Source organism: Giraffa tippelskirchi, chromosome 7, assembly GCF_054371585.1.
Source record: "Giraffa tippelskirchi isolate mGirTip1 chromosome 7, T2T-mGirTip1v1.2.pri, whole genome shotgun sequence".
Lineage (NCBI taxonomy): Eukaryota > Metazoa > Chordata > Mammalia > Artiodactyla > Giraffidae > Giraffa > Giraffa tippelskirchi.
Genome location: NC_137281.1, coordinates 19401546 through 19473634, shown reverse-complemented (window position 1 = coordinate 19473634; position 72089 = coordinate 19401546). Strand labels below are relative to the sequence as shown.

At 46.4% G+C, this 72089-nt stretch overlaps 2 long non-coding RNA genes and 1 pseudogene across 2 annotated transcripts; 1 reads left to right on the top strand and 2 right to left on the bottom strand.

Moving 5' to 3' along the window:
* Nucleotides 1-12412: 12412 nt before the first annotated feature.
* Nucleotides 12413-43723, bottom strand: LOC145512155 (uncharacterized). Its single transcript, XR_014058335.1, has 3 exons — nt 43504-43723; nt 12684-14450; nt 12413-12462 (listed from the first exon to the last, which is right to left on the bottom strand). It is a non-coding gene; the product is annotated as an uncharacterized LOC145512155 (long non-coding RNA).
* Nucleotides 23205-24442, bottom strand: LOC145515018 (UDP-glucuronic acid decarboxylase 1 pseudogene; annotated as a pseudogene).
* Nucleotides 33290-35487, top strand: LOC145512154 (uncharacterized). Its single transcript, XR_014058334.1, has 2 exons — nt 33290-33917; nt 34486-35487. It is a non-coding gene; the product is annotated as an uncharacterized LOC145512154 (long non-coding RNA).
* Nucleotides 43724-72089: the final 28366 nt, after the last annotated feature.

Genomic DNA, 72089 nt, shown 5'->3' with positions numbered 1-72089 from the left:
GCTGGCCCAGTTGCATTTTGGGAGACATTGTGACTGAAGGACTCCTTCCCTGGGAATCTATCACGCTGTGAAGTATTCACAGTTTTAAAATTACTCATCAAGAGCTAGGTTTTTTTTTCCCACTCTGCTACCTTAGTTACTGATTATTTCCAGATCCATCAGATATACAAACTCTTGTTTTTAAAATGCAATCAGCACACCCACACACCCATCTATAGATAGTAAGGAACAGGTAGCCGAAGGTCCTAGAACATAATGTCATCACACAGGATGAAATGGATAGCATTACAAATGTATACTCAGCAGGAAAATACTATTTAGCTGGTAATTCAAGCTGGGGATGAATAATCAGTTCATTTTGAATAATGAACCAAGAAAGCACTGCCATTTAGAAAACTTGGGGTCCATCCTTGTCTTGGAAAGCCTGGTGTGGCTGTGTCACTCTGATGCAGAAGGTCACCACCCCTTCCAGAGGCCCCAGGCCATGGTCCTCAGCCAGCAGGGCGGCTGGTTGAAGACCACCCAGGCCAGCTTCTCGGACTCTTGGTTCTCATCTGACTCCAGGGCTCTGGGAGGCCATACAAGGTTTCTCGTTTTACCAGCTCTGCAGGACAAATGGTGCATGGCTCTGTGGTCTCTGGACACATTTAAAAGCCCCATTTACTGGTTTCTTCTCCTCTGTGCATCGGGTTCCCTCACCAACCTGCTTGTGGCCAGGATCTACAAGGTCCTTATGAGGAGGGATCCTTCCAATTGTTCCTGACATGACTCCAAAAACTGCTTGGGTAATTATGCTCTTAAGATGGGACCAGCTACTTGAAGCATATACCAGAGAAGCATCAGCACAGGAAAGTATCTTAGAAAAAGGAACTCACATAACACCCCTTTACAGCTGACTTTGACCCATTTTGAAGAAAGGTGCTCCCTTTGCTGTGTGTGACCATGATATGATGTGTGTGGCCTATGCTTTGATCTCCTTTTCAGATGTGGAAACAAACAGCCACTCCTGCCCGCCTGGCTGAGTCAGCAGCTTTGTCAGGCAAGGGGCCTGCAGCCTCCGTTGTGGTTGTCCAATCTCTTGAGCCAGTAGCCAGAGATCTCATCCTAGACCCAGGACCTTAGCCTGCCAGGTCAGGGGTCTGAAAAATCCACACATTCTGGACTTTGCTTTGGGCTGAAGCCATGCCCCCTCCAAAGGATTCTCAGCCTCCATAAGAAGCTTTGGAACTTTATTCTCATGAAACACTGACCTAATCTTTGCATGGAGACTGCTATTTACATTAAAATTGGTCACATAATGAAAAAAAAATGTAGTTCATTAATATGCTAAGAAGTGCTAATTTGAACATTGCCGAAAAGCAATTGCAAATTCCATTTTGCAACTTGCAAATGTGATGCGGTGCAAATTAAGGCTGATGGACTCATCTTCAGACATTCAAACTTCATCTGGATACTTCCTTAGCATCCAGGTCTCGGCTGCATCCACAGGCTTCAAGACCCAAAGGGGTGACTTCTCCTTCATTTGGGAAGAAAGAGCATGCCCCCAGTAATGGGACGGTTCCACTATGAGCCATTTCTACAATGACATCTGGTGAGTCCAAGTAAGGGCGTCATGAGGGGTGCTGCTGAAATGACCCGTAACAAAAGAACAGAATAACTCCCAATCTTCACCAACACAAGTCTTCTGTAAGATGGAGCCAGACCAGATCTGCAACTTCCAGCCAAGACAACTTCCAGCTGGATCCCAGCCTCCAGCTCTCTTCTGACGGGTGATCTGTGATGCTCTGTTGACCCAAGCTGGCTTGAGAAGTAGCCTCAGATGCCCTCTCTCTGCCGAAGAAACCTGTGGGGGTCAGAGCCAGATTGGCAAGTGTCAGCCACTGTTCTCCCAGGGGAGCATTAGAGGCAACTCTGTGGATGGGAAATAAATTCCTAAGGACCATGACACTCTCCGCAGTTCCTTCCATCTTCCTGCCACCCTTCCTGCTGTCTACACAGGCAGTGGAATCAGAACTTACACAGAGTGAGGTTCCCAAGTCAGCACATACAGGGACATCTGTGTGGGCCTCGGAAGACCCTTAAGACAGCATAGCATTGGACACCAACATCCTCCTCCTGGTAAGTGCAGCATATTCACTTTCCTCCATCTTTGGTCAGTTATTCCTCCTTCTGTCGAATACCAGATGAGGTGGTTGGTTGGCTTTGGCACCATACTATATTTTTGAAGTGTGTTATCTACAAATATCTAAAAACTCATTAAACACAGCAAGATATTCCAGCTCTGAGAGGCACCAGTCAGGGGCCCCAATACCCACTGCCAAGGCTAGCCACCTTGGCAGGGTCAGCACAGGCAGAAGCCCCTTGTTATTTCCCCACTCCAGGTGGTTTCCCTGGAGGATGAGCATCCCCACCTGCTGTCCCTTGAAGTCAGGAGCATTTAGTCCCGACCACATCCTCAGCTAGGCCTCATCTAGGCTTTGCTCCCTCGCCCCCGCTTCTCAAAAGGATGCCCATCAAACAAAAGGATGAAGTAAAGAGATGAAGGGACCTGGGTAAGGCAAGAGCAGAAACGTCAGTATAGAGCCAGAAATAAGGTTAATACAGAGTCATGTGAACACGCAGTGCCAAGAGGGACATGAAAAACAGCTTCTCCGGAGGCAGAGCAAATAGGGAAATAAGAGGCGTAAAGAACTCTGTCCAGAAAACTGAAAAGGCTCTTCTGCAGCTGAGGGCTAAGAGAATTTTCTCTGGTGGGCCCCCTCCAAGGGAATGGACATTGAAGTGGAACCCAGAAACCAAGCATTTGGCAGGTCAGCTCCTGAAATGTTGCTCAGTAAACACCCACAACAATCTGAAAAGGCAGTTTTCCCAGGTTGTTCCCTAGCCCTGAGACACAGTCAGACTTGTATGTGTGCATACGTCTGTGTCATTCAGTCATGTTCGACTCTTCGTGACCCCATGGACTGTAGCCCGCCAGGCTCCTCTGTCCATGGAATACTCCCAAGCAAGAATACTGGAGTGGGTAGCCATTCCCTTCTCCAGGAGATCTTCCTGATTCAGGGATTGAACCTGGGTCTCTTGCTTTGCAGGCACATTCTTTACCATCTGAGCCACCAGTGAGACTTGTGCTTATCTCCAAAGTGTCTGCTTGCAGAGGATGTTTCTACTCTAAGATGGACGCGAAAGGGAGATGACAGAGGTCCATTCCACACGCACCTCACTATGGCTTCCCGGCCCCCTGTGCCTGTCCAGTGTGTTGGTGCCATGACACCTGCTTGCCCCTCACATCAGCCATCCAGGAAGGCTCAGGGGGAACTTGGGTGAACTGATGCTTTCTTATCACCCAGGTTTCCTCTCAAATGTGCCCTGCTCTGTGACATGTCTGCCTCAAGCTAATGGTGCCTTCCTAGCACCTACCACCATCTGGAACTCCTTCCCAACTACAATAGAATATAAACTACGTGCAGGCAAGAACTTATCTTGCTCAAACTAAATCCCAAGCACAAGGAATTTTGCCTGGTGCATGACAGATATTTAATAAATACTTGTGAAATAAATGAACTGTCTAACAAACTCTTCTATAGCATGTTCTCTACGCCAGGCACCGCTAAGCCCTTTTAAAAAATAATAACTCATTCTCCCTCAGAGTAGCTCTCATACGCAAGTTTTATCACTAACCCACTTCACAGATGAGGAAACTGAGGCACAGAGAGGTTTAAGTCATTTGCCTAGGGTCACACTGCTAGTGGGGGATAGGACCCGGAGATCCAGCTCCAGAGTCAGAGCCCCTGATCCCACAGCCGATGTGTGAGGGGGGCAGGATGCCTGGCTCACGACCAACAGTTTTCATTCTCTTCCCCGAATTCAGAAACCTTCTTACACTCCTGCCCCTCATCCAGAGTTGCTGGGCACACTGATTCCAGAGATAAGTAGCCTAATCCATTTAAAATCTTCTTTTTTAATGTTGTTGATTTTAGCTGAAATGCAAAGTGCAGCACAGAGGAGCCCAGACGGCATCCACTGGAGAGTCTGGGATTAGTTCATTAATAGGTTCGGCTGCTGCCCATGAGGCAGCATAACATTAGGAGCTAACTGCTTCCGACCACGCGCCACTTAGAACCACACATTTGCAAATCAGCTCGAGATGCAGATCACCATGAGAGATGGCAGTGTGAAAGAAAGGCATTTTTCATTTGTTCTCCTAGTAATAGCTATTATGGAATACGATTGGTGTAGACAATGCAAAAAAGTAGTTTTTCTCATTTGTTTTCTAAACCAGCCAACATACCCCATTCATACAGCAAGGCTCTGTGGGCAGCTGTGGGCATCTCAAACAGAAATCCTCCAGGAAGCAGTCTGGACCTGGGCAAACCAGACACTCCTGACCTGGCCTGGTCCCCACATGCCAAGGTCCAGTGCTGAAAACACTGACAGTTCCTGCAGAACCCAGTAGAGGAGAATACACGCTCTGGGGAAGGAGCACCCTCTCTGTAAGGGAAGACCCCAGCTGAAGCCTGCAAAGTGGCCCAGCCCCCTTGTCTCAGAGACGCATGCTCTGGTGTGACCGTGTCATGTCTGTCATTGAACAAACTCCACTTGCCACTCTGTGCAACATCTCCATCCTCACAAGACGCTCTCTCTCTTCCTTGTTGCTCTGAGTATCCATGTGCTTTCTTTGCCTGCTAGTTTGTGCTGCTTCTGAGCTCCAGCTTCCTTATGACTCCACTCTCCATGACCTTCCAGGGCCCCATTCACCTTGCAGCTTCCTTGCTGCCTTCAGCTTCAAGTATGGTCTCCCACACTGAGAACAAGCACTGCCTGGAAAAACAGCCTGAGAAACCAAGAAACTACCCTCTTCTCACTTCACCTTCCCAACTCTTTCCTCTGCAAAGAAGTATCCATGAGGTATCAGGTCTCCTGGCATCCAGGAAGGCCAAGGAAACCAGTACCATTGATTCTCCTCGAGCAAAGTTTAGTTTATCAGGCTGGTAGGAAATCGGAGCCAAAAGGTAAAAATTAAGTTATTTAGGAGAGACCCTGCCTGAATGGATCTATCATTTGAGAAGAGCGGCCCATTCCACTTACTGATGGAACTACCTGCCTATTGGGGAAGATGGAAAACACTGTTGCAAGAAAATAGCTTGGCTCCAAGAAAGGCCAGCTTATGTTAATGCAGGAAGCCCAGTTTTCAGCCTATTATCTTTCTCACTGTTAAGTAACACACTGAACTTCTGGGTTTATACATCAGTCTCACAACTTTGACCAATGTGAATCTATACCTAAGACAGATCCACTTTCAGAATCTGAATAAACTCCAATTTCTGGATTGTGAGGTTGAGAATCAAACTCAAACTGTGATAGATTGTTAGCTAACAAAGGCCACCCTACAGAGGCTACCTCTGGTTAATGGTCTCCCTCCCTGCTCCATACCAGGCCCTAGTAAAACTCATCCTGGAAAGGAGAAAGGAGGCAAGCACTCACAACTGAAAGCAAGTGATACTTAACCTTGGCTACTGAGTGGGGTCAGCTAGATCTTACCCCAGATATTCTAACCTAATTGGCCGGGCCTGCCCCTTGGGCACTGGGCTTTCTAAAGCCCACCTCGTGGTTCTGCTGTGCAGTGAAAACCACTGACTAGAGCTTGGAAGCCCTCGGGTCACACATCGTAGAGATATTCAATATGATAAAGACCAGAGGGAGGAAAGGAGGGACAATCCACTGCAATCTGCGCAGAAGCCTCTAGAGATGGAAGAAAACTTCCACCAAGGACATAACTCACCCTGTCCTCCCCCACCGCTTCCTCACCGAGTCCTGCCATGACGGCACTCCCCGAGTCAGGTGCCTGCGCCAGCTGATAAGAGGAACTGTGAGCTCTGGCTAAAGTTTGGAGCTGCCTTTGGATGCAAGTTAAACCTATAATTAGAATTCACTGCCACTCCAATAATAGAGGGCTGACCCACAGCCCAGGACTTCAGCAGCACTGGCTTCAGGCCAGTGATTGAAAACCTCAGTGGACAGATTTGCCACACCTTACAACCATCTCCTGGCGGGCTGTCCCCTCTGATGTCCAATGGGGAGGAATTGAATTATGGCCTCTGATGCCAGAGAAGTCATGGGGCAGGGGTATCGGGGTGCGGTGGAAATGCCAACAACTATGCATGGACCTGGGTGGGCCACTGGGGACAAGGCAACATGGGAAGACAGCCGATCTCCCCTTCGTCCTTCAAGCCTCCTTCCAGAAACCCACCCCAGTGCCCACTCAGGTAGAGAAGCAGCTGCCATGCTGGAAACAGCACAGGGCGTGAGCTTCACTGAGAACCACCCCTGCAATGGCAGGGTCAAGACAGCACCACCAGCCTTCACATCCACAAGTAATAAATATGCTCGAATTAAAAATGCATTTGTCCCACTCATTGTACCTCTGTTATATATCATAACATGTAAATACACATTCCACTTGATCTTCGCTAATTATTTACTTTCTATTCTCCTGTTGGTCAGCAGAGGAAATCATAACCATCTTCCTATGTATGTATCTCAATATCACTAATATTCTTTAAAATTTTTAGATTCTTCTTTAAGATTGAATGAAGGCTATTGCCTTTAGCAGGGGAAGCAATTGAAAATTTTGTGAATTATATGCCTAGTTTGCTCCTATTTTCCAAGCTAAATATCTAAGATAGAATATTTAAGAATATTTTGTGACCACTAGAAAGTTCTTAGCAATGTAATGAGAAGTGTGGAGCCGATACCATATTTGGAATCAGAAGACTCTGGTTTGAGTCCCAGCTCATGCACGAAGCTGTTCTATGACTCGGGCTATTAGCATCTCCCTGGTTTTTCATGTCTTCAATGAACTGGGAACGCTCTCACCTGGCCTGCCCACTTTGTGGTGATATTAGGAGGATCAGTAGGTGCCCTATGAGGTGAGAGGCCGCAGGAAGCAGGGAGCAAGCAGCAAGAAACCCATCATCACAGATGGGGCCACAGAGAAGAGTGTGGGCTCAGTTAAGGGAGGAAACTAGGAACAGTGGGTTCCCCAGAGGGACCAGAGTGTTCCCAGAGCCCAGTAGGCACTGGAACCTCAGAGGAAGGACCCCCTAACAAGAGCTTAAGTTGGGGATGCCCCAAAGCCAGGCGACTGAGACAGCTTGCCCACCTCATTCTCCCCCTGCCTATGGTTTCCTCTGTGGCTCACAATGGCCAAGTCCAGTTGGAACCAACCAGCAAGGACCACCCACATGACCAACCTCCAGGGGCAGAGGGAAGGGTAGAGAAGGCTGGAAATGGATGGGGTAGGGATCATAACCAGCACAGAGGCTTATGCACAGTCCAAATCTCCATTCAAACCCAGGTATAAAAGCCATGGTACTTTGCTGCAAAGGATTTTTTAAATGCCTCAGAATTCAGCTCCCTTCAACTAACAAAGACCCTCCCTGATGCTGAGTCGAAAGGGACATGTAGTTCTAATCGGGGTACCGATGAATCGACTCTGCCTTAAGAAAGTTCAATATCCAAGAAGGCAAAATTTGGCATAGAATCAAGAAAGGTTCTTCACCTTCAAAGGGCTCTCCTAGTGCAAGGATCCCTCCCAGGGCTCATTAAGCAGCATGCCCCATCCCCTTCACTCATACACACATACACACACACGCGCGCGTGCTCGCACGTGCACACACTGTCAGAAGCTGGCAGGGGCTGCAGGAGGGGGAGCCAGAAGAACGGCAGGCGAGGGAGGGAGCTTGCCCACGGGTCAGTCACCGGCCGCAGCCAGTACCCTGTACCTGCTTAGTCTCTGACATTGCAGTGTCAGTAGAGAAATAGGACATCTGGTGCCGTTTTGCAGTGTGCGTACCTGTTTGGTCTCTGGCATTTCACTGTCAGAGGAGAAATATGACATCTGGAGCAGGTTTTACAGCACCACAAGCAACCAGGGTGCACCCGAATGCTTGTTTTGTCCTGGAAGTCCTCAGTAAACGCCCCGGTCATATCCTGGAATTTCACCATAGGAGAATATCGTGATGCAGTAACTGGGTGGATCTCAGAGGGTCAATTCAATCCCAGCTTCTGTTTGGCAGATAAGGAAATTGAGAGGCAAAGAGCAGATGTGACTTTCTCAAGACCACAGATACAGAGCAAGTCAGGGACGGAAGAATTCAGGTTTCCTGGTGCCTAGTCCTGGGTTCCTTATCCCCCCCATCCCCACCTCTCAATGAGCGAGGTCCATGTGAAAATACCTGATGATGGGGTCTCTGTTAGGATATAAAGAGGACAAGAGTATAGGGTCTAAAATTTAACCCCTTGAGTTCAAACCTCTGCTCCATTTGGCTGAGTGAGTTTGAGAAAGATATTTCATCTTTTTTTAGGCCTCACTTGTTTCCTCTGTAAAATGGGTATGAAAAACATATACCCACTTTAGCGAATCATGAAAAGGATGAGATGGGTCATATAAAGTGCTTAGTACATAGTGAGCAATAAGAAAAAAATGCTCAGTTTTCCCTGTTCATCGGAATACCAACATTAATGATGAGCATTTTCTCAGCCAAACCGAACATCCCAGGCATGAGACCCAACATGATTCAAGAACTCAGTGAATCACTCGAAAGCAAAGCTCCTTCCATCCGCTCATGAAAAGTGAAAGTGCATTCTAGTACTGGCCTGGGAATGTGGAGCCCAGGCCTGCAGGACTAGGATGGAGAGAGGAGTATGACAGGCTGCTCCAGCCACTGACGTGCCTGGGAAACTGGTCTGTCCACGTGTCACCAGCATCCAGGAGGCTGAAAGGGGGTAACATTGACTTTTTTGTCATTTTATTTTATTTTTATATTGGAGTATAGTTGATTAACAACATTGTGTTAGTCTCAAGTGTACAGCAAAGTGATTCAGTTATACATATACATATACTCATATCTATTCTTTTTCAAATCCTTTTCCCCGTTAGGTTATTGCAGAATATTGAGCAGAAGTTCCCTGTGCTATACAGTAGGCTGTTGTTAGTTATCTATTTTATTTTGTTAGTTATCTATTTTAAATATAACAAACTCACAGACTTAGAGAACAAACTTATGGTTACCATGGTGTGAGGTGGGAAAGGATAGACTGAGAGTTTGGGATTAACATGTATACACACCTCGGCCATAAATACCAAAACTACGAGACCTGTAGTCCCCACCGCCCTGACTCTGGATCCTGGCCCTCTCCTTCTGCCCTCTGCCAAGCGCCTCCTTTATTCCTGGGAGTCTACGAAGGGAGCTTTTGAAACACAGATTGCTTCATCCACCTACTGTGGACACCACCCAGCACTGCTATGCTCTACCCTCTTCAACTCCCCTGCCCCTCTGTTTCCATAGTAACCGCCTGGCGCTACCTCTCCAGACCTCCAGGGGGTGCTAGACCAGTACTTGTGATAGTGCTGAGGGAGGGAGGAGACTAGGTCTCAGCCTTTCCCTCTCACCCAGGTCCTTGGGTGTCTCTCTGTCATTCCTCATCTTCAATAACTCGCAAAGCCATCCCCCACCCCTCCTGTCTTTCGGATCCCCCCACTTCAAAGGGCTCCCCTCTGGGTCCTCCACTATCAATGCACTTTGGGATCTATGCTTACACCGAACAAATAGGCTCAGCTACTTGGAACTGATGAATCATAGAATAAGGCACCCCAACATCTACTGAGGCCATGGTTAGGGGCCCCCCTGGCCACAGGACATGAAATTTTAAAATTAAAGAAAAATAAAATAAAATTGCTATTGCTTCTGGATGAAATATCCGGATAATCACAGGAAAGAAGATCTTAAAGCCATAATCATAATCATCTGTGGTCTTTGTTTGTGTAGACCTGGCTTAAGGCTTAAATTTAAACCCACAGTGATGCTAAAAACTCCACAAATAGTTCATTTCCCAACAAAACTGCCATACAGGGAGGCAAATAATTTAAGTAGGGACAATGCTTCACCAGTATGCACATATTAAAAGTTGAAAATCACAACCCAGGGAAAGCCAGAGTGAGCATGAAGGAAAAACAAGCTTTTGTTTCATTGCTTCCAGCTGGAAAGATCACCCCTTTCTGAAACTGTCCGCAGTCTCCTGGCCAGAGCCCTTTGCTCCCTCTGAGCTGGCGTATCAAGGGGGCAACTGTCACAAACGGAGTGTTGAGGTGGAAACCCCTCCTTGGAGGTGCAGAGGGAGGAATTTAGAGGGAGAGAGACCCAGCCATCAATTTACAACTGGAAATTGAGAGTGGATGTGTCTCCCTCATATCAGATTGATGGATGGAAGTGAGGTCTCATTTCTAACCCTAAGAGCACTTTAGCACTTTCATACAACATTATGTTTTCTGAGTGCTCCCCTGCCCCCCAGAATCAATGTATGGGTTATAGATTATTGATCACTAAGGACCCAGACCACAGCCTCTCATTCAATGTCAGAATGAGAGCTATTGTTCTCCTTCCCAGCCTTCTAACCATGAGTCATCGTACATTTTCAGACACAGAGCAATTATTCATAGTCAAGTTATCCTACCCAAGCTTATCAAGAATTTAAACGGAAAAATATGTACATGTGCCTTCCTGTCGCAGCACTCCATAGATACATGGGGAAAGTCAGGAAAAAACGTTATTGGTCCAAGAGGCAACTTGAAACCGTTGGCTTTTAATACGCAGCAGCTTCCACGAGACTAATATCGCCATCCTGTGAACCTGCCAGCGGATAGAAGTTACCACGTTATTGTGGTCTGTTCCTGAGGACAAATAAAGTATGCCGCTCTTCAGTGTTGTGCAGAGCACGCCACGCTCTAGACAGAAGTGTTTCAAGTCAACACAATATGAAAAAATTCAAAATAAAATGAAAAGTGTCTGAAAACAAACCAACATAAATATACAGCAGTCCTGTTAATTATGATTATTTATGATCCTAAGAACTGGCATCATTACTGTGGTTTCCTTTCCAAAATCTCACAAACTTGTTACTATACAGCAGTTTCGGAGTTCTATAGGCTTAAAAAGGTGGCGTGCTGGAGGCAGAAGTCATTTGGGGCCGGCAGCCGGGGACCGGCTTGTACACGTGCGTACGTGTGTGTGATGCCGACACACAGTAAAATCCTCTTGGACCTTGCAACAGCCCCGGCCCCCAACATTAAACTGCTGGTAATGCGTTACAGACGTCTCTGATGAGCACCACCAACCTATTAAACAAAGTGCTCCAATCGCCGGCAAGGGGCCTGAAGAATGATCTAGAAATCCGCCCCCTTGGGGGGAAACAGCCTAAGGAACATCACCGACAACACTGAATATTTCATCAGGGATGACAGGACTTTTCTCTTCCTGGCCCCCCCCACCCCCACCTCCTCCATCACCCTGCCTGCCACGTCCGCCCCCCCTTCCCCAATTTTTTCTCCACTCACTTGACAACTAGTCACGGCCACATCACCGCCGTCCCGCTGTCCTTGCAGGCTGACCTCTGTAGTGTGCGGTGCCCAGTGGTCACGCTGTCCTCGTCTCTCCAACCACATCTGACAGGAGACGAGGCGATCACCGCAGCGGCTCCTGGCACCTGAGACGCCCTGGGACTACACAGGTAAACCAGGGAGTCCGTGTTGTCTCCGGACCAACAACAGAGGGAAAGACATGACACCTCCAGCCAGGAGCCCACGTCCGAATATTCAAAAGTTTCATCATGCGGGTGATGAAGGCGGCCCTCCCAGCCTTCCAGGATGAGGTGTGCGCGAGGCAAGGGCGGGGGAGAGGGGGGTCAGGAAGCAGCACCCAGCCCTGCCCTCAATGCCGGGCGAAGAAAAGCTCAGCTGTAACAGGGCGGTGATGGCCAGTCCAGGCGAGGGGTAGTGGAGGGAGATGGTACTGACCCCACCGGCTCTTGGAGCCCCTCCCGGGCAGGCTCAGGCCCCCAGACATGCCTGCAGCCACGTGGGAGCTCAAGGCCACACCTGCCGACTGACTAGACCCAAGGAGACAAAGCAGGGAAATCATTCCTTTAAAAATGAGATGATGGTTTTTGAGTTGCTATATTCTCTCGCAACTCCTTTTTGGCGAAGTGTCGGAGTGCAGAAAAACATGAAGTATTTTGACTGAAATAAACGCTTGCATGGAAAACAGAAAGCCCTGGGGAGTATTCTGAGACTTGAAGAACGTCATACTATTTTAAGCAGGTGACAGTAATGTCATCGTCTGAGAGGTTAGGGTGTTTTCTCTAGACTTGCAAGAGAAGAGAGTAAGTTTGCAGCAAATAAAGTCAAGAAACACACTTCCCGGTTGCACGGATCACTCACAGGCTGCCAGGACAGGCATCCCCCCGCCCCCACCCCGCTCTCTGCCTTTGAGGGAGCTAACCAGTCCTGTCAGGGAGAGAGCGTTCACTGGCTCCAAGCAGAAAACCAAATAAAATACAAACACGCTCTTCAAATCACTCTGGTGTTTCCAACTTTCATTACACCACCCGCATCAACACGACTGCAAGCTGTTTGTTAAAAAAAAAAAAAAAAAAAAAACTGTCTCAGTATCCACTGTGGTTATTGTGGACCAGGATCTGGGGCAAATCTGGACGGCATATTCCATGTAACCCTGAGCTTAATTCCATGTAACCCTGAACTTAACGCTTACTCCAGGCTATCCCCTCCTCCTTTTCCTTTCCTGCCTTGGTAATAACTTAATAGTCAATAGTATCCGGTTGCTACCTACTAGAACCGCAGGCAGTGGTGGAAGTCTTTCCTTCTCATACAGCGCTAAAATATTCGTAAAGGAGTCTTGTGGGAATTTTGTTAGAAGACCTCACTAGAACCATGTCTGCTTCACCCTGTTATGGATCAGGGTTCTTGGCCTTCCCCAATCAATAGAAATTGAGTCAGTTCAGTCGCTCAGTCGTGTCCGACTCTTTGCGACCCCATGAATTGCAGCACACCAGGCCCCTCTGTCCATCACCAACTCCCAGAGTCCACCCAAACCCATGTCCATTGAGTCGGTGATGCCATCCAACCATCTCATCCTCTGTCGTCCCCTTCTCCTCCTGCCCCCAATCCTACCCAGCATTAGGGTCTTTTCCAATGAGTCAACTCTTCGCATGAGGTGCCCAAAGTATTGGAGTTTCAGCTTCAACATCAGTCCTTCCAATGAACACCCAGGATTGATCTCCTTTAGGATGGATTGATTGGATCTCCTTGCAGTCCAAGGGACTCTCAAGAGGCTTCTCCAACACCACAGTTCAAAAGCATCAATTCTGTGGTGCTCAGCTTTCTTCACCGTCCAACTCTCACATCCATACATGACCACTGGAAAAACCACAGCCTTGACTAGACGGACTTTTGTTGGCAAAGTAATGTCTCTGCTTTTAAATATGCTATCTAGGTTGGCCATAACCTTCCTTCCAAGGAGTAAGTGTCTTTTAATTTCATGGCTGCAATCACCATCAACAGTGATTTCGGAGCCCAAAAAAATAAAGTCTGACACTGTTTCCACTGTTTCCCCATCTATTTGCCATGAAGTAATGGGACCGGATGCCATGATCTTAGTTTTCTGAACGTTGAGCTTTAAGCCAACTTTTTCACTCTCCTCTTTCACTTTCATCAAGAGGCTTTTTAGTTCTTCTTCACTTTCTGCCATAAGGGTGGTGTCATCCGCATATCTGAGGTTATTGATATTTCTCCCAGCAATCTTGATCCCAGCTTGTGTTTCTTCCAGCCCAGCATTTCTCATGATGTACTCTGCATATAAGTTAAATAAGTAGGGTGACAATATACAGCCTTGACGTACTCCTTTTCCTATTTGGAACCAGTCTGTTGTTCCATGTCCAGTTCTGTTGACTAGAGGCCAGATAAGAAATTCAAGCAAGGCTTTATTGGGGCCCCTGCTGCAGCAGGAGGAGCGAGAACAAATAGCTCCCGAGGATGGGCAAACTGGTTCCTTATACAGGGTGAGGGTAGGGGTGTGTCCAGAGGTCAGGCTGGAGGGGTGGCTTTAGGTGTCATGTTCAGGGGGTATGAGCAGTACTCTGTGTTTGCTCTCAGCTCTTCCAAAGTGGCAGTTGGGGTTCTTTGGTCTCTTTGTATTTGGGGGTCTAGAATTTGCCCCAACTGCACATACACACATGCACACAGTTATTTTTAGCCCCATGCAGCTTCTTTGTATTTTGTAGCTGGAGGAGAGATATGTCCAGGTGCAAGCATTGCAGCACTGTATGCAGCAAAGGGGCCCAGGGCCCAGGCCTGCCTCCACCCCATGCATCTTGCCGTCATTCTGTAGGTGTCTGAGAACGGCTCCGGGGAGAGGGAGACGAAACAGGTGGCAGTCCCTCTTCTCTTGGGTTCTGTGGTGAGATCAGACGCCCTTCCCGCTCCAGGAGCTGGGGAGGGTGAGGATGCTCACATGTCTCCACCCCTCACCTTCCATGCACAGGTGTAACTTGTCTCACAGGGAGACAGCGCATCCACTCCAGCAGCCGTACAGCAGCACCTAGGGACACCAGGAACAGAGGAAAAGCAAAGGGAGGTAACTGAGCTGGGTCCTGTGCCTCTGAGCTCAGGAACACCCTGAAGATGATGGGGAACAGGTGGGTAGGAGTCTGGGAGCACTCCTCTACCAGCAAAACGGCTGCTACTGCTGATGCATGAGAACCTGAAATCCTTGAGGCAGAACCAAGCTTGCAGGCCCTTGAGGACAAAGCAGTCCTCACCAGGTGAGCACCAGCAATCTCCCTCCTGGGCCACATCCAAGTCTCTGGGCCCCATTCCTACCCAAGCCTGCCCAGGCCCACCCCCCGCCTTGGCTGGTGGACCAGTCCCTTAAATGGGTTCAAGTGGATGGGCTACAACTCTGAAGTCCCTGATGGGGTCATTGTTGAACTGGAAGCCCCTGGGGATTCCCTGGGATGCAGAGTAGCTCCCACTTCTCAATCAGAGCCTCCCAGGTGGGTGTCCCTCCAGCCTTGGGATGAATCTCTTCTTTTTGGAGTACCCAGTGACACAGTTGATATGACTACAGGAACCATATTATGTGAACTATGAATGTTTCTAACCACTAGGACCTCACTACGTGTGCCCAGGGATGGCTCTAAGAGGGATGGGGGACCCAAGGCCCTGCAAGGGCACTGCACATTCAGACCTCCATCTCCTGAGGCAGGAAAGACAGGGCGGGGCCCAAGATAACCTCCTCAGGCATAGGCATCAGGCAGAAGGCAAAGCCGCCTCCTTGTCTTGCACTTAATGAGGCCCTGAGGAATGGAAGAATGGCATCTAAAACAGAAACGTGGCAGCAGCTGAACAAGAAACTGACCATGAGACACAGACAAAGAGAACAGACTTATGGACAGAGTAGAGGTGGGGAGGCAAGGAGTGTGGGATGTATGGAGAGAGTGACATGGAAACTTACATGACCATAGGTAAAATAGACAACCAGTGGGAATCTGCTGTATGACTCAGGGAACTCAAACCCAGGCTCTGTGACAACCTAGAAGTGGGGGATGGGGGGGAGGTCGAAGAGGGGTTCAAGAGGGAGAGGACATATCTATATGTCACGTGGCTGATGTGGGATTCTGGCTGATTCATGTTGATGTTTGACACAGTACAATAAAGCAATCATCCTTCAATTAAAAATAAATAATTTTTTTTTTAAAAAGAAAAGAAACTCGGACCATGAAAACCATGGAGAAGGCACAGTAGAAAGGCACAGGTTGCTGATGACCCTGCACAACCTTCCATGCATGGGGCTCCACTAGTAAAGGAGATTTTGAGGGAAAACAGCTTTTAGAGCAGCGCGTGTGCAGTGACTTCAGGAGAAGGGAGCAGAGAGCCAGGAGATGAGGCGACCTGGTTCCATCCAGGCCACACCTCTCCCCTCCTCTCAGTGAATATCTCACCCCTAATCAAAAAGGTCCCACCCATTCAAAGGGCTAAAAATAAGATAAAAAAGAGATGAAAAAACACTTGCTCACAAGGACCTCACCCTTACTTTTGCCTCAATAAACTGCTTCATTTTTCTCTTTGTGCCTCAGCCTCAGTGGGTTTTTTTCTTTCTTTCTTTGCGTTCCTCATCCAAATTCTTCTTGGACAAGTTGAACAAGACCTTGGACTTCTGATAAAGCTTTTCCTCTATCCCCCCCGGAAAGCTCATCCTGGGATGACTCTCACCAAGTAGGTGCAGAGTGGAACTATTAGAACCATCCCATGTTTGATTTCTTATTTTTCTTTCTTTTTGCTTTGTTTTGAGGGGTTTTGTTGTTGCTCTTTAAAACTGCAGAGGCTCCAGATGCTATCTCTTTTTTAAATCTTTATTTATTTGGCTGCACCAGGTCTTAGTTACAGCCTCGTTAGTTGTGGCATGTGGGATTTGGTCCCTGACTGAGGACTGAACCTGTGCCCCCTGTATTGGGAGCTCTGAGTCTTAGCCACTGAACCACCAGGAAGCCCCAGTTGGTTGGTTTTAAAAGGGGTGTTTCTATGGTCTGTGTATTTAGAGTCAGACGTAAGTTGTGCTTAAGTTGTAGCTATGTGCATGTCAGAAGCTCATGATGAAAATGCACCTGGGAAAGTTTAAAGCAGGTTTTGTCGACCCTGGTCCCATGGACTCTTTGGCTCAGGTAATTCTTCGCTGTGTGGAGCTGCTCTGTGCATTGTAGCTACTTAGGCAGCATCCCCAGCCTCTGCCCTCCCAACGCCGGAGGCATTCATCTCCCAGTTGTGACAATCAAAAACATCTCCTGCTGCTGCTGCTAAGTCGTGTCAGTCGTGTCCGACTCTGTGCAACCTCACAGACGGCAGCCCACCAGGCTCCCCCGTCCCTGGGATTCTCCAGGCAAGAACACTGGAGTGGGTTGCCATTTCCTTCCCCAATGCATGAAAGTGAAAAGTGAAAGTGAAGTCGCTCAGTCATGTCCAACTCCTTGCGACCCCATGGACTGTAGCCTACCAGGCTCCTCCATCCATGGCATTTCACAGGCAAGAGTACTGGAGTGGGTTGCCATTGCCTTCTCCAAACATCTCCAGACAATGTCAAATGTCCCTTGGGGGTGAGGTTCTGGTGGGGGCTGCCAAATGACACCATTTGAGAACCACCACTCTAAACTTGCTAGTATTCATATGTGCAGTCAAGACTAGAGCCCCGATGGTCCAGAAGCCCTTGTCCTTCTCATGATGCCCTGGGGGAAGGGCGAAGGCAGGGCTCAGCCTCCAGGCACTCACCCCCTACCCCACTCCCCTGCTGTGTTCATCCCAGCCTCCACCACCCTGATGCCACTCAGAGCCCATAACCCCGCCCCCACCACAAAAAGAGGGTTTTCCTCTGAAGGAAGCCAGCCTTCCAACGAGCAGTGAAGGAATGAGACAAAGGCGTTTATAACCCATCTGCTGTCTTTAAAGCTGGGTCGCCCAGTTTCACAGCAGCATGCCAGGATGACATGGCTTAGGTGGTACTGACTTCAGGGTGCAAGGTCATCCTACTGCTGCTGTGGACTCCTGCTCCCCACCCACGAGGTGGTGAAGGCACCTTCGGCCACACAGCCCAGTCATCAGGCCAGGAGGGGGAACTCGTCAGAGTGGAGTCCATAGGACCCTCCTTATGCTGCGTGGCCTGGGTCCCAGAGGGGCGCCAGGAAGGTGGACCTGAGACACACAGTATTCAGTCTAGAGCAGAGGGGAATTTCAGACTGATATGTTAAAAAAAAAAAAAAAAAATCCAAACCCTGGCCAAGACTTGAGCCCCAAATCTCTCACCAGGTTGTAGGAGCAGCCTCCCCACCCCAAACCCTGACCAGCCAGGTGCCCGGAGTGGGCCAACTGCCCCAGTTGCCCCAGAGAACACTCTGCTCCCAGCCCAGAATGCCACTCATGGCTTTCCTCCCCATGCATCGCTGTGAGATGGATTTTTATCCCAGTTATTCAGAGCATCCTCCTGGAGTTCCTGCCAGTCTGAGCTCATGGCTTCGATCAGAAGGATGAGCTAAGAACCAAATGTGCTGGTGGAGGGAGCAGCCCACCCAGGCCTCTCAGGGGGACACAGTTGGACAGAGACACCAAAGATAAGGACAAGGCAGCCAGCCACCTCCAGGCAGGGACATGAGCAGGTAAAAGGGCCCTGGGGCAGGATGGAGAGTTGTGTGTTCAAAGTACAGGAGGAAGATCCTGTAGCTGGAATAGAGACAGTTGTCCACCACATGAGAACTTGCAGGGCATGGTCAAGGGGAGATGTTTTCTTTTAAATGAATCAAAAGTCACTGTAAGGATTTGGGCAGGTGGGAAGGATGCTCTGTTGCCAAAAAGACCACCTCGGCCCCAATAAGCAAAGAGACTCTGAATGGGAAAGAGTAGATGCAAGTTGACTGATGCTCAGGTACAAGGGGAGGTGGAGAGACATGGGCATAATAGGGATGAGCTTGGAGAGTAGGATGCCTGTATGGGGCAGGAGGTGGGGGTTTTGCAGAGGAGAGAAGAGTCAAGCATGGTGCTGCAGTCTGCCACAGTGATGCTGTATGAAAACCCCCAAACTCAGGGGCTTCAGACAGTAAACATTTAATTACCTGACAAATCAGAACTAAGTAATTTAGGCTGAGCTTGGCGGGATGGTTCTTCTGGTCTTAACAATGCTCACTCTGACATCTGGAGGTTGGTTAGCTATTGGCTGGGCAACTAGGCCACCCGGCTCTCCTCCTGCAGCAGCCTAGCCCAAGCATGGCCTAATGAGGAAGGCCAAGGCAGAAGTGTGGACGAGTCCTGTCGAAAAACATCTTCATGCCTCTGCTTCTATCTTATTTGTTAACACCCTTTGATGGGAGCAAGCAGAAACAGCAGCACCCTGAAGATAGACAGCAAAGGCTGAGGACTTGGGCCACTTCTGCAATTGATCTGTCAGGGGTGGCCGTAGGTGTTTGGCTGGCCTAACTGAGCAGCTGAAGCTACCTTTACTGCCTTGCAGCAGAGTGAGAGAGGAATGCACTGGGAGTTTCAGGAATTCTGCTTTGGCTTAGGAGTACGTACGGCAGCTGGTGGCTGAGATGGTAAAGAATCTGCCTGCAGTGCAGGAGGCCCGGGTTCGGTCCCTGGGTCAGGAATATCCCCCGGAAAAGGGAATGGCAACCCACTCTGGTATTCTTGCCTGGAGAATTCCATAGACAGAGGAGCCTGGTGGGCTACAGTTCATGAAGTCACAAAGAATCGGACACGACTGAGCAACTAGACTAACACTAAGGGCAGCTGTAAGTTCCCTAAAGCGCTCAGTAAGGGCTCTCGGGAGCTGCACAGTGCTGATGGGCAATTCTCTCATTTCTAAACAAAAGCCACCAAGCTGGAATTCCAAAACTTCAAGATCACAAAACCTACTCATGAGCCGGCTTTGGAGAGACAGGCCTCCTCCGTCAACTATGTCCACTGTTCTGTCTCCTCTGCGGAATGATGGAAAGTCTACTCTGAGAGACTCTGATTTTATGCTGATCGTTAACTAAGAATATTTCTCTCCAGAGATTTATTACATTAATGAGCTCTGAAATTACTCAGAGCAATTACGTATATTGTTTTTAAACTCTTTAGAAATCATCAAAACACCCTGGTTGTTTTTCAGGGAAACATAAATAAGGGGTGCAGTTGGTACCCAGACAAACTCAGCCAGCTCACTTCCCAGTGGCTTTGGGAGTTTCTAACTCCCAGCTCCCAAGGTAGACACGAGCCTGCCTGGCTGAGAGAGACTCCACCTCCCATATGTAGTGGTACTTTCTTCCTGAAGAGAGGACTGGACTCTGCGTCCGAGCGCCCAAACCTTGGATGGCTCTGCTCCCTGGGGCCAGTATGAGAGCTGGGGATTGTCCTGCAAACTGCTCCACACTCACTCACAAGAAGCAGAAAGAGAGCTAAAGGCCACTCATGTGGGTTCAGAAGGCCTCTCGTTCCCTGCAGCTGAGTGGCTTCTAAATCCCTTGCTCACCTAACACAGACCTATAGGAGCCACTGCCCCTCAACTGCCCATGACACCAACGGGTCTTCAGATGGGGCCCCTGAATTGCACACATGGCTCACGCCTCTGTGACAAGTCACCATCATCACACTCACCTTCACAGCCGCTTCCCAGGCCAGACGGAGAAGGGCAGATGCCAAGAGAAGCCCTCAGCTTTCAAGCTGCCTGACTCAGACCATGCCCCTCACTGGCTGTCTCACATAACGCCAGGACTCTATTAACACAGCATATGCCACAGAACTTGGTCCTCCTAAACACCCTGCAACGATAGCTCAGCAATCTGCCACATCCTCTCATTTACTTTGTTGTTGTTATTGGAGTATAATTGCTTTACAACAATTAGTTTCTGCTGCACCACGAAGTGCATCAACTACATGTGTACATATATCCGCTCCCTCTTGCACCTCCCTCTAACCTCCCCCATCCCAGCCCTCTAGGTCATCACAGAGCACCGAGCTGAGCTCCCTGTGCTTTACAGCAGCTTCCCACTAGCTTTGCATTTTACACATGGTCGAGTATATATGCCAATCCTAATCACCCGTTTCATCCCACCCTCCCCTTACCCCACCCCACTCCTTGTCTGAATGTCCGTTCTACACGTCTGCATCTCTGTTCCCATCCTGAAAACAGGTTCATCTGTGGAATCTAGAAAAATGCTACAGATGAATCTCTCATTTACTTTTCACAACTATTAGATGGGAGCCACTATTTTTCCCTGTTTTACAAATAAGGAAGCTGAGACACATGGAAGGGAAGTGATTTGCCCAAGTCAGCTGTAGGCTTGGAGTTTATATAGATAAACTTGAGGGTCCTCTCCCCACACAGGGAGGCTGTCCTTATAAGACCACGTCACGGGCTTCCTGTCAATTCAGCCAGTGGGAGCCCCCAGAAGAGAGCAAGAGGGATAGAAAAAGTGGGGCCACTCATTCTCCCAGCTCTCTCCTGGCTGGGATGCTCCTTACTGGTGACCTCTCTGCTCCTCTCTGTTTGTGGGCTCCAGGATGCTCTGTCCCCCAACACTCAGGTCTGGACTTCCCCACTCCCACACCCACAGACTCCTAAGTCCCACCTGCTCCTTTACAAATTGTCCTCTCATTAAAATCCTCTAATTTGCACCCTTTAAGTGTGCCATCTGTCTCCTGCTGGGCCCCAAACTCCCAAGTCTGTACTCGAGGGACTACTGGGTACTGCTGCCTAGGTTTTGGGCCCTAGAAAACAAGAGTGTTGACAGGAGGAAAACAAAATCATCTGTACATTTTTCACTTTTGAGGCTAAAATGAAGACCAGGAAGGTCCCAGCTCCCTAAGCCCTTTGACTGGGCTTCCAGCTTCCCGCTGGATGATGGGGGCCAGAGGAGCCCTGTCATGACCACCAGCACGGACCCTGGGAGCCCACGGACACAGCGGGAGTTCTGGCTACTTAGATAACAGCCCAGGACAGTCCCAGCACCTCCTCTCAGCTCTGCTGTAAGCTCTGTGGTCCAGGAAGAAGGCCAATACTAAGTGCAGAGGATAAGAGGAGACCCCAAACCCCAGATCTGGGGAGCAATTCGCCAGCAAGCTCTTCCTGGAGGCCTACCTGCCAGGAAACTAGCTGACCTTTCAGAGCCTCCAAGTCCCAAGTTCAACTGAGTGTTGCCTGGTCATTCTGGACCCGGGATGGCCGGAGGGCATTGCATTTAGAAGGGGAGAGGCCTCTCTCTCTCACTCCCCTGCAGACAGACCCCTCCCCACAACACAGAGGGGAAGGCTCTGCCCTGGAGCTTACAAAGATAGCAGTGTCCTGAGAGACTGGGGTCTCAGGACAGAGGCGGGAATGGGCTGTTTTCTTTGTGTCTTTGCTTCCCTCCCCATCACCCTCTGGTGCCAATCATGTCCATCTTCAGGTAAACATAAAATACGTGTCCATTAGTTTCTAGCACCATGAAGGGCCCAGATCAAATCCCTTTGCCTACACGGAGCTGGGCAAGGGAATCCTCGCTGCGTCCACTCAGATTTGCTAAGATGCCTCGTGCTGCAGTGTCCACCCCGTGGAAACTCCATGAAGAGACAAAACCTTCATAGTCTCACATATACCCACCTGCCTCCTAATGCTTGCAGGCCTGGACACAGCCCACTTTCCAGACATCCCAAATAACAGTCAAAACAAAGAAAATCTCCAGCTTCCCTGGTGGCTCAGTGGTAAAGAATCCGTCTGCCAATGCAGGAGACACCGGTTCAATCCCTGATCTGGGAAGATCCCATATACCACAGAGCAACTAAGCCCATGTGCCACAACTATTGAGCCTGTGTTCTAGAGCCCATGAGCTGCAACTTCTGAAGCCCAAGCGCCTAGAGCCCGTGCTCCACAACAAGAGAAGCCACCGCAATGAGAAGCCCTTGCACCACCACTAGAGAGTAGCCCCCACTCACTGCAACTAGAGAAAAGCACAAACAGCAATGAAGACCCGGCACAGACAAAAATAAAATAAAATAAAAAATTATATATTAAATTTTTTAAAAAATAATTACAGACTAGTGGGACAATAACAGCCATCTGAGACCATCTGCACCTTTATACAGATGGTGTAGATTTTTTAAAATATTTTATTAAAATAGTATGTTTAACCACTGTTAACCAAGAATATTAACTTCGTCCCACCCACCCCATCCCCATATGCAGCATGACACAGTAGTGATTTCAAATATCCTTAATCATGATAACTAACAGAAACATTTCTGTCAAGTTTGCAACTAAAAACTAGACCTTGGAAAAACTCTGCCTTAGAAGAAACATCACAAACTCTCAAGCAGAATTCTTTTCTCTGCCTGAGAATTAATGCAGTATGCCACCCACCTGACATTACTCCTGGTCTGCTTTTTCTCCTCCATGCATAGAATAACGTCTCATTTATAAGTACCCACTTCATAAATAAATCGGCATTTTCACCTCATTTCATGTTCCTTTCCAGCTTCACAAAGAAACCAGTAAATAAAACTGTCGACGACAGTCACGACATAGGCTCTCACAGTAAGATAAAAAAAACTTGAAAATATGCAGAGATGCATCGATGCTATTTTACATAAAAAAATTTTTTAAAGTGCAAGGCAAAATCTGCAGTTTTTTTAGGGGAGTTTTTAGGCACATCCATTTCTTCAAGCAAGTATCAGTATGAATTCCAGATTTTTCTTCATGACACCTGTTTTAGTTAGTCTTTCTTTAAAAAAAAAAAAAAAAAAACATCCTGTCAAGTGTGAAATAGGGCATCTATGGTCCCGAAAGATGAGGTTTTCAGTTATGGCATGTCCGTCCTTTTTTTATCCTTGCCAGCTTTGGTTTGGGGATGTACTGGTTATTCCTGGTACTCGAGTTCTTTCCAGAAACAGAGGATGGCTTTGTTTAACCCTTCCTCCAGCAGGACCACTGGCTCCCACCCCAGCATCAGCTTCGCTTTCTTGATGTCTGGTTTCCTTCTCTGGGGGTAGTCCTGGGCTTCAGAAAGAAACTGAATTTCACTCCCACTGCCAACGAGGTTTTTGATGAGCTGAGCAAATTCTAGGATGGTATGTTCTTCCGGGTTCCCCAGGTTGATGGGGCTGCTGACGTTGCTATTCATGAGCGCCACGAGGCCGTTCACCAGGTCACTGACGCACTGGAAGGCCCTCGTCTGCAATCCAGATCCATACACCGTGAGCGGCTTCCCCTGCAGCGCCTGCAGGATGAAGCTGCTGACCACCCAGCCATCGTTCATGTGTGTTCGGGGCCCGAAGGTGTTGAAGATCGTGGCCATGCGCACCTCCACGCCCTCCTGCTTCATGCAGGCATAGCACATGGTCTCGGCAACTCGCTTCCCTTCGTTGTAGTAGGCTCAGGGTCCTGTGGGATTCACGTGACCCCAGTCCAGGGTCTCCATACACCTCTGAGGTGGAGGCCAGGAGTAGATGGGCCCCAACTCGCTTTGCCAGCCCCAGCATGTTCAGTGTCTCGATGGTGTTGGTCTTCAGTGTTTTGATAAGGTTGTACATGTAGTTGGGAGGGGAGGCAGGAGAGGCCAGGTGGTAGATCTGGTCCACTTCGATGTACAGAGGCTCCACCACGTCGTGGTTGATCAGCTCAAAGTTCTCGTGGCCAATCCAGTGCTCCACGTTCCTCTTCCTGCCCCTGAAGAAGTTGTCTACCCCGGTCACTTCATGACCATCCATCATTAGCTTGTCCATGAGGCGGGAACCCACAAGGCCCACAGCCCCGGTTACCAAAATTCTTTTACGGTCCTTTCCTGATAAAAATTTTATTGGCGGGTATTTCTGGGTGAAGCTCTTTTCCAAATCTCTGATTTTCTCCCTCAGTGGTTCAATGATCTCTTCAATCCTGCTGTCAATTCTGAGCTCCCCGTTTTCCTGGATGGACCTCATGTTAACCAAGTTGCCCCAAACAGAGGCCACGTAGGTGAGCAGCGCGATGCACAGCAACAGCTTCATCCTGCTGAAGCTGATGGTGGACGTGAGGCGAAGCAGTGGCTGGCTCAGCATCCTAGGCCACGCGCTGCAGCCCCAGATGGTACAGATTTTACAGACAGAAAAAACTGACATAGCTGGGGGAAAGGGTTCAGACAAAAAGTCTGGATGCCAAGACAAAAGGTCCAACCCCCAACCCAGGGCTCCTTGGGCTATTACTCACTGCAGTCTGGCTATATCCATTTCCATTTCTAAATTGCCCCAGAACCGTGCTTGGACCCAGCCCAAGGAGGAACAATGCCATCTGGCCTCTGAGAGTTTGGGGAAAGCTCTCTTTAGCACTAGATGCCTAGTGGCACTGGGCTTTCTTTGAGTTGAGTAATAATTGATGTTTGCTGCCACGGTTGCCTCAAGGGTTCTAAGCCAGGGCCAGCTGCAGGCCCAGGGCTGCACGCCATTCGACTGCATTGGAAGGGTGGTAAATGTAAACAGCGGCGTGCTGTGCTTAGTCACTCAACTGTGGCCGACTCTTTGCGACCCTATGGACCGCAGCCAGCCAGGCTCCTCTGTCCATGGGATTCTCCAGGCAAGAATACTGGAGAGGGTTGTCATGCCCCTCTCCAGGGGATCTTCCTGACCCAGGGATCGAACCCAGGTGTCCTGTTTTGCAGGCGGATTCTTTACCATCTGAGCCACCAGGGAAGCCCAATGTAAACGGTGGTTCTTTTTAAAAAGTGTCTTGTTAAAACTTAAAACAGGGCCTTCCCTAGCAGTCCAGTGGTTAAGAATTCACCTTGAAATGTAGGGGACACAGGTCTGATCCCTGGATGGGCGACTAAGACCCCACCTGCTGAGAGGTAACTAAAGCAGGGCCCCAGAACTACTGAACCCGCGTGCCACAACTAGAGAGAAGCCCAGACAACCCAACATAGAGCCTTCGAGCTGCACTGAAGACTCAGTGCAGCCAAAAATAAATAAATATGCCTATTCTTTAAAAAAAAAAATGTTAAAACATCCTAAGGAGTTTAGAGCCTAATGTGTAGATTTCAGCTCCTCCCACCCTCTACAAGCTCTGCACCAATAAATCGTAATGGTCTTAGTGTCCTTACAGATTAACGTAGAATAAAGCAATCCCTGTGAAGTCTCAATGAACCACTGCAAAAGAAACCAACCAAAGTGGATGATCGGGGCTTGGCCGAGTGAATCCTGAGAGTAGGACCTCTGGTTATTCCAGAGCGTTCCTGAGTCCTAGGCTCTGGAAGCACTATTTGGGAGGTAGTTGTTTTTCAGTTTTCAAAATGAGATTTTCATCTGTGAGGGGATTACAAAATACCAACTCCACCAAGGAGACTTTCTAAATTCAGAAAGCTCCCATTGGAAGCACAGCACCAGTTATCAACATCCCAAACTCTGAAGAGCTATGAACTTCATCTGTGAACAACATCCAATGCAGCCAGGCCAGGAGGTGGCGCTACTGAGGAAAATAGGATCTTGACCATCATCAGATTCACTCCAGTCCTCTGCCCAGTTCCCTTCTGGGCAGCATAATCCAATATTTTCAACAGCATCCATCCCCCTCCCCATCACCTTCCCTCCCCTACTCCAGTCAGACCTCCTACTTCTAGAAAGTATAACTTTATTGGGAAGGTCCTTTGATGGAGCCAAAGAGCTCAAACCGAACAGGACCAAGGATCCACGTGGGGGATGACTCAGACACACGTGACCAGTATTGGCTCAAGTGATGCATCCAGTGGAGCCTTTTGCTAAAAGGAGCTCACCATGGCGCCACAGGCAGACCCTCAGCCGTGGCCAGGCTCATGGGCACCATGATATGACAGAAATAAAAGTAAATTATATCACTTGTCATCATTAAGAAAATTTTTCATCTCCGTTCTTCATTCGAAAAGCATTATATTTAATGAATGAGTACTGAGTCATGACATGTAAATGACTGAAATATTGGAATTACACTAAGGTCAACCAACGTATTTTTAAACCATGAAATTAAGGGATCCATTCGTGCCTGTCGACAGTGCCACTCTCTGACTATGATCGCTGCAAGGCTGCCCCTGAACGCTGGGGAATGGCAGACAGTTCTACAAGACATGGACCAAGCTTCTGTGGAAACTCTTCTGCGATCAAAGTAAAGAAATCTTGCTGACCTGTTTGCCCAGGTTCTGCAAGCCTAGGAACATTATAAATATCTAATGAAGGCATGGCTGGTCTTGTTCAAGGCAAGCCCCATTCCAAAGAGCATCTTGTAGATTTATCACTCGTGAGAGAAGGAACACTGGCTCCTGTGGTTCTTCCAAAATGGTGGCCCCCACAAGCTGTGCATCAGGACAGCAGCTCTTTGTCAGCCTCATTAATCTCCTCTAATTTTCTCTAAGAAAATTAAGGTACCTCAACATCTGAACTCTGCAAAAATTTTGGTAAAAGATGGCAGAGAAAAGATAAAAGATGCTAAGATCCACCAGGAAACCTGAGATGAGAAAGGTTATGGTGAGGAACTATCTTCCCAGGACTAGATACTTTCAGGCTAAAGTGGGCATGTTTTCATTTCTGCACCCTGCAGCCATCTTCAATTTTTTGGTAAAATAATACTCCAAACTTCTTTTGATGAAGGACTCCTTTCCATTCTTGGTCGCGAAGCTTGGGTGGGATTTATCCCACATGCAGCACCAAGTTTGGACACTAACTGTCCTAAGTCCATCAACATATGACTTTACCCCTACCACAGGAATAATGACCTAGTTCTGGCTATGTAGTTGACAATTATGTATAGATACAAAGCTTTTGATATCAGAAACATTGGCATTCATGAAAGGAAGTGTTTAGAGCTATTGGGAGGGGGAGGTTTTATTGTACAGAAGCTGATGAGGAAACCAATACCGAGAGGCCCCTTGGTGCTATCCTATAATCTGCTGGATCAAACCTTACCTGAAGCAGACAGACTTGGAATTTTTTTGTTTACAAAAACCAAAACATTTTCCCTTTTGTTTAATCCAAAAGTTGGGTGGTTTTCACGAGAAGTCATATTCCCAGAATATGAAGTTTTCTTTCTAGAATCCCGTGTCCTAGAGTGCAGAGAGACTTTCTGACTCCTCCCTTTAATACCTAAGTATGATTGGACTCCAAGCAAGCATTCCATAAGAGCTGATAATAACAGCAAAGAAAGGCAGCTGTGTTAATACCAAGGCCTGGGAGCCCATGGTCTTCCCAAGAGCTGGTGGCAAGGACTGATAGCCATTCAGGACTAACCACTCACCCCTCACTGTTTGTGGTTGACCTCTATTCTTGTTCATCAAATCTCAGGCCATCCCAGGCTATAACATTTGGAAATGCTATTGCCTTGGACTGTCCAAATCCATTGCTGATTAAAGCCTCTACCAACCAAGTTTATTAGCTTCTCTGAAATTCTGCTCAAAGCATATGAGGAAGAAACATGTTTAAATGCCCCCACTCAAGTTTTTCATAAAGGGATTGCATAGCTCTCTCTGAATTTGATCACAGGCTATGAGGCCACTACAGTCTTGTGTGAAGCTAGACTTGCAAAAAGAGGAGAAAGATGTGTTCAAGGAGCACATATCTTCAGCTCAGACTGCAGCCTGGAGGCAGAAAAGAGAGGTAGAGGCAGACTGCACTGTTGTTTCTCTGATTCCAGCACTCAGATCAGGATACAAACATGGAATTTCAAGTTCTGCCTGGGTAGAAAGGACCTTAAACGTCATTGACTCTAACCCCTAATTTAATGTTTCTTTCCTCCCCAAGCTTTCCTTCACGTGGTCACATAGCCTGTGTTGAACACCTCTGGTGATGAGAACTCACTCCCCAAGTCCTGTGGAGGCAATACCATTTGGGGTTGATGCATGCTGTTCTGGGTACATTGCCACCTTTCTGAAGTTCTCAGTCCTCTGAGCTGCTCAGCACTCATGGCCTCCTCTTCCCCTGGAAGCTCTTCAAACTCAGAAAGCCAGAAATTATGGTTCCCGGTGTGTGTATACTCTGAGATGAATGCTTCCTATTCCCTCCTCATATAACCCTGGCCCTATGTATCTAAACTTGTCCCAATCTTTACTGACCACAATAATTTTCAGTGTGATCTGATCAGCATAGGAGGACAGAGCTCCTTCTCATCACCTCCAATGTTCTTTATACTATACTCCCATTAATGCAACCACAGTTGCAATGTGGTTGGAGAGATATACAGCAAGGTCAGACCAACAGAATTCCCTTCCTCGTTTTTCAACGAAGGTAACATATGTCCTGCTGTTACATTTCAAAGTGTTGCCAGTGACTATAAAACCCCGTTCCTTGCTCTATTCTACTTTTATACCATCCACTGTCCCCAGCATCTTGGGCTGGTGAGGGAGCAGTGCATGGGAGGTAAGGGCACACCAGCATCCAGGCAGCGGGGGCAGGGGAGTCTTTTCTCAGCTTCTGAGATGAATGTGTAAGTAAAAGTGAAGGCTACCAAATTGAACCTGATCTATGTAGGCCACCCATTGTTAATTGTCACCCAGCTATTTTGCTGCCACTAGTCACATGGTGGGTGACAGCCACGGACATTGATGGATTCTGACCCAGACTAGAAATCTGGTTTCTAAAAAAGAGAGAGAGGAAAGGCAGAGGAGACAACGAAGTTAGTGCCCAGCATGAGGAGAAGGGAATGGGAACAGGGGGTGTCTCTGACAGCTCAAGCTGAGGAGGAAAATTAGAAAAGAAAGCCAGTTCCACCACCATATGTGGCGAAGCTGGCCGGGACAGCTGGAAGAAATATCACCCGACCCGAGTCCCTGGCCAGGATTGTGATACATGCCTGCGTACGGCTATCAATAACCCTGCATGATTAATGCTAATGATTTATGTTAATTTTGCCATAAGCTTTTTTTTGTGCCAGTGTTGAACTTAAGGATGTCAAATCATTCCTTAGGAGGTTGTTAGAGATTTTTAAAAACAAAGTCTAAAATCTAACGCCTGACATTCCATAGATCATGGCCCCAACCTCCTCAACATACTCTGGAAGACGAGGGTCACCATCTCCTGTGTAATTGCCTTTCGTTCAGCAATAAGTCCTTGGAAAAGGATTCCGCATTCTAAGAAGGATGGCTCCTCAGGGCCTCCAGGTTGCCCCTTTTTCTAAGGGGAGTATGGATTTCAGGGGCTTCCCAAGCGGCGCTAATGGTAAAGAGCCCACCTGCCAATGCAGGAGACGTAAGAGACACGGGTTCAATCCCTGGGTGGGGACGGTCCCCTGGAGGAGAGCACGGCAACGCATTCCAGTATTCTTGCCTGGAGAATCCCATGGACAGAGGAGCCTGGAGGGCTACAGTCCATGGTGTAGCAGAGTCGGGCATCAGTGAAGCAACTTAGTACATGCACATGGATTTCAGAACTAAGAAGGCAAAGTCCACCCCTGGTTCCCCAGCTGCTGTCCATGCACCGCCATTCACCTGGGAGGCAGAGCAGGCAGACAGGCTCAGGGGACCTCTTTGCACGTGGCAGTCACTGAGCAGTCAGTGTCAGCGGGGCAGGGGGAATGCCCAGCCCACGTTACAGGAATGCTGGGAGTTCAAACATGGTGACACCATGGAAGTACTTTGTTCTCCATGACCCCCCCCCCCGCCCCCCCACCCAACACACCATGTCCTGCTGTCTCCAAGGATGCTCTGAGCTCCAATTGCTTCCCTGGGACCCAGGAGTGGGGGCTGGAGGTGCGGGCAGCTGTGGACCTGCAGGTGTCACCTGCCTGCCTCACTCTGTCTATCCATCAGTCTTCGACCCAGGTCCCTTTGGTACCTTTGCTTTTCACTCCCAGACACTGGGAACACTCTGGGAATGTGGCCGGCCCCGGACACAATGAACGAGAAAGGTGGGGGCAACTCGAAACTCTCAGGCCTGGAAACTTAGCCCTTGAGACTGAACTGCAGAGCATAACACCCAGGAGTGAGAAAGCCGCAAAAGGAATCAACAAGAGAGTGCCAATGCTAGCCCGGTGCAGAGCCACTGGACATGACAACCGTCCATCATCAGTTTCCTTGGTCCAGGAGCTCTGACCTTACACAGTGCCCTGTCTGCCCCAACTCATCTGTGAAATCTTTGCCCCCTGCCCATTCCCTGCCCCACCAAGACTGGCACCACTCACTCTCTGTGGCCCCACCTCCAGCCATCAGTGCGCCCCAAGGGCCCATCCACAGCTCAGGGGACAGTAGCTTCTTCCACCTGTAAACCAGTCACTCCATCAGTGGCTGCCCTGCCTTCAAAATAAAACCCTTCACATTCTCCCCTATTAGAGCCACAATCAAAGCCAGGACCCAGCTAAACTCCATGCTGTGGGGGAAATAATTCTTTGGTGGGGGTGGGGGGGGAGTAAAGTCCAGATCCTTTCTGTCCCCCCTTCCACCCTCTCTTGCTAGAAATTCATTATCTATAGCTTAAAAGCAGCAATTTCTACGTGGATTTGTACTAAAAAAGGAAATACTCTCTCTGCTTTCCTGGCTTCCCGTGATGGGGCTCCACTAAACCGGCTTGGTCTGGGCTGTACTGCGAACACCTGTCAAAATGTATGGACCACGCCATTTATCAAATAATCTGCTCCAAGAACAGATAGGCACTATCAGCAATCTGGTATTGATCTGAACAGGCCCCTGCTATTGTTCATCCCTGCATCCCGAATGGCAGCAGGAATTAATGAAAGAAACAAAACAATGCATACCAATCACTCAGCCCCACAACTTTCTTTGCCGCTCTCATTAAGTTGGGCCAAGTTTCCCAAAAGCTTGCTTGGGAAAGGTGGTCCCAGGAGGCCAACCCTTTGATCTGCCCATGGACTCCCCAGCTGACTTCTCCCTCTTTCCATCAGCCATGGGGCTGTTGGGTGTTGATGCTCCTGAATCTTTGAAATCTATGGAAGTGGTCATCCTAATGGCATGAGAATCCCACCTGGGTGCAGAAACAGCTCTCCAGGGTCTGGCCAGAGATGGCCTTTCTCTGACTGCCCTGTGTGGCTGTGTTTAAGCTGCCCTTGTCCAACATGGAGAATGTCTGCCTTCCAGGAGCAAACACTCAAACTGGGGACAATACCCACAGGGCACCAATGGGAGGCTGGGCACCAAGGTGGGAAAAGAGGTCAAAATTCAGCCCCTCCCCTAAGGGAAGACCCTTAAGAGAAATGTCCATCAAGCCTCATCTCTGTCCCCTCAACACACAGAGGCTCCCCTGCCTCACCATCACTGCATCCACACTGGAGCAGCCTTCATGGCTCAGCTTACATGGCACCTCCTTTATTTGAGCTGTAACAAACAGTAAACTTTGTGTCTCATCCATCCAACAAATTCAGAAAGAGTAGGGAGTTAGGCGAAATAAGCACATCATGGGGAGTCCTGCCTTCTGAAGACGAGGACATCAATGCGGTCATCTCTACAGCCCTGTGTAGTGCCTAACATTATCAACAATCGGATGGAAAGATAAATGGATGGATGGATTGACTGATGGATGGATGGGTAGGTGCACAGACTAATGGATGGACAGGTTGATGGATGGATGGATGGACGGACAGGTGGGTGGATGGATGAGTGATGGGTAGATGGATGGATGCATCTGAGCCAAGTAAGACAAGAACTCCAGTGTACCAGTCCCTTGGCATGGCATCCTGATGATGACCAGCACTGTGGATTTCACTATTTTTCTCAAAGTATCTGCTCACACTCTACCCATAGAGCTTGGGAGCTTTCTTGCCCTGATGGAGCAAAGAGACTGAGGCCCAGAGAGGATAAGTATTTGCCTCGGATCACACAGAGTCAGGCTTCAAACAGCAGACCTCCTGAAAGGAAAGAAACTTGCCCTCTGGTCAATAGCACACTCCTAATCCTCTCTGACTCCCCAGTCAGGAAGTCTCCAAGGCCAAGATGGGACCCAACCACCGTCCCAGACCAGCTAAGCCAGCAACTGCTACACCTAAGCACACCACATTCCTGTTCCCCTTGAAGGGCTGTGCAGAGCTGGTTTGACTTCCAGGGTGGTGGGGTTTGGGGAGCTGTCTGTGTGTCCCTCAGATGGCAAACACGGTGGCCTTCCCTCTTCAGAGCCCTCACGCTCAGCTTAAAGAAGCCTCACCAGAAAAACCACGAAGAAGCGAGGTTTCTGCTCAGCTCCAGGCTTATCAGGAACGGCAGTTCACCCCGGATTCAGAAGATGAAGCTGGAACACTACATGCTGCTGACCGAGGCCTCGCTCAGCTGAACAGAGCCTCTGGGGGTGGCGAAGACAGTTTCAGTCTGGAAAAGCACAGCCCAAGGGGTCTGGCCAGGCCAGCCAGGCATGCGACATGCAAGTCTCCGAGGACAGACAGCAAGTCTCCACCCAGGCAGGGCACGGGAAGGTCGATCCAGGTGTGGGGGCCCTTCCCCCTTCACCCCTGCCCTGAGACTCCCTATGGCATCACCTGGACATGGGACCCTTCTCAAGGGCCACGTCAGATGTCTGCAGAGCAGGGAGGGAAGGGCGACGACAGCTCCTGTTTCCAGCTAAGGAAGACAAGTGTGGATGATGAGGCTGGCCGGGCACTTGGAGGGGAAGAAATCAGAAAGGGGAGGGAATCAGAGAGTGACAGGAAAACAAAGCAAGCCCGGGTTCCTGCCCTTAGGGACCCCAGAAAAGAGCGGGGAAGGAGAGCCGTGAGATGGCACAGTCAAGCAAAGCCAGGAAGCCGAACCGCAGATTCATGCTCAGAAGCATCTTTTCTTCCGGAATTCCAGGGATCTCAAAATGCTAGGTAAGATTCCCGAAACCCCTCCTTCCTAAACTTCCAAACATCTCGTGAAGGAGGATCAGAATACAGAGCAGGGGCTTTGCAAGAGAGGATGCCACACACAGACAGAAACGGAGAAGAGTGTTTGGAGAGAAGACAATGACTGTTTCCAAGGAGTCCCACAACATTCCAAGGATGCATGAGTGGGAAGGGCCGTGGCATGAGGTCCAGACTCTGGGGACAATATCATGCCGCATCTCAGAGCATCAGGGCTCTCGCTGCCAGGATCCTCTCTGAGTCCCTCTGATGCACTGGGAGCTGGGAAGGGGGAAGGCTGCACAGAGCAGTGCTGCTCAGAAAGCAGTGCTTTCTCTGTCCCGAGAAAGACAGTGGGCCAGGCCCCATGTTGTCATCAGCGGCTGAGGGCTGCTACCATCAGCATATCCTGGCCAGGCAGCCATTTACATCAGCTGTGGAAGCAAAGGCCGGAGGGATGGGACAGGCCACCGTGTTCCGGGACTCCACCCAGACCCTGCGGGCTCAGCATCAGACTCTCATATCCACCGACCCAGCTGACAGCTCTGCCGCCCCCACTGCCCGCACATGCAGGGCCAGCCCTTCCGGCGTCCACATGGGCCCCTGAGACGGGAACCGCTGTCCCTGGAGTCTGCCACCCGGACACTCTGGGCCTCGGTCCAGCAGCCCTCTCGCTCCAGGTCAACTCCAAGAAAGCTGACGGAGCAGCAGAGTCGGACTTGGCGGCACCCGAGAGGCGGCGCTGGTGGCCCCGAGGCTGGCTGGGTGAGCCTGGAGCCATTGTGCCCACAGATTACAGCTGTCTCTCTCTGTAACAGGATATTGCTTTTCAGATGGGTTCTGTTCGCTACCTGCAGCCCCGTGAACTAAGCGGGATACTGCTCGGTGGGATCTTCTCAGGACCTTGAATGCCACCCTCCTCTCCACGTGCAGACATCACCTCTCACCTTGGAAATGAGCTGCCCCTTGTTCCACGCACCCACCCTGGAAGGGCCAATCTCTCCCACCCTCCCCTCTCTTTCCTTGCTTTCTAAAGCCAGCAGCTCATCAGCACATGCCTCCCCAGGAAAGTAGTTGGTTATACTGATGTAGAGCCTAAAGTGAGACACTGAACAAGGAAGAAAATTTTTCAAGGCTCTGTTTCCTGCCCTTAAGGATCTAGGATATAGTTGGGGGAGAGAGCCACAGGCTCACATGGTCAGACAAGGACAAGAAACCACACCACAGACCCAGTCCCAACAGCACCCCATCAGAGATTCCAGGGATACACAGAATATCAGGTGAGATGCCCCCAAATCTCCCTTCTCTGAATTTCCAATTATCTCTCACCCAGGGCTCACCCAGGCTCTGATCATTCCCAAACCCCCAGCAAGCCTGCGTCTGGGAAGCCACTGCTTGGCAGGATGTTTACACAGAACTAGTCTCTGCAGCTGGAGGCCAGGGAGGTGCCCAGGTGGACCTGCTCATCTCCCCTGGTGGCACTGCTGTCATGGGAATCCACCCACCTTGGCAACTCAGACATTTCCTACTGCTCAACCGCAGACTGCTCCAAAGCTACAGGAACCCATTCAAGGCAGGTTAGATGAGACGCTGTCCAGACAGTATTACCCCCATACCCTGCCATGAAACCAAGACTGGGGAAGCACAGCAAGTACCGGATGTGAGGGTGGAAAGCCACAAGTCCGTGGTCCAGCATGGTTTGACACCAATTATTTTTTTCACTTTACGCAACACTTAAAATTCAGAAGGTTGTAACTTTTGTAACATCTGGGCCACCACTTCTATGTAAACTATGGAACACCTGAGGATCCTGGGTCACATTCCCACCCAGCAACATGGACTGGAATAGTGCTGGCCCTTCCAGCCCACTCCACGGATGTCAGCCTCCCGCCTGGCCCTGGCAAGTGTCTGGTTTGCAGTCCTGAGCAGATGTTGGCCATAGATCTCAGCACAGTGAGGAGGACAGAGTTAGCCATAGTGACCCCCACTGTTACATCACTCTAAAAAAAATGTGACCTTGGAGAGACAGTTCTCTTTCCAATGAGGTCCTCCTGGGCCTGTCCAGATCATCCTGGAGCCAGTGAAACTTCGCTTGTTGGGGGAGTAAATTTTTTCAGAGAGGCAAAGCCAGGACTTACGAGTCCTTCTGAAATGAGGCTGGCATCCTGGCTCCCGGGGTATTAACGGCAAGTGGATCCTCAGCTGGTAACTCTTTCTGGAGGCAGGCAGGCCTGCTTTAAATGCAGGGAGAGCTTGTGATTGACTGCCGAGATCCAGTAAACAAAGAAGGTTAAAAAAATAAAGCCAGGCTTCCTGTCTGCCCTTTGCACACTAACAGCCGCTGTTTGCCCAGCTTCCATGTGAGTAACACGAGTGCACTGATTTCTATTACACAGAACATTAATAAGAGAAGGCACTGACCCTCGATTTCCGAGAACCAGGTAAATGACGGGGAGGGAAAGAGGCAGAGAAATGGTAGGCATTTTACACTCCACGACTTGAAGGGGAATGCGTTGCCTATAAAGATGACGGGTGTTGTAGCACGGAGGAAAAAAACATAATTTTTCATTGATGTACGGCAGCAGGGCTGGAAGGAACACAAATAGTACAGTAGATCCATTAACTGGATGACAAGAAACAGTGTTCACATCCACTGACTAAACTGTTTTTGATTCTTTAGTACCAACATGCAGAATGATCCTTACATTATGTTGCCAGGGAAAAACCTTAAAATGCATTTATTTCATAATGTAACTTTCTTGTATTATCATAATAGAGCCATAACGGTTGTTGCAAACACTATGGGGTCTAAAAAAAAAAAAAAACACCTAAGGAGAGTTATGAAATTGGAAGTTTTTTTAAAAGGGAGAAATTTGGTGCATCTCCAAGATTATAGCTGCCAGTGGGGATGGGGAGAGTGGCCATGACATCTCACCTCCGGTCTCTCCTTCTGGCCGTCCGAGCTTTGGACTCTGAGCTCCGCCTGTCACAGCCAAACAGGACAAGGAGATCATGGGAAAGACAAGTGGCCGACACAGAGCCATCCACGTGCAGTTACTCGGTGAGAAGTGGGATTTGCAGGGAGGTGTGACAATCACTTTTTCATCTCTTCCATTCCCACCTCCACACGGTTCCCTCCTACTCGTCCACTACCTCTGGCCCTGTGGCCTGCATATCCTATATGGACAATGGGTACACAAGTGACTCTTCTGTAGCATATTCTAGGCACAGTGCCTGGACACGTGCTTGGTGTTCAGTGGATGGTTATTAGCATCATGACTATTCCTTGTCATCCACACTCGGACCAGCATGATGGGAGCCCACACCCATGAAAATCAGTGGCAGTCAGGGTCTGAACGAGTCCATCCCAGGTGGGAACCTTGGTTCTGCTGCATCCTCAGGACCTCGAACATGGAAGTTATCTTTATGGCTATTATAGCCAACACACCTGTTCCAGGTACTGTGCTCAGGTGTGTGGCGTGCCTAGCCCCATCCGCAGGGACACCATCTGCAGCGGGTGCAGGCGATCAGGGAGCAAGAGCAGAAGCATAAACTAAGGGTCGGAGGTAAAATGAGGGAGTCCTGTCCAAAAGGCAGGGTTATGAGACCTGGGGTTGAACAGACACACGAGGTGGAGAAGACATTCTGGCGAAATGAGCAGGTCGACGAAGACGTCTTGTGCACGTGGGGAGTGTGTTTGTCTGGGGCAGTCAGGGCCCAGCCTGGAAGCTGGGCAGAGAAAGTCTGGTTTAGCAGTGGGGAGAGACTGATTCTAAAGCCATGGCTCCCATGATGGACTGGAAATGGCAGGTGGGACCAGAAGGAAGAGACAAGACGATTTATTTTCTTCCTTGGATGCCTGGGTGGTTGGTATAAATGTGGGGAAGAAGAGCCAGTTTGGGGGAGGTGATAAAGTCAGGAAGATAGGAGATGAGATGGAGGTTGATGGCCATGGCAGTCCCACAGTCGGTTTTTCAAGGCAATCAGTGAAAATACAAAGGGATCAGTAATAGCAGGAATCCACATTCACTGACAATATGGGTCCAGCCAGTATGGGGACACCCACTGTGCATCCAACATCTCATCTTGGCCTCACCCCAGTCAGGCAGGGCAGTCCCAACCCTGTTTCCTGACTAGGGGGCCCCAGCTCAGAGAGGGTAGGTAAGTCATCCCACTGCACAGGAGGCTGGTTATGGAACTTGGATTCAAACCCAGATCTCCCAGGCTCCAAAGCTCATTCTCTTAACCAGGATAGCTTCTTTGCCATCTCAGCTTCTCTGTGTGCGATGGGGAGAGAGATGACCACCGGGAGAGGAGCCGTGAACTTCACAGCATGACAGACCCAACAATAACATCACCATGGATGGGCTCTTTGGAAAAAATAAAATGCATCTCTTACCATACTTAACGCCATCATGAAAAACATAATCCTAGGCAGATTCAAGATTTAAATGTGGCAATATAAAACCATAAAATTCCAGGTGAAAATTAGATGATCAGATGCGGTGGGATTTACAAAATAGCACCAGATAGAGTTAGACACACTACCCAGATTACCACCATCACCTGTCCTTGGCTGAAAGGCGCTTCAAGCCTCTTTTATTAAGACGCAGATCTGGGCTTCCCTGGTGGCTCAGAAGTGAGGAGTCCATCTGCCAGCGCAGGAGATGTGGGTCCGATCCCTCATCTAGGAAAATCCCACATGCTGTGGAGCAACTAGGCTCTTATACCACAACTACTGAACCTGCGCTCTAGAGCCTGGCAACTGCAACTACGGAAGCCTGTGTACGTACCCTAGAGCTCACGCTCTGCAACTGGAGAAGCCCATGCATGGCAACTAGAGAGTAGCCCCATCTCATCTGCAACTAGAGAAAGGCTGTGTGTAGCAACAATGACCCAACACGGCCAAAAATAAATTAATTAATTAAATTATTTTTTAAAAAGCAAAAAAGATGCAGATTCTCCCTGAGAAGAGGGATCACCTTCTGCAGAAGTAGCTTATAGGCTTTCTTTCCAGCCCAACAGCACACGGGAGAAGGGACAGGCCCTGGGCAAATATGTCTTGATTGGGGTGGCGGGTGGGAGCTGGGGCAGAGCAGAGGTTATCCTTGGAGTCCTGAGGTAGGAGGGCAGCCCATGTGATTTCGGGATTGCAGAGGGTGTTTCCCTGAAGTCCCCACCCAGATTCTACAAATCTCTGCTGAGGTCCTACTATATGTCGTGCCCTGTGCTGTAGGTAATGAAGTGGTCGTTAACAACACAGATATGCTATCTGCACAGGGTTCAGTGCAGGCAAGACACTGATGGGAGGTTGTCTGACCCAGTAAGCTCAGGACTCAATCATGTCCTGGCCACAGAACTCCGTGCCTTTCCAGGAAAGGGAGCCTCTGAGCTGCTCTGTGCTGTGCTAAGATGCCTCAATCGTACCCAACTCTTTATGACCCCATGGACTGTAGCCCACCAGGCTCCTCTGTCCATGGGATTCTCCAGGCAAGAAAACGGGAGTGGGTTGCCATGTCCTCTTCCAGGGTATCTTCCTGACCCAGGGATCGAACCTGCCTCTCTCTGTCTCCTGCACTGCAGGTGGGTTCTTTACCACTAGCACCACCTGGGGAGCCCCTGAAACTGCTCTACCTGCCAGCACCTCTCTTTCACCAGACTTCACAGAAGCTGCCAATTGTTTCTACACATTTTAATGCAATCAGATCACCTAACTTGGTATAAAAGGAGCTCACAACAGGCCCTGGGCAGTGTAGGTAAAGTTATTCACAACCCATATAACTGCTGTGGTTTGGCTCCGGTGCTTCAAAAAGGTGATAATTTCCACACCAGTTTTCAAGCCCCAAATCTCTATTGGCTGCCTGTAGAGATACAGAGACTTCATTGCCAATCCACAGACCAAGGAGCAGAAAATGCTTGTGCCCTGTTTTGATTTTTCTTTTTCTTTTTTTTTAATTTTCCAATGAACATGGTTTGTACTATGTGATGTTTGCACTGAATATATACATATACGTATATATAGCTTTACACTGTTTCTCCCGGAGTTGGTGATGGACAGGGAGGCCTGGTGTGCTGCGGTTCATGAGGTCGCAAAGAGTCAGACATGACTGAGTGACTGAACTGAGCTGAACTGAACTGAACTGAACACTGTTTCTTGGTGCTGCCATATGAGTGGTGCGCCTCAGAACATTATCGCAGGAAATCCAGTGAGCAGCCAGACCAGAGTTGGACAGTCAGCCATGTGACTTCTTGTTATCTGTCCAGAAGCCACTGTAAACTCACTACAAAAAGCAAGCTCCTGGCTCCCAGGAGGAGAAGTGTCGCTGGAAGAAAGTCAGGAGGATGTGGCTTTATTTAATTGAGAACTAAATATCTTTGGGATTGCTCTCTCCTAAGGAAGGGCACTTTGCTGTACAAGCATGTCAATGCCTCCTTGGTGGTCTGTTCCCTGACTTAGCCCAGCTCCCCACTCTGAATTATAGGTTCCTCTTTCGTTTGCAGAGACACTACCTGCCAAGGCAGTATTTGGGTTTCCAGCATCATTCCCCACACCCTCGAGCCCCTCACGCCCACTTCTCCCCCTCAATCAGATACTCAGAGGCCCCCACTCAGAGTCACAGAGACTCGCAACGTATTAAGATGGCAATATCATCTTATTGGCTATTAACACAAATGTGCCAATAAACATAGTGCATAAAAATTATACATATTCCCTTGGAGTCCATAATCCTGAACTGCTATGGCTAATGCAGAACACACTTCCCAAAAGTAGTGCTGGAAGTCACAATGTACAAATTGAATTTTAAATAAATTTCCTGAAACAACACCAGTGGCTCTAGCCACCCAAGCTATACATACTTGCTAAAAATAAAACACAGAGTAGCCATGCCCATCCCAACCCCTAAGGGGTGGGACTGATGGGCATGTATGTAGCTGCCTTGCCCATTGTTTGGGGGGTCTCACTACACATGCATTGGGTGCAATTATTAAAACAACTCAATATATTCCCCTTAAGGGTTTTCCCTAATTATCAGGTATCATCAGGTTCCAAAAGAGTCAGCCTGTCTTCACCTCACTCTCCATCACAGAGGGAGATGCTAATTGCATTATCGCCTTGCCAACACCCTCAGAAATGCCGCAGTGATCGCTAGCTGTCTACCACGGAGCCAGAGCTGGCCCAAATTCCAAACCAAACAGTGAAGTCATTCCCAATCCCACTGTGTGCAAACACAAAAAATACAAGACAGTCACCATAGAAAAGGGGGCTCTGGGATGCTTAAAAACAGACCTGCCCCCATACAACTGCGGGTGGGCAACACTCCATAACATGTCCAGCTGGTTGGGCTCTGGAATTCAACACTCACACACCCATACCCAAGCATACACATGGGCAAAACAGTGGAAAACTGGAAGTCCCCCAAGCCTTCTCATTTCACTCACCCACCCCCAGTCCCAAAACTCTGAGTCCTTGACCAAGATGGTAGTCCAAGGAAGAAAATCAAAGCGAAGCTGAGTTGTCTTGTTGAAAGTTTGTCAGCATGCCTTCTTTATTAGATAAGTAAGTGCTTATAGAGTCTTTTACATGTTATTTGCAGCAGAGACCAAAACCAAAAATAGTTCGCCCTTATTCACTCAACTTATTTCTTTAAACGCATGAAGTGAGATTGTGATTTTCCTAGGTATATTTCCCTTGACTCATTCAACCAGGTATCCAACTATCAAAATCCTTCAATTCTTCAAGTCCCATCTCAAACCCCAACCTGTCTCAGCCCCATGAGAACAGAGAAGGTTAGCTGTTGAACTTTATACTATAAAGAGTCCTTTCCTTTGAAAGAGTTATTGAGGAGAGCTCAGTGCACAAGGGAGAAAAGGGGGCTGGTGCAAATGACCACACAATCCTCAGTAGAAAAAATATACATATTCAGTAGACAGATGAAAATGCATTTTATCCCAATCATAAAAGAAATTCCAATTCTAAGTAGTTTCATCTATCAAACAGGCAGCTTTGTAAAGACCATCTCCTGTTTGGAAAGCAAGCCTGCCACTCTTCCACGTGGTTCAGAGGACGAATCTTCCCTGGAGATAAATTCTTCAAATTAAAGGGGTCTCACCACAGAGGACTTCTTCACTATAGAAGAATTCACCATAAGGTAAAAGTAGAGATGCACCCCATGATTTATGTTCAAGTATATTTGTCACAACTGCACTGGTAAGGGCAGAAAACTAGAAACAACTGTGTGTGTGTGTGTGTGTGTGCGCGCGCGTGCGCGCACGTGCACGCATGCACACGTCTGACTCTTTGCGACCCTATGGACTGTAGCCCACCAACCTCCTCTGTCCATGGAATTTTCCAGACAAAAATACTGGAACAGATTGCCATTTCCTTCTCCAGGGGATCTTCCAGACCCAGGAATGGAACCTGCATCTTTTGCATCTCCTGCATTGGCAGGCAGGTTCTTTACCAGTTGAGCCACCAGAGAATATTTCCCCAAAGGGAAATGGTTAAATAAAATGGTATATCCATAAAATGCAATTCTGTTAATTCTTTTTTTAATCGGAGTATAGTTGCTTTACAATATTGTGTTAGTTTCTGCTGAACAACTAAGTGAATCAGTTATAAGTATACATATATCCCCTCTCTCTTGAGCCTGCCTCCCAGTCCCACCCCCATCCCACCCTTCTAGGTCATCACAGAGCACCAAGCTGAGCTCCTTGTGCTATACAGCAGCTTCCCATTGGCTATTTTACACATGATAGTGTATATATTGTCACTTCCAATCTCCTAATTCATTCCTCTACCCTCTTCCTCTCCCGTGTTCACATGTCTGTTCTCTGCATCTGCCTCTCTATTTCCGCCCTACAAGTTCGTTCATCTATACCATTTTCCTAAGGTTCCTAAAATTAAAAACAAAAAAGTTTGTGAATGCCATTAAGTACATGGGAAATGTATACAATATGTTAAGGGGGAAAAGTGAGACATAAGAACTATATAGTATAGTAGAAACCCAGTTTGGAAAAAAATATATAATAGTACATCTAAATGCCCATGGGCCTGTGAAGAAATCCATAACAATTTTAACCATGTTCATCTCTGGGGAGTGGGGATTACAGGCAATTTTTATTTACTTCTGGAAACTTCCCTGTATTTTCATATGTTCACAAATAAATGTACTGCTGCTGCTGCTGCTGCTAAGTCGCTTCAGTCGTGTCCAACTCTGTGCGACCCTATAGACGGCAGCCCACCAGGCTCCTCCGTCCATGGGATTTTCCAGGCAAGAGTACTGGAGTGGGGTGCCATTGTCTTCTCCGAAATAAATGTACATTCCTCCTCTATTCAGAAAGCAATGATTTTCTTTTGCTCTTAACATTCACTGAACCCCCTACAGCACTTGCTGTTGGAGAGACTGACAGCACATTGCCCATTGTGACCCCACTTCTGGGGGAACTCGCTCTGACTTCTCCTCCAGACTGGGTCTCCCCCAGGAGGAATCAGTTCTCCTCCTCCCTTGCTCTTGACCCAAGGTCTATGGGCTCAGTTCCTTATTTCTGTTGTTTGCCTCCAATCTGACCACGTAGCCTGTACTAAAAACCCCAGACAAGCTGCCTTGCTTTCCTGGGGCAGGCACCCAACAACCACACACACTGTCCACAAGAAAAAAAGTCAGCCTCAGCTCTCCTGTGTGGTGTCCCATGGACCACAGTGGTCTTGTCCACCCAGAGTCAAAGGAGGCAGCTATGGCTTTGACAGGTACCCTTTGGGTTGTCACACTCTCAATCATATTTAACCATGAGCCCCGTGTTCAACCACATCTAACCATGAACCATGAACTCAGGGTTGGAACTCCCATCAGAAGGGCCTTCCAGGTTATCTGCTCATGGAAGGAGTGGGGACTGGAAGGAAAAAGGTAGAGACAGTGGACAGATGGAAGTAGGAGGTCTGAGAAACTCTCCTTGGTCCTGCTGGAAAATTGGCTGCTGTGCACTCAGGATGTACCCAGGCTTCATCCTGGGAGTTTCCCAACATGCACTTGTCATAACATAGAGTGGGGATGCTGCTCCTACCTGCTGTCCCATTGGTGAGCCTCTATCCTGGGTGGCCTGGGAACGGAGAGAAGAATCTGCCGGTCAGGGTCTCAAATGTTCTGAGGCCCTCGTGGCCTGATTCTGTCACCAAATGACTATGATTCTAGAGATGAGCAGAGATATAGCAATCTATCCCATCACTAGAGTCAAACAAGCTATGCCGGACTTGGGGTCATTCTCTAATGCAGTGCCTTCCCAGCAGGCTAGCAAGGAAATTGCGGCTTTTTTCTAATTTTACTTTGCATAGCACATTGACTTTCAACCTTACCTCCTGAGTACCGTGAGGATGGGCCGCATCGTTCTGTCCTAAAGTATCCACTTCCCCATCCTGCCTGGCCTCCGGAAAGACTCTCAGAGCCCTGGATACCATGCCCCTCCCTCAAACCCTGCCTCCCCCTCCTGTGGACAGCAGTGGGACACCAGTTGTTCACGAAGGCAGCACAGCCCTGCAACATGCATAGCAGGGTCCTGCCACCACAGCCTTAACTAGCCAGAGATGGGAGGGGCCACTGTAGAAGGGAGAGAAACGGATGACCTTTCCACCCTCTGATGAATGTGCTTGTTACATAATAAACACTCGGCAGCCAGAGGCTCCTCCCCAGACGGCTTTGAAAATGGCAATTTTAGCCCCGGGAGCTTCCAGAGAGGCATAGGTTCCAGCCAGGCTCTCTCTCTGGCTGGTTTGTTCAGGCAAACCTATCACCCATTCTGACCACAAAACATCAAGGAGACTGGTCCATGCAAGTGAGTTCCTGCATGGCCTCCTCCGGTCCTAAAGGAGCATGCATGGCAGGTACAGGACAGCTCTGTTCTCCCCAAGGAGCCAAGTGTTAAGGAAAGTGTTAGTCACTCAGTCGTGTCTGACTCTTTGCAACCCCATGAATGTAGCCCAACGGGCTCCTCTGTCCATGAAATTCTCCAGGCAAGAATACTGGAGTGGGTTGCCATTTCCTTCTCCAGGGGATCTTCCCAACCCAGGGATCAAACCTGGGTCTCATGCATTGCAGGCAGATATTGCACCATCTGAGCCACCAGGAAAGCCCAAGACTTCTGACCAAAGAACCAGAAGATAACAGATCACTTCCAATAGGTTGTGATCACTCATGGGAATGCCTGTCTCACCCAGCTTTCAGAGGAAGCTCACCCTGGGACAGGGTTATCGGCACCCAAGTCTGCAACAGGGTTTCACTCCATCCCAGCAATTTCTGACAGATGCTGCTGCCTTTCAACTTTCTCCACCAACAGGGTCAGCCCTGTCCCCTGGCCTCCACTGAAGTTAGCCTGACACGCTGGGAACCTCGAAACAAATTAAATGAGGCAAGGAGGCCATGCGGTGAATATTCCATTATGGCCCCTCTGCTCCCTTTCCACGAGTGACTCACACAATCACTTTTAGGAGGTGAGGCATCTTATTGAATCAACACTTAATCTCCGTGCCTTGTCTTGGAGGAAGGGGGAGGGACAGTGGGTGCATTATCCCTGATCCTTCTATTTTCCGAGACCCTCACTGGAGATGGTCTGCTGGTTGGGGGGTGGGGGGTGGAGAGAATTGTGGGGAACCTTGACCCTGTTTCAGGTAAGCTTCTGATTTACAGTTCATTGTGCTTTCTAACGAATAATTTTTATATAATAATTCCACCAGTGAGCACCAAACCTTCTTCTTGGGAATGCAATTAAGGGAAAAATTAGCAATAAATTGTTTTCAGTACTTAACCCAGCTCCAAATTTATGGTTGCTGCAATTTATTGTTTCAGAGGCCTGAAAAATGGCAATGAATTTTGTCCCATTGGCTGTCATTCACCCTCGAAACGGAAATGTAAATAAAGAACCGTTCAGGGCCTTGAGTTTTCTGGCTCCTTATAAACCTCAAAACCTTAAGCCCCTCCGGCCAGTTCCCACGACGGATCCCCCAGCCTTAGAAAAAGAGCGAAACGCTCCCGGTCTGCAGGCAGGCGGCTCCTCTCCTTCTGCGGCCCCACACGCCACCCCATGCAGGACGCGCGGCGCGGAATGAGTGTAAATGAGAAAACACTAACTTCGCTCCTGACGGCAATGCGGGATGTATCCGTTTACCCTATAAATAAGCACTGATCACCTCCATTTTATTGAACTCATTTTCCAGGCAAGCAGAGACCACAAGATTCTTCGGCACATTTTCTTTTTACACCCTCTAGGACGGCTGCTAGTGTCAACTCCGACAGATTTATAGCCCATTCATTCATGGGAACAAAAACCCTGCCACGGCTGGTCATGGGACACGCAATAGCAGTTAGTTTAGAAGATAACAGCAGCAATACCTCACCTCTCCATTCAGGACTACAGAGCCGGCACCACTTTGGAGGTAATAAATGCTTCTTCCTGGGCGACTGGAGTCCTAATCCAGAATTCGCTGTAGTGGGCCTCCCCCCACCCCCGGCTCCGCCTCCAGGAGAACCAGCTTATCCCCACCCTACTCCAGCCTTAACTCCAGCCCCGCGTCAGCCCCACAAGGGACTGGCAAGGGGCTAACTGTAGCCCCTTGTGGAACCAAAAAGGACACCCAGCCTCTTCCTTCCAGTCCGCTCAACATGGGCTGTGGCTATTCTGTACGACTGAAGCAATAATGCAAAGCTGAGAAGCCTGACTCCTTGCTCCTGGTGAGTGGCAATGCAGGGGTGCACATTTACTCCAGTCTGCCAGATGCCCTCTGTGGCCCCCAGCTTAGGCACACATTTCCTCTTCCTTTCCTCTCTCAAGCAGCCAATAAGAATGACCAAGGGCCCACACTTTCTTAATAGACCCAACAGCAGCCAAAGGTGCTCCCACCTGGGAGCCCATGAGCCTGATGGAGAGTCAAAGGCAGGTTGGGTCTGACCTTGCAAATGGGTCAGAAACATCAGAGCTGGGTCACAAGCTCAGTCCCCACAACAGGAGGAAGCTGGTCTGACAAGTTCACATCTGTCCTCAGAGCCTGAAACAAGCCAGGTACAAAGCAAACACAAAACAAGCATGTGTTGAATAAACCAATGGGTTTTTTTTTTAAGCGAACAATCTGGAAAAGAATAAAGACAGATGAGGAATCCGAAGCTTAAGGTAAGGACAAAGAAGCAACAACTATGGTTAAGCATTCTGTCTCATTTTGAAGTCAGCTTCAACCACTTCCAAGCCTCAGTTTACTTATCTGTAAAAATGGGAGTATTAGCTATACCTAACCCAGAGTATTGTTGTTAGAATTAAATGATATATAAAAATATATTAAATGATATGTAATGCATAAATATACAATGAATTATCATAAATGTTTATATACATAGATATGTATATAAAGGGCTTCCCAGGTGGTGCTAGTGGTAAAGAACCTGCTTGCCAACGCAGAAGACTTAAAGAGACATGGGCTCAATCCCTGGGTCAAGAATCCCTGGAGGAGGTCATTGCAACCCATTCTACTATTCTTGCCTGGAGAATCCCATGAACAGAAGATCATGGTGGGTGGCAGGCTACAGTCCATAGGGTCACAAAGAGTCAGACATGACTGAAGTGACTTAGCACAGCACAGCACATATGTTATCAAATAAGTTAAATTAGTGTAATTGGAGAAACAAAAGATTCACACAAGACGATTTAAGATCAATAGAAGACAGAAGATCATCGAGCACTAGATGATGCTTCAAGGCTCATGCCTTCAGTTTTTGAAACCTCCCACAGGACAGAGATACCTGCTTCCACCCCTCAGTACTCTGTGGCCTGTTTTCTTTAGAGATGTGTTATTTGTTGCTGTTATTCTAGGGTTCCGACAGTTAAAGAAAGTAAGAAACTGTTAGTTGCTCAGTCGTGTCTTTTTGTCACCCTGTGGACTGTAGTCCGCCAGGCCCCTCCATCCATGGAATTCTCCAGGCAAGAATACTGGAGTGGGTTGCCATTTCCTTCTCCAGGGGATCTTCCCAACCCAGTGATTGAACCTGGCTCTCCTGCATTGCAGACAATTAAGCACCAAAGCAAGAACCTAACAGTCTTCCCTCAGGGATCCACCCACCTTCACCGGTGGGTCACCCTCCTTGGAGTCCCGGTGAGAGAGGAGCGTGAAGAGCCAGCGGGTCTGGGGCAGGTCATTGAGATGGAAGTTGAGAGCTTCCAGGATGTAGAAAATGCCAGAGAGAGAAACCAAGGTTAAGCTCTGAAGGAAAACGCAAAATTCAGGGGGCAGGGGAGCTTATGAAAACGCATAGAAAATGACACTGGGCATCAGTTGCTGTAAGTACATTCTTTGCTAATCAATCAGCTTTTATTGTGACGCCTCCAGCTCAGCTCATAACGCAGGGAAGCAGCTTCGGCAGCAGTTTAAAATGTTTCCAGTTTAATAATCCCTGCTAATTGAAAGCAGCTCAGAAACAGGGGTGAGGCTGGGGGTTGGGGACACTAGAGCACAGTTGATGGTAACAGAGCTGTTCCTACGGGGAACAAAATAACCTTTGATGCTGGAGGCAAAACCTGCTTCCCCAGCCCTCAACAACTAATTCCTACAACTGTCTGCTTTGGCACTGGATCCTTCTTGTGTTTTAATTGTGGAACGTTATGGCTGCAAATTGTTGTGAAACCTGTTTTTATCTATGGAAAATTAACCACCCCCTGCTGCAAAAACTAAATTTTTTTTTTCTTCAAAAGAGAATTACATTCACTTTTATAATTGTTCTTTCCTTTCAAATCACCTAATATGACAAATGCTGGGCGACGTTATAGTTCATCTGCTAAAGAGTGCCTTTATGAGTTGAGGCTTCTATGCTTTAATGGAGAAATTGCCTGATTTAAGTAAATCATGTCACCTTCACCCTCGCAATCATATTTGTTGCTGACGTCTGCTGACCTAACCTGCAGAGCAAAAACAAAAACCCATTTACATTTCCCGGCTGAGATATTTGGTTCACATGATGTACAAATAGGTCATAATGAAGAGTGATTTTAGCACATGGCAAAGGTACGATTTAAGGATACTTTTGACAGTTTTTACACATACAAAATTATTCAGTGTTGTAATTTAAACGATAAAAGACAGACTTCTAGCACAAAAAGCCTCTAATTCCTCAGCCCAGGTCTCTTAGACTTCTGTGGCAGAGCTACACTTGAGGATGCAGGTACAGCAGAGAGACGTCATCTGTTTGATGTGCCAAGAATCAGCTGGGCCCCTCCCTCTTCCCTTGGTTACACGCAAATCTATCCTAGAACGTGGATTGGGGTACCTAGATCTTGAAACCTGGTCTTGCTCCCCATGACACCCATTCTCCCGTTTATACAGCAGGGAATCCACACTTATTTGTTCAGTGAATCAATGAGTATGCAAAATTTGGAAAACAAACTTTTAAAAAATCAGCCAATATGCAAATGTAAATGCAAGTGTGCATTTCTCTAATGAAGGAGATTAACAAACATCACGGGACGCAGATACTCTCATCACTCAGACCCTGGTCCTCCTTGAAACTGATTCTCCTCAGCAAATGTTTATTCAGCCAGTTTTGTGCACAGGGGTAGAGAGAGAGGTTCCCCTCATTTTCCCTCTGCTTCTTCTCAACCCAATGGAAGTCTCTGGGTATTAAAAATATAATCACATCCTTTGCTTTTCTTCGAAGCAAATCAAGCTTTTAAGTGCGCTTCTTGAAATCTAGAAGAGGCTAGAGATCTTATCAGGCAGCAAAGTATAGTTCCTTTAGTAACAAAATTTAAAAAGTAAAAGTGAAAGCCGCTCAGTCATGTCCGACTCTTTGCGACCCCATGGACTGTATAGTCCGTGGAATTCTTCAGGCCAGAATACTGGACTGGGTAGCCTTTCCCTTCTCCAGGGGATTTTCCCAACCCAGGGATCGAACCCTGGTCTCCCACATTGCAGGCAGATTCTTTACCATCTGAGTCACAAGGGAAGCCCAAGAATACTGGAGTGGGTAGCCTATCTCTTCTCCAGCCAATCTTCCCAACCCAGGAATTGAACCAGGGTCTCCTGCATTGCAGGCAGATTCTTTACCTACTGAGCTATGAGGGAAGCCCAACAAAACTTAAAAGCTATATTGTAAAACAAATTGGTTAAATTTTTTGTTTTGCTGAAATAAACTATATATTTAGCTGAGTTTTGCCATATATTAGCAGTCCATCTAAAAGACACCATAAAATTATGAGGCATTACAAGTGTTATATTGCTCTAAACAAGGAGCCTTTGAGCTTATAATCAGCACTTCTAAAATAGTAGTCATGCTTCATTCTCAAACTTCCATCTACCACCACCACTACCCAAGATGATTTGGGGGGTTGATGTATTTTTTCTTTTAATTTTTAATTTATTAATTAAAAAAATTTTAATTTCTAAAGAAATTAGAAATAAAGAAATTTAAAAAATTTTTCTTTTAATTCTTTTGATTTTAATTTTAAAACATTTGGGATATTTACATTTTATCCTTAATAAAGGACTAGGCTTAAAAAAGTATATTTCTTTGCTGGAATAACAGATTTATTTCTCAAGAAAACGGTACTGGCACCACATCATGTGTGAGCAGTTAGAGCTCTACTTAAAATCATGGTAGGAGGTGGGCTGGCTGGACCAAAATCAGAGATGCCCTAGGACTGGACACACTTTGGTGGTCATAGCAGAATCAGTGAAAGACTGAAAGACAGAAGCAGTGCCTGGTCCCAGCTCCTCCCAGCCAGACCTCCTACCTCCCAGCCAGCCCTCCCAGACCCAAGTCATCCCTGGGAAGCCCTCCATTCCTTTCAGACTGGAAAGAAAATGCTCTGGCAAGTGGTTTGCCAATCATGGTGTCAGGGTCAAGAGGAAGAACACCCACTTCCATAATGACATCCTGGGATTCCCGTGGCCAGGAGTCCCTTCCCAGATCATCACAGTCACTGAATGACCACACTGCATGTGACACAGGCACATCACTGAGACACATGCTAGTTTAATCTTCTGGGTCTAGAGTTCTAAAGAGTTCTCTGAATTCACTCTGAAGATGCAACAAAAGAGAAGCAAGATAATTTTTTTAACTTTGTATTTTATATTGGGGCATAGCCAATTTGCAAACAATGTTGTGATACTTTCAGGTGAACAGTGAAGGGACTTAGCCATATATATACAGGTATCCATTCTCCCCCAAACTCCCCTCCCATCTAGGCTGCCACATAACATTGAGCAGAGTTCCACATGCTAGACAGTAGGTCCTTTTTGGTTATCCATTTTAAATAGAGCAGAGAGTGCAGGCAACCATGAGTTCCTTCTCTAAGTCTGTAAGTCTCTTTCTGTTTTGTAAGTAAGTTCATTTGTATCATTTCTTTTTAGATTCCACATATACGACCTGTCATAGGATACTTTTCCTTCTCTGACTTACTTCATTCTATAACAATCTCTAGGTCTATCCATGTAGAAGCAGGACAAATAAAGCAAGAAAATAAATAATACTAACATAATATAACCCTTAGAATAAAACATATATCCATAAACCCATGTTGATATCTGTAAATAATTAAATAAATAGACAAATGGGGGAAGGGGACAGCTCTTCCTTACTAGAGAATTTTCAGTCAAAAGTATAGACAGAATAATGGAAATAGAAAGTCACCATTAAACAAACAAGATGGAGAAGCTCTATACAGTCAGCAAAAACAAGAATGGGAACTGACTGGCTCAGACCATGAACTCCTTATTGCAAAATTCAGACTTAAATAGAAGAAAGTAAGGAAAACCACTAGGCCATTCAGGTATGGCCTAAATCAAATCCCTTACGATTATACAGTGGAAGTGACAAATAGATTCAACAGATTAGATCTGATGGACAGAGTGCCAGAAAAACTATGGACAGAGGTTCATAACATTGTACAGGAGGCGGTGATCAAAATTATCCCCAAGAAAAAGAAATGCAAAAAGGTAAAACAGTTGTCTGAGAAGGGCTTACAAATACCTGAGAAAAGAAGAGAAGCAAAAGAAAAAGGAGAAAAGGAAAGCTATACCCATCTGAATGCAGAGTTCCAAAGAATAGTAAGGAGAGAAAAGAAAGCCTTCCTTTAGCGAACAGTGCAAAGGAGTAGAGGAAACAATAGAATGCAAAAGACTAGAGATCTGTTCAAGAAAATTAGAGATACCAAGGGAACACTTCATGCAAAGATGGGCATGATAAAGGACAGAAACAGCAAGTACCTAACAGAAGCATAAGAGATTAAGTAGAGGTGGCAAGAATACACAAAAGAACTAAACAGAAAAAAGATCTTAATGACCCAGATAACCACGATGGTGTGATCACTCACTTAGAGCCAGACATCTTGGCTGCTGCTGCTGCTAAGTCGCGTCAGTCGTGTCCGACTCTGTGCGACCCCATGGACGGCAGTCCACCAGGCTCCCCCATCCCTGGGATTCTCCAGGCAAGAACACTGGAGTGGGTTGCCATTTCCTTCTCCAATGCATGAAAGGAAAAGTGAAAGTGAAGTCGCTCAGTCGTGTCCGACTCTTAGCGATCCCATGGACTGTAGCCTACCAGGCTCCTCCGTCCATGGGATTTTCCAGGCAAGAGTACTGGAGTGGGTCGCCATTGCAAAGTAAAGTGGGCCTTAGGAAGCACTACTATGAACAAAGCTAGTGGAGGTGATGGAATTCCAGCTGAACTATTCAAATCCTAAAAGATGATGCTGTTAGAGTGCTGCACTCGATATGCCAGCAAATTTGGAAAACCCAGCAGTGGCCACAGGGCTGGAAAAGGTCAGTTTTCATTCCAATCCCAAAGAAGGGCAATGCCAAAGACTATTCAAACTACCTCACTCATTTCACATGCTAACAAAGTAATGCTCAAAATTCTCCAAGCTAGGCTTCAACAATACATGAACCAAGAACTTCCAGATGCTCAAGCTGGATTTAGAAAAGGCAGAGGAACCAGGGACCAAATTGTGAACCTCTGCCGGATCACAGAAAAAGCAAGGGAATTCCAAAAAGACATCTACTTATGCTTCATTTGACTATGCTAAAGCCTTTGACTGTGTGGATCACAACAAACTGTGGAAAATTCTTCAAGAGATGGGAATACCAGACCACCTTACCTGTCTCCTGAGAAATCTGTATTCAGGTCAAGAAACAACAGTTAGAACTAGACATAGAACAACAGACTGTTTCCAAATTGAGAAAGGAGTACATCAAAGCTGAATATTGCCACCCTGCTTATTTAACTTATATGCAGAGTACATCATGCAAAATGCCAGTTTGGATGAAGCACAAGCTGGAATCAAGATTGCTGGGAGAAATATCAATAATGTCAGATGCAGATGATACTACCCTTATGGCAGAAAGCGAAGAACTAAAGAGCCTCTTGATGAAGGTGAAAGAGGAAAGTGAAAAAGCTGGCTTAAAATTCAACATTCAAAACACTAAGATCGTGGCATCTGGTCCCATCACTTCATGGCAAATAGATGGGGAAACAATGGAAACAGTGACAGACTTTATTTTCTTGGGCTCCCAAATCACTGCAGATGGTGACTGTATGCATGAAATTAAAAGATGCTTGCTCCTCGGAAGAAAAGCTATGACAAATCTAGACAGTGTATTAAAAAGCAGAGACATTACTTTGTCAATAAATGTCTGTCTAGTCAAAGTTATGGTTTTTCCAGTAGTCATGTATAGATGTGAGAGTTGGACCATAAAGAAGGTTGAGTGCCAAAGAATTGATGCTTTGGAAGTGTGGTGTTGGAGAAAATTCTTGAGAGTCCCTTGGACTGCAGGGAGATCAAACCAATCAATCCTAAAGGAAATCAAACCTGAACATACATTGAAAGGACTGAATCTGAAGCCGAAACTCCAATACTTTGGCCACCTGATGCAAAGAGTTGACTCATTAGAAAAGACCCTGATGCTGGGAAAGATTGAAGTCAGGAGGAGAAAGGGATGACAGAGGATAAGATGGTTGAATGGCATCACCAACTCAATGGACAAATTTGAGCAAGCTCCGGGAGATGGTGAAGGACAGGGAAGCCTGGCGTGCTGCAGTCCATGGGGTCACAAAGAGTCAGACATGACTGAGGGACTGAACAACAACAAATTAAACAAGTATCATGGTAATAACTTTTTCACTTAAAAAAACTCTTTAATTCTTTTTCTCCCCTTATGTGGACTGTCTTTTCATTTTATTACTTGGTTTCTTGTTATGAAGAAGATTTGAGTTTAATGTAGTCCCATTTGTTGACTTTTGCTTTTATTGTTTATGCTTTTGGTATCATGTCCAAAAAATTCATTGCCAAGACCAATTTCAAAGAGCTTCTTCCCAACATTTTCTTCTTGCAATTTTATACTATCAACTCTTATGTTTGAATCTTGCATTCATTTCAAGTTAATTGGGGGGCATGGTGTGACATAAAGGTCCAATTTCACTGTTCTGTATATGAATATCTACCTTTTCCAGCAACATTTGTTGAAGAGACCATCCTTTCCTCATTGGATATTCTTGTCTCCCTTGCCAAATATTCAGTTCAGTTCAGTGGATTAGTTGTGTCCAACTCTTTGCAACCCCATGGACTGTGGCATTCTAGGCTTCCCTGTCCATCACCAACTCCCAAAGCTTCCTCAAACTCATGTCCATCCAGTCGGTGAAGCCATCCAACCATCTCATCCTCTGTTGTCCCCTTCTCCTCCCGCCTTCACTCTTTCCTAGCATCAGGTCTTTTCCAAAATGAGTCAGTTCTTCACATCAGGTGGCCAAAGTATTGGAGTTTCAGCTTCAGCATCAGTCCTTCCAATGAATATTCAGGACTGATTTCCTTTAGAGTTGACTGGTTTGATTGATTTCCTTTAGGATTGACTGGTTTGATTGCCAGGTATTCGGCTCAGTTCAGTTCAGTCGCTCAGTTGTGTCAGACTCTTTGAGACCCCATGGACTGCAGCATGCCAGGTATTAGTTGACTCTATATGCCAAAATTTTATTCTGGGCTTTCTATTCTGTTCCATTTGTTGATCTGTCTACTTCTGTGCCAGTACCATACTGTTTTTATTGCTATGGCTTTGTAGTATAGTTTGAAATTAGGAAGCATGATACCTAGAACTTTGTTCTTTCTTCTCAAGATTGCTTTGGCTACTTGAGATCTTCTGTGGTTTCACACAAATTTTAGGACTCTTTCTTCTATGTATATGTATAATTAAGTAACTTTGCTGTATAGCTGAAACTAACACAACATTGTAAATCAACAACACTCCAGTATAAAATAAAAACATTTTTAAAAGAAAATGTCCCATCAAATGGGACATTTAAGCCTGTGAATATTTGCTTTTCAATGTGGTAGCAATTGATAAATCTCTGCTGTGCTTTACTGGAATGTCCAAAATACCCATGTATGTGCTTAGATTCTGTAGTAATTTACTAACAAAGCATGCTACTTGGGTATCAGCAGTTCCTCTTCTGGCACTTGGGTCTAAGAGTTAATATTTGTGCAGACGTCACAGTGACAAGCTCTAGGGATGGACCGGAAAGCTGTTCTCCTACTACGTGCCCCGTCACTGTGCCCAGGTGCTGCTGCTTCTACTGCTGCTGTCACCACCAGTGCCAATCTGAGTCCAAGGGCCAGACCACGCTGCTACCAGTGTCACTTCTCTGCTCAGGTACATGCTCCACCGTTCCATCAGTTTTCATTTACAAAATACAGTTCAAAGAATAAATTATTAGGAATTTTTAAAAAATTGAAAATGATTAAGAATGCTTCAGCACAGCATTGGCATACCCAGAATTTGACCACATGCCTGTGAAACCAGCTCTGCATGTAGATCTCTATTTTGGAAGTTATTTATAGAAGACCATTCTTCTAAATATGTTAGTCCACTACTTCGCACTCACAAATAGATCCTGGAGCTCTGTCCATATTAGTGCATACAGAGCTGCCTCATCCTTTTAAACTGCTGCATAGTGTTCTACATTGTTGTTTTTCATTGCATGGTTGACGAACATTTCATTGTTTTCAGTGTTTCATACTGTATCACAAACTATTCTGCAATCAACATCCTTGTGCATTTTTATGTTATTGCTTCTCTGGGATGTATACCAAGAAGTGGAAGTGCTAGAGTTTTGTTTTCTTTTTAATTAAATATGTCTACCTTTTGTTGCTATGTGTCAGGCGGTATGCTAGGTGTTTTACAAAAACAATCTCACTTACTACTCTTACCATTTTATAAATGAGAAATCTAGGACTCAAAGAAGCCAAGTAAGTTGCTCAGGATATACAGTCAGTGAAGAGAAAATCAGAATTTTTACACCAGGCAGCTGGACTCCAGTACTTGTGATCCTGACTGCTTTGCTGCTCTGCCCATTGTGTGTATTTATGAAGGAGTTTGCATTTATGAATCAAAAACCCAATATGTGCCATTCATTGTGCAGCAAGAAGCTTGATAATGTTATATCAGTGAATCATCTCAACCAATGAGGTTGAAATGCTTGTCTCCACATATCAGAGAGGAAACTGAAGCTCAGTAACTTTACTCCCCTGTATCGGAGAGAAAACAGAGAAATTATGAGTCATGTGGAGACATTTAGCCATTCAAGATGCAGACATCATGTGAGCAATTAGAGGAAACATCACATTACACGGCTAGTGGAAGAAACAGGAGAAAAAGGTAAAGATTCTCTGGGTGTTCTTCCAAGAGAAACTTTCAACTATGAAAAGTATGGGAGTATTCAGATGGAAAATCTGAAAAGACTGCTTGTGGGGTGAGAAATATGATTGACTCATTTTCAATCGGAGAATTAAAAGACCAGCTCAGGTCAGAAATATTACCAGGACTCAGGAAAAAAAAAAAAAAAAAGTCAATGAATGAAAAATGAAGAAGAAAAAGAGGGCACTTAAACTAGATATAAAAGTAGTTCAAAGGGAAATAAGAATGGAAAAGTAAAACTTAAAAAGAAAATGTCTTCCTTAGGCTGCATGAATATGGAACGTCTTCAAGGTGAAAGGGCCACAATGATCCTCACCAAGAAAGACTTACATAGGAAATGCTTTAATTTCACATAAAGAGAAAAAAGCCCTGAAAAGAACTAAGCATAAAATGTAAATGAGTTAAATTTCTCTATTTAAAGACTTAGTATATCCAGCTTTGTGCTATTATAAAGGAACACACCCCTAATAAAATGTCCCAGAAAGTTTTAAAAATTTATTTATACATTTATTCATTGGACAAATAAATATTGAGCTCTTTCTACATGCCAGATAAAGTGATGGGCAAAGACTTACCATGCAAACACAGACAAAAATAAATCAAGGATGATAATATTAATATTTAACAAAGTAGAGATGGAAGCAAATGGTCAGTGTGAACATTTTTCCCTCTATCTTTGCCAGATACGCAAGAAAGTAGAGGATTTGACCGATATTATTAATAAACTTGAATATATGTCATATAAAATAATATATCCAAGATCCAATATGATATTTGGACAAAATGCATTTTAATAATATTAGTAAACTTGAATATGTACATTTACCTATATATATTTCTAATAAGATACACACATACACACACACCTGTCAAATCTTACACCCAAAAGTCTAATATGGTAGCCACAAAACACAAGCAGCTATTTAAATTTAAATTTTAACAATTAAAATTAAATAAAATGAAAAGTCAGTTCTTTAGTCTTACTAACCTCCTTTTGTGCATTTTGCTGTTTGGTTGCTAAGTCGTATCCAATTATTTGTGACCCCATGCACTGCAGCACTCCAGGCTTCCTTGTCCTTCACTATCTCCCTGAGCTTGCTCAAACTCATGTCCATTGAGTTGGTGATGCCATCCAACCATCTCACCCTCTGTCATCCCCTTCTCCTCCTGCCTTCAATCTTTCCCAGCATCAGGGTCTTTTCTAATGAGTCTGCTCTTCACATCAGGTGGCCAAAGTATTGGAGCTTCAGCTTCAGCATCAGTCCTTCCAATGAATATTCCGGGTTGATTTCCTTTAGGATTCACTGGTTTGATCTCCTTGCTGACCATGGAACTCTCAAGAGTCTTCTCCAACACCACATTTCCAAAGCATCAATTCTTTGGCGCTTAGCCTTCTTTATGATCCAGCTCTCACTTCTGTATATGATTACTAGAAAAACCATAGCTTTGACTATGTGGACCTTTGTTGGCAAAGTGATGTCTCTGCTTTTTAATACGCTGTCTAAGTGTGCCATAGCTTTTCTTCCAAGGAACAAGCATTTTAATTTCGTGGCTGCAGTAACCATCCATAGTCATTTTGGAACCCAAGAAAAGAAAATTTGCCGCTGTGTCCACTTTTTCCCCATCTATTTGGCACGAAGTAGTAATACTAAATGCCACAATCTTAGTTTTTTGAATGTTGAGTTTTAAGCCAACTTTTTCACTCTCCTCTCTCAACTTCATCAAGAGACTCTTCAGTTCTTCTTCGATTTCTGCCATTAAAGTGATATCGTCTGCATATCTGAGGTTGTTGATATTTCTCCCACCAATCTTGACTCCAGCTTGTGCTTCATCCAGCCTGGTACTTCAAAAATGATGTACTGTGCATATAAGTTAAATAAGCAAGGTGACAATATACATCTTTAATGTACTCCTTTCCCAATTTTGAATAGTCCATTGTTCCATGTCCAGTTCTAACTGTTGCTTCTTGTCCTGCATACAGGTTTCTCAGAAGACAGGTAAGGTGGTCTGGTATTCCCATCTCTTGAAGAATTTTCCACAGTTTGTTGTGATCCACACAGTTAAAGGCTTTAGCATAGTCAATGAAGCAGAAGTAGATGTCTTTTTTTAATTCCCTTGCTTTTTCTATGATCCAACAGACGTTGGCAATTAGATCCCTGGTTCCCTTGCCCTTTCTAAATCCAGCTTGTACATCTGGAAGTTCTCGGTTCATGTACTGCTGAAGCCTGGTTTGAAGGATTTTGAGCATACTATTGCTAGCATGTGAAATGAGTGCAATTGTACAGTAGTTTGAATAGTCTTTGGCATTGCCTTTCTTTGTGATCACAATGAAAACTGACCTTTTCCAGCCCTGTGGCCATTGCTGGGTTTTCCAAATTTGCTGGCATATTGAGTGCAGCATTTCAACAGCATCATTTTTTAGGATCTGGAATAGCTCAGATGGAACTCCATCACCTCCAGTAGCTTTGTTCATAGTACTGCTTCCTAAGGCCCACTTGACTTCACACTCTGGCTCTAGGTGGGTGCAGAGGGTGCAGGTTCAATCCCAGGTCAGGGAGCTAAGATCCCACATGCCTCTGGGCCAAAAAAAACCCATAAAACAGAAGCAGTATTGTAACAAATTCAATAAAGCCTTTAAAAAAGGTCCACATCAAAAAGTCTTAAGAGAAATCTATGAACCAATCTCATTTATTGAATACAGATGCAAACCCCCTAACTAAAATACTGCAATTCAAATCCAGCAAGATCCAGAAGGTTTTCTTGCCAAAATGCAAAAATGCCTCAATATTAGAATCATGTATTAACTATAATTCAACTCAACTTTTTCAACTTTTCACTGGCAAGTCAAAGAGGAAAAACCAAGTAATCATCTTGACGCAACGTGAAAGACATGGTATGAATCCAAATATCTTTCTGAAAGCTCAGTAAATTTGGAAAAGAAGCATCTTAAAATGATACAAAAATATCTTCTTCAAACCATAGACGGCATCACACACGACAGTGAAAAACCAGCAGCACTGCCACTCAGGTTAGTAGTAGGACAAGAATGCTCCTTACCACCATTAACAGTGTCTGTCTGCTCTAAGCACTTCAATAAGAAAAACCAAGCTATGCCATGCATGACTATTGGAAAGGTGAAGGCACTTTTTTGGTCTTTCTTATTATGTTTGTTGACCTGGAAAACCCAGGAGAATCGACTGAAGATAAAAATTAGAACAACTAAGCGAGTTCAATCTGGTGGCCAGTTACAGGGTCAATACAGAATTTTAAAAATACACTTTTCTATTTATCTATGTGATCAGTAAAAACTAACCATAATTAATGATACAAAATAACATCATTCACAATAGCAATATAAAATCTGAACCCATAGAAATAAACTAAACAATAAATATGGAGAGTTCCCTGCTGACCCAGTGGTTAGGACTCTGCAAGTTCACTGCTGTGGCCCAGGTTCAATCCCCGGCTGGAGAACTAAGATCCTGAAAGCTTCATGTCACAGTATGGCCTAAATTAAAAAATATACATTTATAAATTATAATGTATTTATAAATATGATGCAATTTCAATCAAAATCTTCAAAAAGTAATATGTCCCTAAAAGTTTTGAAAAAATGAGAATTATATGGGCATATCCTATCAGATAATAAAATATATTACAGAACTATGATTTTTAAAAGAGTGTGAAAGAAAGAAAGTGAAGTTGCTCAGTCGTGTTCAACTCTTTGTGACCCCATAGACTGTAGCCTACCAGGCTCCTCTGTCCATAGGATTTTCCAGGCAATGGAGGGGGTTGCCATTTTCTTCTCCAGGGGATCTTCCCCACCCAGGGGTTGAACCTGTGTCTCCCGCATTGCAGGCAGATGCTTTACTGTCTGAGCCACCAGGGAAGCCCAAAGAGTGTGAAACTGACCCATAAAAAGACAGATATGACACAGAAAAGACAAATGTAAACAAAAGTTTATCTAAAAAGAAATAAAATGATCAGTGACTATATTTAAAGGATGTTTAGCCCATTTGTTGGGCTTCTCAGGTGATGCAGTGATAAAGAATCTGCCTGCCAATGCAGGAGACATAAGAGACTCAAGTTCAGTCCCTGGGTCGGGAAGATTCCTTGGAGAAGGGAATGGCTACCCACTCCAGTGTTCTTGCTTGGCGAGTTCCATGGACAGAGGAGCTTGGCGGGCTACAGTCCATGGGGTCACAAAGAGTCAGACATGATTGAGCAACTAACACTTTCAAGTGTGGAAATAAATGAAGACCACCCAAACCAGAACAAGAAAGGCTATTTATTCAGAGCTTGCTCCAGCAAGGGAGTCAAAGACTTAAAGGCAAACAGAGGAGAGGGAAAACTTTACAATGGAAAAAAGGAAGCCTTCAGGTTCACTCCGTAGGAACAGGGAAGCTGGAGGCAGGCTATGTAGAAAGAGGGCATCCTTGGTTATTGGCTGGGGTGGGGCATATTTTGCTTCTTACAATTGGTCTTAGATTGAAAGCTGGGGCAAAAATGAAGTACACTGTCAGTTATTAATCAAGTCTTAGCATTTGGAGACACAGGTTACAAGTGTTATGGTTTGGCTTCCCGAACTGGTTACTAAGGACAGCAGCGTGACTTCCTTGACTGGTTACTATGGATAATGGGTTCGTTTCCTGGGATGGATGTTGCAGACGGTGGGTGAGAGTTCAAGTTTCATCTCTGGTGTGACGTATCTGCATATTCAGTTTCTCATGAGCACTGAGAAAACATGCTGGGTTTGAAAAGATACATGAAATAAATTGTCCTGAAGGAGATTATGGTCTGATGAAAAAGACATCCCAGTATTCCGTAATTTCCTGGTTACTTGTTCTTGTTCTATGGTAAGGATGTCTGGTACTATGAGAGTGCATTACACTTAAGATGAAAGCCGCACTCCATCACCATGGCCTGCAAGACCCCTCAGTACTTGGCTCCTCCCAGTCCCTTCAACCCCATTTCTCCCTACCCTCTCCTCACTCACTGCTCTCCAAGCCGCCATCCTGCCTGTGGAAAACCAGCCGCCCCCAGACGCAAGCAGAAACAGAGTGCATTGTCTACGAGCATTTTTATCATCACGTGCCAGCAACTCTAAACATGTTGGTGATAAAAATACTTCTTACCCTAAAAATCTTTTGTTGGTCTAGGTTCTAAACAACTGCTACCATTACTTTGAGTTTTACCATTACTTCAAATTAATACATATCTATCGTTTTAACATGTTAAATGCACATTGATTTCTATATGGAAATTAACTTAAATAACTCCCAGTTATATAGAGACCCCTAAGATACATGAACTCAACTATATGCATTTAAGAGTAAGTGACCAGCAGTTCAGAATTGTTTAAGTTCACTCTGGGCACAGGCCCCGTCTGTCTAATCCCTGTGGAATTACATACACATCCTTGCATTTAAACGATAGATTCAAAATAAATAGTGACAACCCTGTGATTGCAACAAAGAAACAAAACTTACATGATTTCAATGCTGTCATCTTAAATGATCGTTTGCAAATTCATTTGTGTTTACAGCTTAAAACAGAGTGTGAACTATTTGGTGTTACCTTGTTTCATGAATGCACATTTTAATTCATGCATCATTTATTGAAATTAAAGGGTGTCTTTAAGGTTGAGATTCACGATTTTTTCATTATTTATTGGTTTTTAAACTAAAAGAGAATCAAGAAAATAAAATCTTACAACAATGGTTCAATTTAGGAGTTTTTATCTTAACGTGAAGTTATAGATGAGGTTAATGGGTCACAAAAATACCTGCCACCAGCCAAAACCTGCCTTTCAAAATGTATACAGAAACATCAAACTTCAAAACTGTTCCTTAAAGCAGGAGGTGGGGGAGGGATAAATTAGGAGTTTGAAATTAACATATGCATATATATATATAAAATACATAAACAACAGGGACCTACTGTATAGCACAGAGAACTATATTCAGTATCTTGTAATGACTATAATGGAAAAGAATATATATGTATACGTATGAATGAAAAAGAATATATATGTATAATTGAATCACTTGCTGTGCACCTGAAACTAATGTAACATTGTTAATCAACTATACTTCAATTTTAAAAAACTGTTTCTTAAAGATCTGTGCCCAGAGATTGCACAGAAGCCCGTTAACCGCAGCAAACAAATGCAAGGAAATGTATAATTAAATAGAAAAAGAATCAAATTTTAAAGAGTGCCAGGAAAAATGACAAAAGACACTGCTCTGAAAGTGCCAGAAAGTATTGAAAGAATAAAGTTTGAAAGCCTTGATCCTTCTACACCAAGAACTGGACACTCAGCTCTAAGGCAGTGGATCTAACAATGTCATGTCATTCATATTCAACCATCTTTCCAGTTTTGTAAAAGAAGAAAAACTTTGAAAGTTTCCACTGAATGAAACAGAAATTTGTGACAAATTTTCCGGTGATGACATTTTACTGATTTTTAACTAGGGAATTTCTATAAATCTATGCCAAGAGTATCCTCATGTTTAAGACTTTCATAACTATTTGTATATCTATTGCTTCATGTGAAAAAGAAAAAACTCTTTAAAATTAATAAGGAAGTTCTTCTTCAACCAAGTATGGGCGAAGACAGACTGACAAGTCTGGCTGCAGTGAATCCTGAATATGAATATATGAAAAAGTTGGCAAAGCCATTGGCAAATTTGCAGGAGTCAGGGCTCAAAATGAGAAACCATAATGTTATTATTCACTGCTGCAACAGACCAATATGTAGGAATGTTTTTCCACATTAGTATAATTTAATAGTATTAGTCTATTATATATTTTTCTTTTTTGTACTGTAATTTTTTTTCTGGCATGATTATATATACAAAGTTCAGTGAAAGAAAATGCCTTCACTGTCTACATTTATTTCCTGGTCATTGTTATTATTGTTTCAGTTCTGAATTATTGCTGAAAATCATTTTGGTATTCAGAACATACAGGGTGTTGAAAACAAGCTCTGTGTCCAAACCACCAGGCTCACTTCTGCTTCTGGATGCCTTCCAACACATCAAGCCTTTGACCAACACTGAGCCTCTGAACCTACCCTTTTCCCTGCCTAGAGCACAAGCCTTCTGTATCTTTCAGTGTGGGGGGCAGGGGGGTGGTTGCTGTCACTTCTCAGAGGGTCTCGCTCTCACTTGCTTCCCCTACACAAGTCTCCCAGTCTTTTTTTTTTTAATTTTTTATTATTTTTATTGAAGTATAGTTCATTTACAATGTTGTATTAGTTTCAGGTATACAGAAAAGTGACTCAGATGTGTGTGTGTATATGGTCATGTCGCTTCAGTCGTGTCCAACTCTTTGCGACCCCATGGACTATAGCCAGCCAGGCTCCTCTGTCCATGGGATTCTCCAGGCAAGAATACTGGAGTGAGTTGCCATGCCCTTCTCCAGGGGATCTTCCCGACCCAGGGATCGAACCAGTGCCTCTTACATCTCATGTATTGGTAGGCAGGTTCTTTACCATTAGTGCCACCTGGAAAGCTCCTGAGCGTGTGTGTGTGTATCTTTTGCAGATTTTTGTACCTAATAGGTTATTACCAAAAATTGAGTATAGTTCCCCGTGCTAAACAGTAGGTTCTTATTGGTTATCCATATACACATATACACTACTGCTATTGTAGCAGGGTGTATATGTTACTCTCAAATTCCTAATTTATCCCTCCCCTGTACCTTTCCCCTTTGGTAACCAAAAGTTCATGCTCTATGTCTAGGAATCTATTTGTTTTGTAAACAGTATCTTTTTTTTTAAGATTTCACATATAAGGGATATCCTGTGATACCTGTCTTTCCCACTCTGGTGCTGTTCTGTTTATCAGTTGCTTGTTCATTACCTGTGTCCAGCCTCCAGCATGGGAACCCCAGAATGAGGGCCTGTGCTGCCCAATTTGCCTCAACACAGCAGGTAAGAGGCCTGCAGGAGATGCCTGGGGTTGACCCCTGACCTCTGGGGAGCAGTACCTGACCCGGAGGGGCAGGGGGTAAGGGTGGAATCCACCACTGGTAGGCCCCTGCAGCTTCAACTAGAAGGAAGAGGGACGAAGTCAGGGCTGGAGCGGGGTGGCAGCGCCGCCAGGGTCTTGGAAGTGGGCGCATGTCTGTCGGGCACAAACATGGTCCTGAGATGTTCAGGGCCTGATTGACAAGGGACTTTCAGGTGTTTGCTTTAAGCTCAAGAAAGGAAGGAGCTGTTTTAAGCAAGGGAGTGACAGGATGTGATTTGCCCTCGGGATATATCTCGGCGAGGGCAGAAAGGCAAAGTGGCAGAGGTCAGGAGTAAGAAAAGGGAATTGGTCAGGGCTGTCCTCTTTGGATCCTCCGGAAAAGCACAGGGGCTGAGGTGAGCCCATCGCCTCTAAATCCTGTCCTGCAACAGAGGAGATTTGCACTGGTCTTGAAGTATGTCCTACACGGAGGAAAAATGGGATGGGTGAGCCGGGAAAGGAGGGGGAGGGGAGGGTCCGCAGCTGCAGCGGGGGCGGGGCAGCCGGAGGGTTCGGGCAGAGACTTCCGGAACGCGATGCTGGTACGGATGGGAGGCTAGAAGTTCCACCGAGGCAGCGTGTTTTTGCACTCTCCTCACGCCATGAGAGCTTTGGGTGCGGGAGGGCACAGGAAGTTCCCGGCGGCGGGTGGGGAGGGCTGAAAAAAATACAGAATTTCCAAGAAGCAACCCCACTGAAAGATGAGGGGGCCACTGGTTCTCCTTGATCAAAATCCAGTTTGGTAAGGAAGCCTGTGCAAAGGCTGCCTTGCTCCGACCCCGCAGAACCGCCCCCAGCTCCCACGCACGAGGACAGACAGACAGGGCTGGGGAGCCGGCAGAGGCACCGGGGCCCCCTCCCCAACACGAGTGACAGGCGCTTGCCTAGTCCCCGCCCGACTCAGCTGCAGAGGTAGGAACCCTCCTGGGACAGAGAGCAAGGGGCACGCTTTAAATCTTTACATGCCACAGGGAAGAAAATCAATTTCAATGCCCAAAGGAGGGAATTACTGCAGCAGAAGGTCACCAACCACTACAAGTCGCTGTATTGTTTGGGAGACTTGGACAGGAGAAAAATGCCTCACCATGAGATAAGGATGCTCCGAGGTCTGAAGCAAACCCCTCTCCCCAAGAATCATGTGAGAGACTCCCGGGGGGCCAGACCACACAAAGGAAGAGTCTTCTTTGCGTATGCAATACTGTCGTGAAATTCCAGAGTCTGGCTCCTGCCACATCAGGCAAGTCACCAGTGTTGGTGCAGGGTTCTGACTCATGTTCAGTCTTGAAAGAGCCAGCTGACATTTGAACATGATTGTTACAGTAGCAGCAAAACCAGTGACCAAGACCACTTGGGTGGAAAGAACATGCTCCCTAGCCCAGGGCTCCAGCTTGCTCTGGCTAAGGCCAGACTCCCTGAGCACGGATACACGAATGCCAGGCTTGGACTTCAGATGTGATTTCTAAGGTCACACCAGCAAAACTGGGAAGACCCACTTATGGCCAAGTGCCATATCTTTTTTTTTTTTTGAGGGGGGGTGCAGTGCAACAGCGCACAGTCAGGCAGAGGTCCAATGAGAGAGCCTCTGAACTGGACACTTGAAGTCCCATTTCTGGAAATAGAGACCATAAGCACGTGGAGCCCACTTCTGTGTCTGGCGATGCAGAGCTAAGTGCACGGTCAGTATCCTGGGATTTTGCAGATCCATCTGGGACACCACTCCCTGAGCCATTCACATAAAGTCCCAAATCTGTCTGGAGCACCTAAAACTAGTTTCCTGCTATCAAAGTTAGAGACATGGGTGGCTGTAGTGACACCAGCTCAGACCAGGGCTATGAAAAGCCTTGAATCTTCTGGAAAAAAGACACTGTAGAGGGACTTCCCTGGTGGTCCAGTGGTTAAGAGTCCACCTGCCAATGCAGGGAACACAGGTTCAATCCCTGTTCCAGGAAGATCCCACAGGCCACGGGACAACTCAGCCCATGTGCCAAAACTACCGAAGCCCACGCAGTTAGAGCCCGCGCTTCTCAACAACGAGTAGCCCTCGCTCACCACAACTAGAGAAAGCCCTCGTGCAGCAATGAAGATCCAGCGCAACCAAAAATAAATAAATACAGCAACGTAGAAGGTAAAAGTCCAGGCAGGGGACCCGGCCCACCCCAGGAGCACAGAGAAATAGCCTCAGTGACTTCTCTCTAATGACACTTCTCACTGGGGTTTCTGGGGGATGGCATCTGTGGTGGGTCAGTGTTCCTCTCGGTGGAGGGGTTCTAGCTGGTGACTACAATGACCAAGAGGAAGCCAGAGAGGGGCAGAGCAGGAAGTAGGGCAGGATCGCACGCCCCGCAAAGCCGCTGCCTGAAAGCCACACCCAAACACTATCCATAGTCTGAGGAGAATTAAAAGAAAATTAAAAACTGCTGGGATGACTCCAAAAGCACAATCCATGAAAGAAACGAATGATAAATTGGACTTCATCAAAATAAAAACTTCTGCTCTGCAGAAGACATTGTTAGGTGAATGAACAGACAAGCCACAGATTGGGAGAAAATGTTGGTGAATCACATAGCCAACAAAGGACTCCAATCCAGAATATATTAAAAACTCTCATGAGTAGGAAAACAAGCAACCCAATGGGCAAAACTTTTAGCAAATGTTTAACCAAAGAAGATAGACAAATAGCAAATAAGCACACAGAAGTCCTCAGCACCATTAGCCATCAGGAAAAGCGCAAATTAAAACCACAATGAGATCCATAGCCATTGAATTGGTTTTTTTTTTTCTTTTGGTTGATAATATCCAGAGATGCCTGCTTTATGTCTTACTATGTGATTGCATTTCAGGCTGATGACATCAAATAAAAGTTTGATTACCAACTAATTTTGCACCTTTGAACACCTAGTAGATTAGCTAAAATACTAACCAAAAAAAAAAGTGATCGTCTTCATGCTAGTATGTATGCTAAGTTGCTTCAGTGTCCAACTCTGTGCGACCCCATGGACTGTAGCCTGCCAGCCTCTTCTATCCGTAAGATTCTCCAGGCAAGAGTACTGGAGTGGGTTGCCATTTCCTTCTCCAGAGAATCTTCCCCACCCAGGTATCGAACCCACGTCTCTTAAATCTCCTGCATTGGAAAGTGAGTTCTTTACCTCTAGTACCACCTGAGAAGTGCTAAGGGAGAAAGATGCAGAATAAATGGAATTCTCATACAGCATTGGTTCAGAATGGTTCAGCCACTTTGGAAAACAGTTTGGCAGTTTCTTATAAATTACAATCCTAAAGAAGTGAAAGATGGTCCCACAAAAACCTGAATCCAATGTTTATAGTGAATTTATTCACAATCTCCAAAAACTTGGAAACAACCCCCATGACCTTCAACTAGTGAATGGATAAACAAACTGAACAATGGAACACTACTCTGTAATAAAAAGGAACACACACCTGAGATGCACAAGGCCACAGGAGGATCCCAACTGTGTCCTGCCACAGGAGAGTCAGACACAGAAGGTCCCAGCTTGAGCAATTCCATCAACAGGACATTCGGGAAAGGCAGAACCCCAGTCCAGTATCTCCTGGCGATGGTGTTTATATGATAACCACTTTTGTCCAAACTCTTTTAGCACAGAGGAATGTTTAAAAAGTGAATAAATCTGTTAGAAGGGCATTTAAAGGAACTGTTGGAGTGAAGCTTCTTCTCCATTCAGTGACCATTACAAAGAGATCCTTTCCATTGGGTTTGAGGGACACAGGCCCAGCACCTGGGAGAAGCCCCCGCATGGCTGGAGGGTCTGGGAGGACTTAAGACTCTGTCACTTCTACCTTCGGGGAATAGCCTGGGAGCAAAGCAGGAGTGAGAGAACACCCAGCTGGAACCTGGGGGCTTTCACGGAGGAGGGGCAGCAGGCAGGAGTGAGTGCATTTGGACAAGAACAGTTCCAACACAGGAGGGTAGCGGTGAGATGTCAGATGAGCTGGTGATCTCAGCCAGAGCCTGAACAGGGCCCTGTGGCGACTTGTTTGAGAGCTAGGTGGACCATAAATAAATAGCCAAACCGAGCCCGGTGAGATCAAATGGTGAAAGAGGATGGCGAAAGGCTTTCTCACAAAACACTCTAAATAGCCCATCGGAAAGGAAAATATGCAGGAGAGGTCATAATGACCACATGAGCTGATTTACGGGGTGCCTACTCTATACCAGGGGCTTCCCGGGTAGCTCAGTTGTGAAGAATCTGCCTGCCAATGCAGGAGACACAAGAGACACGGGTTCAATCCTCAGGTCAGGAAGATCCCTCGGAGTAGGAAATGGCAATCTGTTCCAGTATTTTTGCCTAGAAAATTCCATGGACGGAGGAGCCTGACAGGCTACAGTCCACGGGGCCGCAAAGAGTCAGACACAACTGAGCGACTGAGCACAAACCAAGAGCACTCAATACCAGGCTCTGTTTCAAGCGCTGGATAGGTGTTGACTCGTTTAATCTGCCCACAACTCTGTGAGACACTTCTGCTAAGCCCGTTTTGCAGGTGAGACAATCAAGCCACAGAGAGATGAAGTAATATGCACAGGGTCCCACATAGCTGTGCACAGAGGCACAGGGTAAGTGGCAGAGCTAGGGTTCAAATACAGGCATTTGGCTGCAAGCACACCCCCTCTTAACTATATGCTGCGTGACTGTTCTGGGTGATTCTACCTGGGTAGAATGTATGCTGAGATGTATTTTTCCAAGCACTTGTCTTCCCTCTTGTGCCACCCTCCCACCCCCCCAGCCTCCTAGGTGTTCTTAAGTTCAGGTTTACACCTGCATGGCATTGCTCAGCGTGCAAGTACACACAGACACACACTCCAAGGTAGACAGAGCCCGCCACCCCCACCCCAAGGAAACCAAGGGAATCAATAGAGTCAAATGCCATGGAAGAATCATGAGACCCTGGTTCTTAAAAATAATAAGTCTTTTCCAAAAGAAGCCGGCACATACAAGCAGTAGCAGGAGCCAAATGACGTCTAAGCACTACAGCCAATAAATTAATTTCATGTGCAGAAAAAAATAAAAAGACGGGTTGGCCCCGAGTTAATAAAGATCCTGCCGACATAAAGATCTCATTACGAAACAGACTTCCCTGGCAAGGGTCTCCTTTGCTGAAACTGTTTTGGATTCGAGCTTCTCCTGGATCCCCTAACAAAGATTCCACATCAAATGCAGAAAAGATGGAGCTGTCTAGACATCCCCTTGCATGTAGAAACCACACAGCCTTCTCCTCAGACACACAGAAATGTGCTGTATAGTGTTCACCCCCATCCCAGCCTCTGGAAACCAGCAAAACTGGGGAAGTGTCCACCTTCCTGCACAAAGAAGGGCCTTGGCTGTTCTGATTCAGACATAATGTTCAGGCTTCTTGTAGGAATTGGTTATTGAGCTTCTTTCTAAAATATTCTGAGACTCTTAATGAACACTAAAGGGGGAAAGTTTTGTTACAGAGCGAGCCATCCCCTGGGAGAAGTGGAGACATATAACAACTCCTTGATGAAATGCAGGCTGCTCCAAATCCAACTCTGCAGTAATTCAGCCAGGGCCCAGTTGAAAGGACGCAGGAAATGTAAACAAGGAAAGGGGGTGGAGTGCTAGTTAATCTCACTGATAACAATAATATTTACTCTGTGTTCATAAACATTTACCCGGCACCTACTCTGGGGCAGGCACTCCCTAGTTGCTGGGTGCACAGCGGTGGAAAAAGTAGGTGAGCATCATATGTAAAACCAGACAAGTCCTCGGGAAAAGACAGGACCGACTCCGGACCCCAGGCTGGCCCCTGCCTGCCTCTCCATCCTCATCCTCTGCCACCTTCGCTGGGCCACAGCCATAGGGTTCGGCTGCATTTGGAACACAGCCCAGCACCTTTCTGTTTGCTGGGCCTCTCTCCTTCTGGAATGCCCATTCTCCCGTCCTCTGTTTAGCTGGTTGTTCCGCTCTCAGCTCAGGTATCACCTCCTCCGGGGCCCACCACAGAAACTCACCTTCTTTCCTCACTCCCTTCCACGATATGACACTGTTTACCCTGTTTATTTCCTTCACATCACTTACTAAAGTTTTGTCCACTTATTTTTACTTACTGTCTCTCAAGCTAGATTGCCAACAGGGTGAGGACAGGAACAGTCTTGTAAGCTTCTAAGAGTTTCCCTGACAGCTCAGATGGTAAAGAGTCTGCCTGCAGTGCAGGAGACTGGAGTTCAATCCCTGGGTCGGGAAGACCCCCTGGAGAAGGGCATGGTTACTCACTCCAGTATTCTTGCCTGGAGAATCCCATGGGTAGAAGGGCCTGGCAGGCTACGGTCCATGGGGTCTCAAAGAGTCGGACACGACTGAGCAACTAACACTTTCAAGCTGCTAAAAACCAGTGCACACAGAGTGCCTGGTACATGGTCGACACCCAGAGGATTTCTTAAAACTATGAAAGAAACTCTAAGGTTCCGAGATAACCTATGAGGTAGGGAGGCCTAATCTGAAGAGGTTGGTGGGGGCAGGGGGAGGAAGCTGCCTCTGAAATGGGGACGGGTAAGCCAAGACTGGAAGGACGATGGGGCTCGCCAGGCACATTTGAAGACCAAGCTCCCCAGGCAAAGGAGGAGACATTCCAGGTCTCTAAGACAAGAAAGACTTTTGCTGGAGGAACTGAAGGAAGGGCATCATGGTTAAGATACACACAATAGGGTGTGTGGCTGGAGAGGAAGGCGGACGTGGTGAAGGAGGCAGCAGGAAGGCTCTAAATGATTTAAAGCAGATGTGGCTTCCCTGGGGATCCAGTGGTTAAGATGCCACACTTCCAATGCAGGGGATGTGAGTTCAAACCCTGGTCAGGGAACTAAGGTCCCACATGCCACACAGCTTCCCCATCACCCCTAAAAAGCTTCATTTATTTAAAAACTGGTATTTGAAAAAGACCACTGTAAACAGAAAACCAAGGTGACCTTGGGATGGCAATGACTTTTTAGATACACCACCAAAGACATGATCCATGGAAGATAGACTTGTTAAGCTGGGCTGCATTAAAATTAAAATTTTCTCTTCTGTGAGAGATGCTATCAAGAGAATGAGAAGACAAGCCACAGACTAGGGGAAAATATTTGCAAAAGATACACCTGATAAAGGACTGTTAAGCAAGATATATGAAGTATTCTTAAAACTCGACAATAAAAAATACAAACAACTCGATGTTAAAATGGCCCAAAGGTCTTAACAGGCATTGACACCAAAGAAGACATACAAATGACAAATAAGCATATGAAAAGATGCTCCACATCCTATGTCATCAGACAAATGCAAGTCAAAATAAGCATGAGCTTATTTTGTATAGAGGTATCTATACATCTATTAGAAAGGCCAAAATCTGGAACACTGACAACACCAAAGGCTGGTAAGGATGTGGAGCAACAGAAACTCTCACTTACTGCTGGCATACAAAATGGTACAGCCACTTTGGAAAACAGTTTGGAGGTTTCTAACAAAACTGAAAATACTCTTACCATTCAAACCAACAATAGCACCCCTTTGGTATTTACCCAAAGGAGTTAAAAACTTATGTCCAAAAAAACCTATCCACTAAGGTTTATAGCGTCTTTCTTTGTAATTGCTGAAAGATGAGAATAAGGATGTCCTACAGCAGGCAAATGGGTAAATAAACGGTGTTACATTCAGCCAATAGAATACTATTCACTTCTAAAAAGAAATAAGTTATCAAGCCATGAAAAGACATGAAGGAACCTTAAATGCATATTACTAAGTGAAAAAAAGCCAGTCTGAAATGGCTATATGCCATGTGATTCCAACAGAAAAGACAAAACTATAGAGACAATAAAAATATCAGTGATTGCACATGTTGGGGGAAGAATAGGCAGAGAACAGAGGATGTTTGGTGTCAATACTCAGTGTGATATTATGATGATGGAGGCATGATACTATAGTGATAGTGTTAGTCACTCAGTTGTGTCCAACTCTTTGTGACCCCATGGATTGTAACCCACCAGGCTCCTCTGTCCATGGGATTCTCTAGGCAAGAATACTGCAGTGTGTTGCCATTTCCTTCTCCAGGGGACCTTCCTGACCCAGGGATAGAACCCTGGTCTCCCGCATTGCAGGCAGACTCTTTTCTAACTCAGCCACCAGGGAAGCTGTTATGTTTGTCCAAATCCACAGAATGTACAACACCAAGAGTGAACCCTAAGGT